General features: G+C 34.7%; 4 protein-coding genes and 1 pseudogene across 4 annotated transcripts in view; all 5 read left to right on the plus strand.

Annotated features, from left to right (window-relative positions):
- The window catches only part of LOC113774472, a 957-nt gene extending 389 nt beyond the window's left edge, over nucleotides 1–568 (plus strand). Inside the window, exon 1 of the mRNA XM_027319000.1 lies at nucleotides 1–568. This exon is cut by the window's left edge and continues 389 nt beyond it. Within this exon, the coding sequence (XP_027174801.1) occupies nucleotides 1–568 (568 nt within the window).
- Nucleotides 569–29,070: 28,502 nt separating this feature from the next.
- Nucleotides 29,071–32,788, plus strand: LOC113775393 (annotated as a pseudogene).
- Nucleotides 32,789–42,806: 10,018 nt separating this feature from the next.
- Nucleotides 42,807–43,439, plus strand: LOC113773045. Its single transcript, XM_027317565.1, has one exon. It carries the CDS (start codon nucleotides 42,810–42,812, stop codon nucleotides 43,392–43,394), a length of 585 nt encoding a protein of 194 aa, XP_027173366.1. The 5' UTR covers nucleotides 42,807–42,809; the 3' UTR covers nucleotides 43,395–43,439.
- Nucleotides 43,372–46,983, plus strand: LOC113773044 (rust resistance kinase Lr10-like). Its single transcript, XM_027317564.1, has 3 exons — nucleotides 43,372–43,531; nucleotides 45,524–45,595; nucleotides 45,684–46,983. The coding sequence occupies exon 3, from the start codon at nucleotides 45,815–45,817 to the stop codon at nucleotides 46,835–46,837; it is 1,023 nt and encodes a 340-aa protein (XP_027173365.1). The 5' UTR covers nucleotides 43,372–43,531; nucleotides 45,524–45,595; nucleotides 45,684–45,814; the 3' UTR covers nucleotides 46,838–46,983.
- A 24,077-nt stretch (nucleotides 46,984–71,060) lies between these two features.
- The window catches only part of LOC113773113 (rust resistance kinase Lr10-like), a 3,629-nt gene continuing 2,600 nt past the window's right edge, over nucleotides 71,061–72,089 (plus strand). The window contains exon 1 of the mRNA XM_027317656.1: nucleotides 71,061–72,078. Within this exon, the coding sequence (XP_027173457.1) occupies nucleotides 71,274–72,078 (805 nt within the window). The 5' untranslated portion in view covers nucleotides 71,061–71,273. The remainder of the gene's footprint in view (nucleotides 72,079–72,089) is intronic.

Raw genomic sequence — 72,089 nt, forward strand, 5'->3', positions numbered from 1 at the left:
GTCTCAAGTAAATGGAAGATTGCCATCCCAACCTGAACTGAATCTGAAGAACGTAAGTGCAATGACTTTAAGGAGCGGGAAGGAAATTCAGGGGCCCGAACTCGCGACTCCAAAGGATAAGGACGAAGAGAAGATTGAGAAAGGACTTCAGGCAGAGAATACAAGCATCAAAAATCCAGTGGTACTCCCTGACCCGATCATAGACGTTAAAACTAATCCCCCTCCATTTCCTTGCAGGTTGGAGAAACCGAAGAAGCAGGACAAAGAGAAGGAGATCCTAGAGGTGTTCCGCAAGGTAGAGATCAATATCCCCTTATTAGATGCCATCAAACAAGTGCCAAAGTATGCAAAATTTTTGAGGGACCTATGTGTCAACCGAAAGCGGCTGAGGGGAGACGAAAGGATCATTGTTGGGGAGAATGTGTCAGCAGTTCTCCAAAGGAAGTTTCCACCAAAGTGCGGGGATCCAGGTAGGTTTACTGTCCTATGTAAGATAGGTAATACTCTGATTAGGAATACCCTGCTGGACTTAGGAGCATCGATCAACGTAATGCCTAAATCTATGTAGGCTTCTCTGAATCTCGATCCATTAAAAGAAACCGAGATAATAATTCAATTAGCTGACCGAACAAATGCATACCCTGATGGGTTGGTAGAGGATGTGCTGGTTAAAGTTAATGAATTGATATTCTCGGCTGACTTTTATGTACTTGACATGGATGATGATCATTCCCGTGACCCCTCACCTTTGCTACTAGGTAGACCCTTTTTGAGCACAGCACAGACAAAAATTGACGTTAATAAGGGTACATTGTCCATGAAATTTGATGAAGAACTAGTCTACTTTAATATTTTTGATACAATGGAATATCCTGCTAACTCTCACCCTGTGTTTGCTATTCATGCTATTAATCCCTCTGTGCAAGAATTTTCTGAGTTTGCTTGTAGGGATAAATTCAAATTTACCAAGAACAAGTATAAGGGGATGAAAGCACTGTATGAGATGAAAAGGAGTAGAAAATTAAGAAAGAAGACTGCACTCAAAGGCTATTTGGATCCTGGAGGAGGGCCACCGATTTCTAGGAAAATTGAGTTACACCCAGATTGAAGAGTGGTGTTCAATGTCTAGCCAAAGATATTAAAGAAAGGCGCTCATTGGGAGGCAACTCAATTCCTTTTAATTGTTTGTTCAACTTTGTTTGATAATTTAAATATGTTTTTCTTGAATTTGAATGATTTTGGGTTTCAATTTTCATTTTTGATGAATTATAGGTGTCCTTCTGTCATGACGCGCCCGCGTCATCACGTATAGAGAGCTCATGATCAGAATCATCAGAAGGGGTTCCTGCCCTCATGACGCGCCCGCGTCATAACGTATAGAGAGCTCATGATCAGAATCGTCAGAACGGGTTCCTACCCTCATGACGCGCCCGCTTCATATCATATAGAGAGCTCCAGGTTCCGTGCCTTCATGACGTGCCCGCGTCACGTTCGCGGGAAAGGTAAGTATTAAAAAAAAAAACTCAAGAACGATTATTGATTTTCTGTTAATCTCTACTTTTGAATTCTAGAAATAAATTTTGTCAATAACAATAAAAAAAAAAGATGATATATGTAAAAAAAAAATTCACAAAAAAACAAAATTTTCAAGTAAGTAACGAAAAAAAAAAAAAAAAAAAAAAGAGTCTTTCCGTAAAAACAAAAAAAAAATGAAAAAGCAAAAAAAAAAATAGAAAAAGAAAAAAAACACAAATACTTTTTTCTTTTTCTTTTCCTTTCTTTCCTTTTCTTTTTCTTTCTTTCCTTTCTTTCTTTCTCTTTTCTTTCTTTCTTCTCCCCTGTTTCTTCTTCTCTTTCGGCTGAGCTTATCTCATGCCTGCCGCCATCTCCTTCACCGCAACCCACCGTCCTCGCGCCGCCACCACAGTCGCTCGCCAGCCCACTCCTCTCGCAGCCGCGGAGGACCAGCGATGACCAGCCCGCACCTCTCTCTGCCCGCTGCCCGCTCCTGTAACAGGCGACGCGCGCCGCCGAGCCCCCCCACACGGAATTGTTGCTCATAGACGCACACATGTTTTCCACCCCATGTCTCGCCTCGCCCACCACTTTGATCCGATCTCAGGGAAGTTTTGTTGCCCTCTCTCTTACTTTTGGTGTTTATTTGTTACATTGGGAGCAATGTATCGTTTATGTGTGGGGGGGGTGAGTTGTGGTTCTAGTTTTTCGTAGTTTCTAGTTTTTAGGTGTTTTTCCTTTATTTTTAGTTTGTTTTTTGTTATTTTCATTCAGTCATTTTCTTTCTTTCTAGTGATAAGCTCTCGTGTGAATGTCAAAAATTTGATGTTGGATTATTGTCTCTAATGCTACTATTGCCAAGTTTAATAATAAAAGTGTGTCAAGTAAATGTGGTTGAATTTCAAAACATCTCTTTGGTAAATATCGGTGATTGCTTGACTCTTTTGATTTCTTTGTTAACTCTTCTAGACAGAGGGAATGATTGGTGGCATTTTCATGTGAATTTGTCCAATATTGACTCTAATACTCCATGTTGGGCAATAATGAGGCTAGCTGCTCCTATTCTTATTTTTAACGGTATTATTTTGCATTATTGTGTTATTTGGCTGTGACTAAACTTGACTGTACTCCGCTATTAGTTACTACTGAGTAACCGGGAATCTGCACCTAAAAGTGTCGATTCTCGCGTCAAAAAGTAGTAATTGCTATAAGTACGTGGTCACGTGGCGATCGAAACTGAGTAACCGGGCTCTTTCATCTAACAAATGTTGGAGTTCGCGTCAAAAGGTTCCAGTGGCTAGCGACTAAGTCTTTTGTTACTATTGAGAAAAGAAAAAAAAAGAGAAGAAAAAAATCAAAAAAAAAAGAGAAAAGTAGAAAAATGTGATAAAAAAAAGTGAGAGTTGTGTTAGTGTATAATAAAAGTCAGCTTGCCGATTTATGGATTTAATATTGAGATTTTGGTTAATAGTTGGGTCATTCGCTGATAAATGTTAAGCGGCCACTCCTTTTTCTTAGATTAGTTAACCTGAAATTCGAAGAGTTTATGGTTTAGAAGCTAACCGGAGTGATGTTTCTTGGACTTGACCATTGATGCTTGATTATTATTTTTCTTGGTATCTTGGCAATTTGGTGGATAGAGCAGTAGCCATTATCAAATATTGGTGTTTGTTTGTTGTTCTCATGCTTGAGGGCAAGCATGGTTTAGGTGTGGGGGGAATTGATAGGTTGCAATTTTATCATTTATTTTATTATTAATTTTCCCTATTACCTGACTCGATGTGGATTAATTGCTGGATTCTACTCACTTTTAGTATTTGGCATATATTTCAGGGAGTAGAACGAAAATACCATAATAAGTGTCAATTTGACAGTTATCAGGAAAGCATTCAAGTAGCAGGCATCCAGGGCTATTTTTGGAATATCAAGACATGACCCTCTCTAGTAATTTGCGGAAGACAGCATAAAAGAAAAAAAAAGGAACGCAGGGCTGGGCGTTCTTTCCCTGGGGGGTGAGAGCCGCCGCATAGCATTGGTGGCAATAAGAAGAGGAAATAGCTGAGGCCATTAGGGGGAAAAACTATTAGATAGCAAAGAATGGGCACTACTTTGATTTAGCTTTGACTTTTCTTTGGTTAGCTTTTGGGTAGCTTGAATTCTCGTATGTCAGAGACCATGAGAAACCCATGAGTCATTCGCTGTAGCTTTGTTCTTTCTTTTTCCTTATTGAAGCGAATTGAGTTCTCCCGGTCAATGACAAAGGCCGCAATTGTTCCTTCCGCTTCGTGTGAGTGTTCCTCGTTAGGGATGAACTAAATCCTTTTTTCTAGTCAAGAAATAACGGATGCTTTGGGTCGCCTAAAAATTGTGAGATCGATTTAATTTTATCTTTTTCTTTTATTTATTGGTAGTTGTATATTCCCTGGTTGCAGTGCTTATGGTTGTTTAATTAATTGATTGTCTTGGATCCGGATAATTAGTTAATTTAATAATCTATTGTCAATTGAGGTATTGAATCCGTAATTGTTTGATTACCTCAAAATAGTGACAACTGGCATGATTAGATTTGTGCCAGGAGAATACGCGGGCTAATCTAAAATAACCCTGGTAATGCATTATTTGGTTAGAATAGGGCTCCTCTAAATGTAAGGCAATTGGGGAATTAAATCTTACGGGCGTACCTAGGATTATTTTCCAATTAGGGCAGTGATTAACGGACGTACCGTAATCACCGACACAGTAAGGAGGGGTTGACTGTCATCGCTTGTTTGACGGTTATAACCTATTTATTAGTAAATAATTGGAATTGGCTTTGCATCGATGATCAATTAGGTGCACCATTGCTGAAGTTATTTCTTGGCTAGATCCTTAATTATCACTCATTTGATTTTAGTAATTTGTTATTTAATTTTTAGTAGTTTCTTAGATTTTATTTGAATTTTTTTTATTGTCACCTTCTGCACAAAAACACTCCCCTTGTCACTGTGAATTTGAAAAAAAACAATTACTCCCAGTCCTTATGGATTCGACCCTGCTCACCGCTACCTACTGAAATTACTTTTAGTTTGAGCAGGTTTTATTTTTGCACAAGTTTCGACAACCTGTCAAATTTTGGCGTACCTGAATCCATATTGATAAACTTGATACTTGAATCCCTAGAGATTTGGGGTGGCCTTCCAGGTCAACAGGTATTCACCGATCCTTTGAGAGAGGCCTTTAGTTTCTCTCTGGTATCTTTCCTGACGATGAGATATCAGGGAAGAGCTATTTTGTGGTATTAGGAAATACGACAACTAAAACGATACCTGTGACCTGGAGACCATAACCCTATTTATAGGTAACATTCCTGTTACCTTTTGGAGCCCTATTTCAGCCCATCATTGAAATAGGAGCCCATAAGTTTCTACACATTAAAGGGCCCACATCCTATTAGATACATTAAACCCAAACTATATTTGATCATTTTAATTGGGTTTAACCTTAATTGACAATTTGCAATACATAATTATTCACATATAAGTCCAATGTTGGATTAAGGATCCAACAAGTTTCACATCGGTTTCGGCATATTGATCGCAGTCTTGACGAAACGCGAATTTTTGAAATATTTAATATTGTAAAAAATATGATAAACAAAAATAATTTAAAAATTAGTAAAAATAATAAAAATTCGAGTTGAATCGGGATGACTCGGAGTGATTCGATGTGACACGGTGACGTCTCGGTTAGTCGAGTATCTCGGAATCGTATTATCCCGGTATCGTATCATCCCGGTATCGTATCGGAAGGGCCCGAGACGGTGATGACTTTTGCCAAGTCATGTTAAGGAGTGATGTTCATGACGCCTTCTGCTTTTAATGTTCATGACGCGGTGTGTAAGCCTTAAGGAGTGATGTACATATTCTTTGTTAAATGGGAATGCAATTTAGGGTGACTCTGAAGAACAAAATTTTTTCAAGTATAAGATGTGGAGAATTGAAGTGCATCATTTGTTATGCTAAAAATACAATATGAGAATTTCCAGTGGTACTATTACAATACACTATTAGAAAGTTTTCCACTTAGATGGTGTGTAACAAGAATAAAGTTGGAAAAATTACATATAACCACCTATAGTTGGACCCCGAAATTGATAGATGAAAGAACGACTTGACTAATTAATGCCTGCATCAAAACGCGACAATGACTTTGACATCTTTTATGAAACGGAACAAGAAAACCCGGGTTTAGGAATCCATCACACGTATTAGTTGATAATTGTTCAGGTTTCTTAATTGAGAAACTAAGTATTATATAATGATTGGAATTCTTTTTGATTTTTCAATGTAGGACAAGTTCTTTTGAAATACACAATTAGACATTTAGGTGTGAATTGTAGAAGATGGCATCTAGGTCTAGAGATTTTTTCTCTTTTAAATTTTTTGGATTTACTCGACTTGATTTTCATGTTACCATCAATTGGGACTTACAAGAAAAAAAAAAAAGAGACTATTCTGCAAAACATTAACTGGTCTGATGCTGTTGGAAATTTAAAACGCTCAAATGTGGAATATGCTCAAATTATTCAATACTCCATTCAATTCTAGGGCCCCAAAAATTATAAAGAGGAAAAGAACGAGTGAACCATTTTCTAAACCTGATCTTGATATTTCAAGTGAACTAATTAGCTTCGCATCAGATATCTTTTTATTCTTTTATCGAATACACTAGCTATCATAATATTGTTTGTGTTTTTCATTAAAATAAAGATCATTTCTTATAAATATTTTTGTTCATCATGCATCGCCATAATGATGTGGCTCTGAATTTACAATATAACTTATGTATTAGTAGACTCATTACCTGACTAATTTTCTTCTTTTTTTCTTTTTCTCTTTTCGGGGTTAAAGTCTTCATTTATAAATCTATGTTGGACTGCTTAAAAGAAATCATCAAAAGTCTAGACTAGATTCCCTTAGGAAAGAAAAAAGGGAAAAAATCTAGTTTGGAACTTTGATATGGATAGTGAATGGCCACATCTAGGTTGGCGGATCAATTTATTTTCTTGAATTTGATTTGCTACTTATTTTCTTGTATTTTCATGAACAGATAATGAAAGAAAATGTATTAATGTCTCTTCATTTTCATGTTACCATCATATCAATACAGGCTAATAAGAAAAATATCTTTTTCATACAAACAACAACAAGAGAAAGGAGTTCAAATTAGACTTGTAATAGGCAGGAAAATAAAAATGAACAAAGACTTAGAGCCAAGTCAAGAATGAACTCCCTCAGAACAAACAAACAAAACAGAGAAAAAATGGAGCTCAAATTAGACTTGCACTGTGAGAGAAGTTCAGAATTTAGCTTCTAACGCATTTGGTTAGCAGTTTCCTCCATTGAAGCCTAGTGCTGAAAAAGGTATGGTTCATGGAATTCTACTGGTTTATTAAACCAAACGTCCCAATTCCCAAAACTAATGGAAGAAAGTACAACATTACTAGAACTAGATATTGAGATATCAAAGCTGGCTAATTAGATTTTAGGCTTGTTTTCATTTGCTGTGAAATTTTGCAAAATTTGGTTAGAGCGATTGGTAAGGATAATGAAAATTAGGTAAATATAGTCTTTGATAGATTCATATTTTAATTTTTTTGACTATTGATAAAATCTGAAGTTAGATGCAGAAGAAGAATATCAAAAAAGTCAATAATCCTAATTTTAGAATATATAATCAAAGAAAAATAATCGATCAACTATCAATAGCTATTGATCCCATAATCGTGCACCACATATTAATCGTGCTAGTGTCTAAATTTAGTCTACTTGAGTGCTTTTCCCACCGAATGTGATTTAGTTGTAATTGACGATCAATTGTCAATAGTTGTATTGATCCTGCAATTGTGAATTACATATTATCTTGTAAAGAAAAATGATTTTATTAAATATTTATTCTTTAAACTGGATTGAGCTCCAAACATTGGGACTTACATATTCAAAGCCGCCATCTCAAACTACTGATAAGAATTCATCCAAACTTCAAGATTTTCACTCGTTTTCCCTTCTCACTTTTGATTAAGATGCCAAGTATAAAATAAGCTTAGACAAAAATCATAGTATTTCATCAACTGACCATTTCCTCGCAAAATTTCTAAAATCACCACATAGTCCCACTAAATTAGCCAACAAAATAACAAATAAGTAAAAGACCTATTAAAGAAGTCAACACTTACACCTAACTAGTTGAGAGGAGGGATCGATTGGTTGGTACTAGGGAGGACTAACACTTACACCTAACTTATACTTAAAAAAAAGGAAAAAAAAACCCCAAGCAGCTCATTTGTTCTAGCTCTTTGATTTGCGAAGCTTTCACCTTGATCAGGAGAAGGACTAAATAGATATTTTGGAGAGAAATAGTAGGAAGGGTTAGAAAGAGTAAAGTGAGGTCCAACTCAAAATTCTTCCAATATAAAAACTTGCTCAAATTATTAATTAGCCCCCCAACTTCTAAACTTAATCACATAAACCTCCCCTGAAATAAAGTTAACGTGGTCATGAGTATTACACTTGTGCTGCAAATATTTGGAGAGAAGTGTGCAGAGTTCGAATTTGGCATACAGAGGAGCTTATGTTTTGACTATTAAACTGTCTTGGCTCAGATTTTATTGTGTTAGGAAAAATTTTCTTGATTAAATAGTCAGGTCATCTCTTGAATCTTCTATCTATCATACATGGGAAGAGAGAAACAAGAGAATTTTCACTGAGGGAAAAGCTACTCCTATATCAGCTTCCAGCCCATCAGCACTGATGTTAGAGCAGTGGTAGCTTCTTGGAATTTTGATCTTATATTCTTACCGTGAGTATTCTGTTTGTTTAGCTGGTGACCGTGGGTGTTGTTTGTAATTAGTGTCCTTTGGACGGTGTTGCTGGTTTGGCCTTTTGCAACTTCTCATAATAAGCTCTGTTTTTGCTATACTAATAAAATGAATACCTTACCTAACAAAACAAATGGAGGCAATAAGGGGACAATTTTTTTTTTTTACCAAACTCCCTTCGGTCGGGCGCACTCCCCCTCAGGGGGCCGGGGGGGACGCACCAAAAGTATAACCTAAAATATCCTCTTATTAAGGAGCTAAAAGGAGCTCTTATTGGCTTTAAAGTCCTTTAGAGGAGTCTTTAGGTGTGGGGGCGGGGTTAGTTTAAGCCTACGAAGGTGGAATCCTCAAAAGTCTCTTTTGCAGAGAGGAAGAAAAGAGCCCAACTATGGTTTACCAGTATGGAGCCGAGTTCTTCAACGCATGCCTGACTATATATCAACTATCAATCAATAGTTTGATATCAATACTTTGGGCAACAAGAGAAGCGTATCCTGGGCTTTTAGTTCTGGACTCTTCTCTTATTAATCACAGCCGTCTCGTGAGTGTTCCTTGAGTTTATTAAGTCGTAAGCACGGGTAGGGAAGCCCACTAACCTTTCGAACGCGCTTACGAGTGCAGCTCACTCTCAAAGAACACCCTTTCTGTGATCATAATACAACAATAACAACAAAAGGAGTTGACCCAAAAAAAAATAACAAAGTATAACAACTTGATTTTGTCAATAATAATAGCAACGACTTCAGTGCTAAATTGTAGATTAGAGTGCCTTACAAGTAAGAAAAGCCCAAAGTTGGACTTGCGATCTGAATTGTTTCAATTGACAATGGTGTGTATTTCAACAAAAAAAAAAAGGAGTGTGTTGACTTTGTTCTTTACACCGGAAGGAGTTCAGCATTAGTTTTTAACATTGACTCAGTCAATCATTAACAGTATGTTGCAAGTTCAGATTTTGGTCGCTTTGACTTGGTAATCCACCTTAGATTTCATCCTTTCTTTAATTTTTTTTTTGGGTTCTGGATGCAGTAATAATTCTTCTATTGTTACCCTGTTGCTTTAGAAAATGGTGCTACTTAACTTTCTCATTCTTATTTTTTAGATTTTTTAAAAACTTTCCCATGCTTATAGCTATGGAAGTTATTTCTCTCTTTTTTTTTCAAATATTATTTTGTTTGCTCATAAATACGTTTTCCAACTAATTTTTTTTTTATATTTTCATCCAAGTTTTTATCTTACATGCATTAACATCATAAAAAATATTATAGTAATTATTTCAAATAATATTTTAAATAATACACTATCCATACACACTTTATGCATCTTCTACTTTGTTTTAATTTTTAATTTTTTTTTATTTTATTCTTATTTTTGTCAATAAAATGAAATTTAAAATGTACAAATCAAGTAGCAACACATAATTCTAATACCACTAGCATGTATTTCCAAAATGAACACTGAAGTTTTGCATCTTTGTTAGAAAATTATAAAAATAACCTATAATGATAATTATTCGGTAAGATGGTTTTACACTATTTAGAAATGGTTATAATGCCACAAACTCTTAACTAGTTATACCCTTGCTAAGAAAAACCTGATACACATATGAGGATGTTAGGGTGTGTTTGGATGTTTATATAAAATTTTATTGTAACTTACTGTTCTACACTAGAAAATTTTAATTTTTGTGTATTTGAGAGTTGAAAAAACAAACTTTCTTTTTTCTTTTTGTTTTCTTCTTCCTTTTCCTTTTCTTTTTCCCTCCCTCTCCCTTCCTTCCTCCCTCCCCACTGCCACACCCAACTCTCCCCGGCGGCGCCGATTCCCCCCCTCTCTCTCTTCTCCTCCCACTTTCTTCCTCCTCCATCCCTCCATTCCTCCCTCCCTCCCTCACTCTTCCTCCTCTCCCCTCCCCCATTCCCCCGCAAACCCCCTCCTCCCTCCTGGAACCAGCAGGGGAGGGGATTTTTAATTTTCATAAACTGCAAATTTTAATTGTCATCAAAAGTATTAATGATAATAACTACCAAGTAAGTGCTAAAGTCTAGATTGCAATGCCTTCCACATAATAGAAGTTTAGATTGGACTCTCTTAACAAAGAATGAAAAAAGAAAATGAAAGAATGAAAAGTCTAAATTGGGTGGCTAGTCAAAAGTCAATTGAGGTTAATGGTAAAGTTTTTCTTAATAAACAACTCCAGAGTTTAGATTGGATTCCCATAAACCGTTACCGGGAAAGGAGGTTAAAATTTACTAGTTAGAGGAGAGCAGATCCTCTGTCCACTATTTTGTGTCCAATTTCCTGTCCAATGTGAAACTACGTAGTTTCACTTATTATATCTGCTGATGTGGCAACTAAAAATAGGAGGCTGTTTGGCTGCCTTATACTTCTTTTTCTTTCTTCTTTGTTGGGTTTCCTTTGTTTACACAACTTTGTTACAATTCTCATCTTTTTTAAAACAAAGTATTAAGGATTTCAAATACAAAAGAATATTTAAAAAAGATGGGAATTGTAACAAAGTTGTGTAAACAAAAGAAATCCACAAAAGAAAAATAAAATGAAGTATAAGACAGCCAAACAACCACCTATTTTAGTTGCCACATCAGCAGATATAATAAGTAAAACTACGTAGTTTCACATTGGACAGGAAATTGGACACAAAATATTGGACAGAGGATCTGCTCTCCTAGTTAGAGTGCATTCATTTGCTCTAAAACCTTACCAAGCAGCACCTTCTCCTCTGAATATCCGGCTATTTTTAGTCAATCATTAATAGCATGTTGCAAGTTCAGAGTTTGGTAGTTTTGCTGTCCCTAATCTTGATTTACTTTTAGGTATCCAGATCCAGATTTGCTACCATTGTCGATAGCCATTGTTACGCAAATGATTATCATTCCTTCAATTCCAAACACACCGGCTGTGACCATAGCCCATCTTCTTGCAGAGGCACTGATGTCAGTTTAAAGTGCCCGTTTCGGTTCAAAGGTGATCATGCAGATTTGTGCCCTTATGCCTTGGTGTTCAGTACTTCCCTTTACAACGGTTATTGATGGGGAGGAACAACACTTTTATGCAGATCTAGACAGCATTGACTACAGGAAACGAACACTTCGTATATTTGATCCTGGAGTGCAAAAGGACTACTGTTCTACTCTTCATCTACCTCTACTTTATTCATCAACTAGTTTTGTACCCATTCGTTGAATGGGAATTATTTAAAAATAATAAATTATTTAGTGTAGTTTATAAAAATATTTGACAAACTTATTGTATAATCTATTATAACCTTTCTTAAATATATTACTATGTGCACATTGTTATTCAAAAATAGTCTTATAATGTAAATTTAAACATCTAATTCAGTGATTAATAATTCAAAAATACAAAAAAAAAATCGACGATATGATAACATTCAAAAACTTGAAAATAGGCAAGATCAAATCTTGGCTGATCTTCTGTAAACAAAAGAATGGCCAACCCGTTACCAAAACATCAATTTTGGTACTTAATATAAATGGCTTAAAGGTTATTGTGAAAAGAAAAGAAGCCGAATGAAGTATTAATAAAAGATCAAAATTCAGAATCAATCAAGTCATAGGAATACAGCAACCTTCTACATCTGTTCACGGCTAATAGAAGCAAAACGAAAACATAAGATGTATTTTGCTCTTAAATAAAAAACATAAAAAATCTAAATAGTCTGATGTATATTGCATGACGTGAACTGCTGTATGACAATGAACTTGATGCCTTGCCATTTATGTAATCAGTTACACCTTCTTGTTCTTTAGAAGCTTTCTAATAAAGTCTAAAAAAAACATTGAAAATTGCACAAAATTTTTTTAACCCCAGAAACCTAGAAGATAAAAAAAAAATTAGTACATTGTTGAAGACAATTAATAAATTATCAAAGGCAAATAAAAAATCGTGTGAAAACACATAGTTTAAAAGGCCACTTTTAAATCACTAACCAAAAAGCAATATGTGTTCTACTTGAATTGAAAAGTGAATCCATAAATTGAAATAACAAATTAATTACAAAAACCTTGCCAGAAATAAAAACCAAACTGTAACTTTTGAAGACTTACGTAGAAAATTCAAATTTAATGACCTAGCTATGAAGAAGGTGTAGGAATTACAGACCACATACAGCGAATATAAACAAAGTCCAAATGCGGTCCTTGCATGCATTGAAGGGAATAAAAACGAAGTTCCAAATCTGGTCCTTACATTGAAGTAAAAAAAAAACTTTCCAAAAAAATTGGTGGAAAAGTGTAAACATTTTCACTGCTTGATAAAGTGATGAGTAATAGATCGAGAACCATATATATGAGTAAAAATGTAGGGTATCTGCGATAGCGATAATCTAATATTTGAATTGATATTTTGAACTTTTGAGTTAAAGATGAGAGAGAGTTAAAAACATAATTCAAAATTATTTATACTAATCCCCAGGAAATTTAGGCTTGACAATTAGGGTTAAGGAAAAAAAAGGTGAAAGAATGGAAGAGATAATTATGGAAGGATTATCTAGAATTATAAAGGCAAGAGAAAAAAGAGGGATGTAATAGCATAGGTTATTAGGGGGTTAACTCATAAAGCGCGTTGCATCTACTTGCCCTGTCATTCAGCCACGAAGGAAAGAGACAAAATAAAAGGATAAGAATGAGTTGCACCTACTTGCCCTGTCGTTCAGCCATGTAGGAAAGAGACAAAATAAAAGGATAAAGATGAGAATACGACTTTATTATATATATATGATTTCTTCTTTTTGTTTCTTGTATTTGCAGAACATTGGGAGCTATTAATACGCAAGACTTTCAATTGAAATTAACCTTTAGCATCTTATTCTAACTCAGAGATCACTGCCAATCCTGAAGCCAAATGTCTTCTGTGCAAGCTTGGATTGCTTGGATTCATGGGATCTGTTGAGGTAAAAGGACTTCGGGGAAGACTCGGACTTTCTCCATTTCCTTCAAGCATCTGAAGAACGAAGGTTATTGAAGGACGATCCACAGGATTCCACTGAATGTGTTAAGTGGCTAATTGTGCATATAATTGGTGAATATTTTCCCCTTTATTTTGCTAAAATATGGCATTAATCAATATATTTCACTCATATTTGAATTTTAGTGTTGCTTTTAGGAATTGTTGGTGAGAATGAAGTAACAGGTGCATTAAAAGTCGAATTTCCAGAAGACGTCTTGTTAAGCGTGCCCACGCTTTGTCAAACACGAAGTGGTGCTTCTAAAGGTCCATGTCCAGAAGAGCTTTCATTATAAAGCGTGCCCACGCCTTATTTGACAAGGCAATCAAGAGTGCGCAGGACATGAGATCAATTTGTCAATTGATCAAGAAGCCGGTTGCATCCCATGGGCTGACACATTAGCCACAGATGGGAGATCTTGAGGGGCCATGATTCGATGTAATTATTTTGGGAATTCAATTAATAGGTCTTGGTTGGTTAGTTTAGTTTAAGTAGGAGTCTTAGAAGGAAAAGGGGGATCCCATCCTTATTAATAGGGGAGAAAACAGACGTGGGCTCGAATTCTTCCTCGATCTCTGATTCTTTTTCCTCTTTTCCTCTACAATAAACCCTAGTATTCTTTGTGGCCGCGAATCTACCGGGAGGAGCGGCTAGTTTCTTTTCTAGTTGAAGGATAATTGAAGCTTTGGTTCGACAACACTGTGAGATCTAATTTGATTTGTTTGTTTCATTTATTTATGAGTATTTATATACTCTCTGTTCAATTATGATTATGATTATTTTCTACAGTTAAATACTTGATCAATATTTAATTGTCGAAATAGTCTATTGCCATCTAAAATATCAAATCCGTAATTATTTGATGGTTTTAGTATCTGTGGCGCGTGATATAATTTGATTGTAAAAGAAACTTTCGAATCTATGTCACGGGAATATATAATCTAACTTAAATGAACCGAGCGTGTGCGTTTGTTGGTTAGAATTGGTAGCTTCTCTAATTATTAATGCTGTCAATAGGTTAAATCCTAAGAGCTTGTTTAGGGTTGCTTAATTGGCAAGAGAAATAGCCACAGAGCGTGTTGTGGTTATCGAAACAGTAAGGCGAGGCAGGTTGTCAGAGCGTGTTGACAACCATAACCAGTTTATTTATGAATAAGTGATTTCACCTTTGTATCGATGATCAGTTAAATGAACCAAAGTGGAAATTAGACCTTCGACTAGAGTATTGTTTTTCATTGCTTTAGTTTTATTTAATTTTGCGATACTGTCTTCATTTTTATTTAAGTGAGTTATTTAGTTAATTTCTCCTAATCCCCCATTTTTCACAAAGAAATAGATCACCCAGTTCCTATGGATATGACCCTACTCACCGCTACACTCAAATCCATATTATTAGAGTAGGAACTTTTATTTTTGCTGGTTTGACAAACCAAAAGTTCCTACTTTAAAATATGAATTTGAGTGCAGCGGTGAGTAAGGTCGTATCCACAGGAACTGGGTGATCTATTTCTTTGTGAAAAATGGGGGATTAGGAGAAATTAACTAAATAACTCACTTAAATAAAAATGAAGACAGTATCGCAAAATTAAATAAAACTAAAGCAATGAAAAACAATACTCTAGTCGAAGGTCTAATTTCCACTTTGGTTCATTTAACTGATCATCGATACAAAGGTGAAATCACTTATTCATAAATAAACTGGTTATGGTTGTCAACACGCTCTGACAACCTGCCTCGCCTTACTGTTTCGATAACCACAACACGCTCTGTGGCTATTTCTCTTGCCAATTAAGCAACCCTAAACAAGCTCTTAGGATTTAACCTATTGACAGCATTAATAATTAGAGAAACTACCAATTCTAACCAACAAACGCACACGCTCGGTTCATTTAAGTTAGATTATATATTCCCGTGACATAGATTCGAAAGTTTCTTTTACAATCAAATTATATCACGCGCCACAGATACTAAAACCATCAAATAATTACGGATTTGATATTTTAGATGGCAATAGACTATTTCGACAATTAAATATTGATCACGTATTTAACTGTAGAAAATAATCATAATCATAATTGAACAGAGAGTATATAAATACTCATAAATAAATGAAACAAACAAATCAAATTAGAGCTCACAGTGTTGTCGAACCAAAGCTTCAATTATCCTTCAACTAGAAAAGAAACTAGCCGCTCCTCCCGGTAGATTCGCGGCCACAAAGAATACTAGGGTTTATTGTAGAGGAAAAGAGGAAAAAGAATCAGAGATCGAGGAAGAATTCGAGCCCACGTCTGTTTTCTACCCTATTAATAAGGATGGGATCCCCCTTTTCCTTCTAAGACTCCTACTTAAACTAAACTAACCAACCAAGACCTATTAATTGAATTCCCAAAATAATTACATCGAATCATGGCCCCTCAAGATCTCCCATCCGTGGCTAATGTGTCAGCCCATGGGATGCAACCGGCTTCTTGATCAATTGACAAATTGATCTCATGTCCTGCGCACTCTTGATTGCCTTGTCAAATAAGGTGTGGGCACGCTTTATAACGAAAGCTCTTCTGGACATGGACCTTTAGAAGCACCACTTCGTGTTTGACAAAGCGTGGGCACGCTTAACAAGACGTCTTCTGGAAATTCGACTTTTAATGCACCTGTTACTTCATTCTCACCAACAATTCCTAAAAGCAACACCAAAATTCAAATATGAGTGAAATATATCGATTAACGCCATATTTTAGCAAAATAAAGGGGAAAATATTCACCAATTATATGCACAATTTGCCACTTAACAGAATGCACCAAAGTCCCACAATTGCCAATTTTTTGGCAATGACATCCTCTCCATCTTCCTCAACTTGGATTCTCAAGTCTTCCCCTTGAACCTACCGTCCGTAAACCCATTCAGGATAGTACACTTGGCTAACATTTTGCACGTTGGCATCAATGTTCTTCCGTCATCCAACCATTTCAAGCAACAGCATCCCAAACCTTAAGTACAAAATCAATATAATTGTGCTTGTTTATTAATTCTCCCATCCCTTCTCATACCTTTTTTACTCTCAACTGCTTGATACAAGATTTAAACGTTAAATCTAATAGTTAGGAGGACTCTAAAAACCCTTCCTGATCATTAGACAAACCCCAGAAGCTAATCGTACTTTGATGAGTTATAGAGAATTACTGAATTAGGTCTATATCATTATTGTCCTATGTTACACTTGAATCTAGAAAATGTTGTAACTTTTGGGGCCCTAGTATTGAGATGCACCAATTGCTACTGTCCTATGTCACAGTTGAATCTGGAATATTAATTATTAATATCAGGTTTAGAAAAGTGGCTGTAACTTTTGGGGCCATCGTATTCAAGTGGTCCGTTTGGAGTATTGACTCAATTGACATTGAATTTCTATAAAAAAAAATGGGGTAAAATTAAAAATTTTCTACTATCCAATACCTATGATCGACAATTTTCTCGATCAATAGGGGAGCATTGACAAGTTAGTGGGGGAAAAGCAAACAATTTTTAAAATTCTATATCTAGACTTGGAATTTTGCCAAGCCCCACTAACCCCGTAAATTCCTAAAGAATGTCATTTTCAAACGAAATTTCCAAAAGGTGATAGTTATGATACCTCTCCCAAAGGAGTGATTTTTGACTGAATTTAATGTCTCCTCAATTTGATTCACGTAATGTGTCTTTAATTTTTCAAGATATTTATTCCTCAGAAGTTGTATTAACTGAATACATTTTTTAAGGAGCCTATTCACCGCATATGTTCTTTTAATAAGACTCACAATTTAGGAACTCTTTCTAAAAGCCAACATCATTCGAGAATTCACTCCCCACTGATCAGAAGAGTCGAAGAGTGTGAATGTTTAAAAGAAATTTTCAAATGGTAAAAGTGTTCAAACCTCTTCCGGAAGAGTAAAAAAAAATTCATTGAATGCAATATTTCTTTAAATGTTGTATTAACAAAATGCGTTCTTTGGTTTTCTAGGCAATTAGTCATCAAAAGTTGCATTCACTAAATATGTTTTTTTAATTCATTGAATACATTTTTTGACAAAAATCTTACTATTTGAGAGCTCTTTCCGAAGATCATCACCACTCAAAATTTACTCCTAACCAAGACGTAGATCACCAGTGGTCCTGTGGCTCTCAATACGCCACAACCAATGTTTAAAATCAAGTTCGAACTATCCGGTCGAATCCATTGAACCATCAATTGGATTGTTTTTCAAGTTGGGTTAAGTTAAAACTTAGAAGCTTAAAAAATCATTCTAAAAAACAGTGTTAAACTGTCCAGTTGGACCAATGAACCGTCGAACCAGAATGGTTCTTCCCAAACCGCTCCGGTCTTGTATTTCTCTTAAAAGTTGCGGCCGACAATTTTTGACAATGAAGCTAGCCGCCGGTACTACTAATTTTTGCCTTTTTTTGCCATCCAACCCTCATTCTTTCTTTTAAGTTTCAACGTTACCTCATTATCGTTCAATAATATTTTTGTGTCATTGTACTTTTCAAAAATTACAGTTTAGCTTCAAATTGTTTAGATATTTCAAAATTTCTTACTAAAATTTTTATTTTTTATCCACTAAATCATTATTAAAATTAAAATATCTATATTATAGCTTAGTTTTTATATAGCTCCAATTTTTATTCATAATATTAATTCCAGTACATATTTTTTTCTTAAACTATTATGTTATCTAAACAATGAGCAATATATCTAAATATTTCCTACAAATTCATGAGATCGGTCTTTTTGCGGTGGTGTTGCTATTACTGGTCAAATTGTTAGTTTAACATAGCCTTGTAGCCCTTTTTATTTGTCCTTGGAATTTTCCTTTGGAACGTGTCTTTCCTTTTCATCAACTTGATGAATTTGGGATAGCCCAAGTTCACTTATGCTGTACAATCTTTACATTAATTTTATGGATTTGACAAGCAATCTCTCATAATTTCAATGATGCAATGAGAAAATATTGTAGTTACTCTAATTGTTTTACTAATAGATGTAAAATAATCATTAAATGAAAAGCTTTAATTAAAATTTTTTATTATAATTGACAAGATTAGGTTTTTTTTTTTTTTTGTTAATTGTAAGTGGGAGGTCTCAAACTCAAAACTTCTCACTTACACTCCCTTCTCCGACTATATTAAGTTGAATTTTATATGACTTGCAAATTAGATTATAAAATTGTGCATTTCAGCAAAAATAATCTACATTTATATTGATATTTTTATGTTCTTTCAGTGTTACCTTACATCCTACATATATACACATTACTATAGGATTTAGATAAAGAAATGTATACATCAACAAAATATTGAACATATCAAAGTGGGCCGAGACTAGATATGGCTAAGCCTTTCATAGCCTAAATTTGGCTCACTTTGACAACTTTTAGATTGCTTAACTCGCCCAGCTATGGTATGGCTGGACTTGGATAGTTGGATTGCCTAAGATCAACAACTCACTCTAAAATTCAGCATCAGTATTAGACCCAAAAATTGAACCCTACTTGATCTCTTATTAAGCTGAGCCCTAATTTGGGTGGGACAAATCAATTCGACTTTATTGACAGTCCTAATGCTATGGCAAATCAACTCTTGTTACTGTGCAGTGTTTTAAAAGACAAAGGTATTGGACGAGGTGTTTTCTAATATGTTGGGCGAAGCAAAAGTCCCATGAACCATAACGATTATCTGGTTCTAAGTGTTAAATCATTATTAGATTTGTAGTAGTGTTGAATTATTATTAATTTTGAAGAAGGAATTTGTCCAAAACTAAAACAGGAATCTCTGCACCCTCTTCTTAGCTCACCAGTTCACTCGTCAAATTAGTATGGCCAATATCAATAAACATACAGAAGCCATGAATAAATGCTTCTTTCTTTTCTAAGTGTCTTTCTTCATCGTTTAAATGCATTTACCAATCAATACTACCATCAATGGAGCCCAACAAGAAAAGTATACTTGTTGGTATTCTACAAGTTGATTGAAAGAGGATTTCAAGTCAACACTCCCAAAAAAAAAAAAAATTCTAGGTCAATTTAATGATCAATCCTGGACCCAGAGATCAATAATCATAAAAGGATCACTTTATGAAGGAACCTATCTCCTTCACTTGAGCATATGACTGAAGAAGAAAATGGAATTGCGATGAAATTAGCTTTGATAGTACTGTGGTGCATCCAAATGAGCCCAGATGATCGTCCTTCAAAGATAGAAATTTTACTGGTAAACAGTTGTCAGAGTGTTAGATACAAGTATATTGTTGTGAATTACCCCAACTACGTTTTCCATCTGTGGAATTTTCCCATATAATAAATGCATCTTCATCTTAAATATCAATGGCTATGGAGCCCAGTATGAAATTGCTTGGAAATGAAATACTACGAAGTCCAACTGAAATTGTCTTATAAGAATTTCCTTCTGTCAATAAATCAAGAAAGATTCAATGTCTACATTCAACTTAATTGATTGGCCGTCTCCGTGTGGAAAAAGAAAGAGAAAAAAAAGAGAAGAACAGAATTGTAGAATCTAGGAATAAAAACAGGATAAGATATTGACAGTCTCGGTGCGGAAAAAGAAAAAAAAGAAAAAAGAGAAGAATAGAATTATAAAAACTAGGAATAAAAACAGCATAAGATATTGAGATCTCTTGGCCTAGTACCATGTTTTTGTGGAGCGGAATTGCTAAATAAGCCCTAATTGCATGTTTCTGGCCCACGGGAGAAAATTGATAACTTTTACTTTTATTTTTATGAAATAATTAAATATTATTTTTGTTTTTTACATTTATCTCATCTCCTAAATGATGACAAATTTTTCACAATTTTCAAGGTAATAAAGCTAACACGACACTTTTGAGTTACTAAAACTTGTACAATTTTCGATAAATCTATCACGACTTTTAAGGTAATAAAATTTGCACGTGTTACGAGAAGATCTTATCATTATCTTGAAAAACTTAGTTAATATACTTTAAATTCCCCTATAAATAAGTATTAATCCCCCCTTTCTATCAAAGTGACAGAGAATTCAAGTTCATTTTGAGTAAATGGAAGAATAGTTCTTATTTCTTGTTTACTATTACAATTTCTCTATATTGTTCTATTAGTTTACAATTTCTTTATATTGTTCTATTAGTTTATAGTTCGATATTCAATTAGTACAAAGCTGTTAATGCGCAAATTAGGCAGTTTATTTGTTAATATTTCCCCCTTTATTTTGACCAAATGTTGTGATAATGTACCAAATTCTACTTATATTTGAATTTTTGTGTGATTTCTAGGAACTTCAAGTCAATTGAGGTAGAAAAGGAGAAATTGAAGCCTAATTGAGGAAATTCCATTAAGAAAATCTTGATACAAGTTTCTTAGTTGATACTTGAAAACCGCTACATCAGGGATGATGGGGTGTGGAAACCATCCAGGAGTATTCATCTACAATGCCCTGTTCGGTTGATGATTGTTACTGCATCAAGTTAGCAAGCGTTTTGGGCTTTTGCTTTTGGTTAGTTTACAGTAAAGAACAGTACAACTGATGCAGTAGAAAGCCCGCATCCCATTGAACTTCAATTGCACACAAGGCCCATTTTTGGAAAAAAGAAGAAAGAAATGCTAAAGAAGCCCTGGGGGGACGCTAGGTAAAACGAGACCTCTGGTTCAACTGAAGGGGATTAGAAAAAAGAAAAAGGAGAAAACGGCAGGGTAGAAGACTCTGAAAATCAACGCAGGCCATTCTGTTCCGTCCCGTTCTTCCTCCCTTTTCCCAATTTATTTTTCTTTTTCAATTAAGAACTCGAGTAGTACTTTTGGCTGCAATTCAACTATGAGGAGTGGCTAATTTCTTCATCTAGTCAGAGGTTAAATCGAAGCTTTGGTTCGACAAAACTGTAAGATCGAATTGATTTCCCTACGTTCTTTAATTTGCAAGTATTTATATATTTCCTGTTCACTTATGCATATGATTATTTCTTGCAATTAAATACTTGATCACTGTTTAATTGTGTGAGTAATTAACAGTCATCTAAGAGTGCTCAATCCGTAATTGTTGGGTAATTTTAGTGCATGTGGCAAGTGACATGATTCAATTGTAGTAGAAACTTTTGAATTGTTGTTGCGGAAATATATGATATAGCCTAAATAAACCGAGCCTGTGTGTTTGTTGGTTATAATTGGTGGCCAGTCTAATGATTAATGCTGTCAATAGGTTAAATCCTAAGAGCGTGTTTAGGTCTGCTTAATTGGCTAGGGCAATAACCACAGAGCTTGTTGTGGTTATCGAATCAGGAAGGTTAGGCAGGTTGTCAGAGCTTGTTGACAACCATAACCAGTTTATTTGTAAATGAAAGATTTTATCTCTGCATCTGTGATCAATGATTCGAACCATTAGTGGAGATTATACATTTGACTAGAGATTTTCCTTCCGTTAATTTACTTTATATTTATTGTTATTTATTTTATCTGCGATTGTCTTATTTTTAATTTGAGCAATTAAATTAGACAGTTCCATATCAATTCCCCCCATTTTTATTTAATGTTACATTCATTCAAAATAAATTCCCAAGTCCCTGTGGATTCGACCCTGCTCACTGCTATATTCGAATTTTGTCTTTCACGAAATTAATATACTTTGGTATATCGGATCAAGCAAACTCTGGCACCAGGGTGAAGCTAGTAACCCATTGCACAGCCTAAGTCCCTGCTCCAGTACCATAGTGGACTTAATTCGTGACTTAAGAGTAGGAATTTTATTTTTGCTGGTTTGACACCCACCAAAAGCACTGCCAACCAACCAATTGTAGATTAGTAATAGTTTTATAACACGTTATCAGTATGAGTCTTTACTTATGAGCTATTAAGAGGGAAGGAGGTAAAAGAAAAAAAAAAAAAGAAGAGTTTTTAGGTAGCAAACTGCTCTTGTAAAGTTTGGTCTTACCATCAATTGAGGCTAACAAGCAGAACAACAATGAATTTAGGAGAAGGGATAAATTGGATGGTACAGGAGAGGAAGTTTAAGTGTGAGTTCTCGAAATGAGAAGTTTTGAGTTTGAAATTTCTCACTTACATTAAATTTTTTAAAAAAAATTAATGAATTTAGTACAAAGACCTGAAGATAAAAAGTCTACATAGGACTACCTCAAAAGATAAAAAGGAAAAAAAGGATAAAGAGTTTCCCTGAAGGAAGGAAAGCAGTCTAGATTCAGAGTTCGTTAATTGCTATAGAGAAATTCTTCTTTACTATGCCAATATTATTTTTCTTTACTTCAGATAAGGCGGACCCATTCTTCAATAAGACATTTGGCGTGCGAATTGTGAAGACCATCTAAGTCTTGAGATTTTTCCTATTATCAAAAAAAAAAAGAGTATTGAAATTTTTTCTCTTTTAAAATGTTTTGGATTTTCATGTTGCCATCAATTGGGGCTCACAAGGAAAAAGACTATTCTGCAACATTAACAACAGGAGGAGTAAATTGGAAAATAATAAGAACAATGAAGGACTCAGTATTCAAATCGGGATTTGCTTCCCTCAGAATTTTTTAAATAATAAAATAGAATAATTTTATTAATCATGAGATCAAATCTGCAACAAGTGCAGAATTAATCAGCAAACAAATGGTTCCCTCAGAATTCAAGTCAATAATCAGGTATCAATGTCCATCATTTTATGAGTCGATCCCAATAAACAATATATATCTCGATCCTACGGGTCTATAGTGGAAATGTGAAAGCCTCCCAGGTCAATAGAATTTCGAGCCTCAAAAAGTTAAAAGAGGGAAAAAAATTAAAAAGAAAGAAAAACGTGAAAAATGGAAATTGGAAGATGCAAAAGTCATAAATCGCAATTAGTTACAAATTGGTAATTGCTAACTACTCTAAGTTATTTGTAACTTGTGACTTTGTTATGGAAAAAGAAGAAAAGGTCTAAAGAATTAGAGGAAAGAGTTAGTTATAGTTATGCTGTAACAAAATGATACAATACATGTCTCCTTGATTATTGTAAAGAGTGGTTAGAGTATTAGGTACAATTACATTTTAGTGAATTACCCCAGCTACATTTTCCATCACTCAGTAGAATTTTCATGTATAATAAAATAAATGCATCGTCGTCCTAAGTATCAATGGATATGGAGCCCAGTATGAAATTGCTTGGAAATGCAAATACAACAAAATCTGACTGAATTTGTTTGATAAGAATTTCCTTCTGGTCATTAATAAATCAAAAGAGATTCCATGTCTACATTAAACTTGGTTGGCCATCTCTGTGTGGAAAAAGAAAGAAAAAAAAGAGAAGAATAAATGCACCCTTAGAATACTACTGTTTTGTGGAGCAGAATTGCTAAGTAGGTCCTAGCTGCATGTTTCTGCCCCTTATAGTTGGACCCCAAAACTGATAGAAGTAAGAACGACTTGACTAATTAATGCCTGTATCAAAACGCTAATTTGACATATTTACTATGTGATATCTGTAGATGACAATGAAAGCTTGCTCAGCATCCATACTTCTATCCGATATGGAAAATGCTCTTAAAGTTTCGTGTACCATCAACTGGGGCTAACAAGCAAAACAACGACGACTTTAGTACAAAGACCAACGACTTTAGAAGTCTACGTAGGTCCACCTCAAAAGTAAAAGGAAAAAAAAAAAAAAGAGAGAGTCTTCCTCTCTTCAGGACCACATGCTGCTGATCATGAACTAAACCGTCCAAGTACAAAGTCACAAGACTTCACTCAAAAACAGACCTGCGGATTTTAGTATCTGCACACTTAATCAATTACTCAGTGGTAATTAATATGTTACAAGTGCAGATTTTGGTAGTTTTACTTTCCCTTGCCTGCATTTCCTGTATCAGGATTTCCTGAAACATTTTTAAAGATAGTTTAGCTCCCTCCGAATTCTCAATAGCTTAGTTTAGGACCAATTGTCAAATGCTGTACTCAAAAAGTCTCCCTGCCTTAATTTACTTTTGGGCATATTCCACTTTTCTCCCTTGTAGTTTAGGCTTTTTTTTTTTTTACATAACTCCCCTATGGTTTCAAAAACTGTACATAATCTCCTTATGGTTTGAATTAAAGTGTCAAAGTAACGGGAATGATCATTCGTAACAGAGTCACCTAAAAGTTTCGTGTACCATCAACTGGGGCTAACAAGCAAAACAACGATGACTTTAGTACAAAGACCAACGACTTTAGAAGTCTACCTCAAAAGAAAAAGGGGAAAAAAGAAAAGACAGTTTCCCTGAAGGAAGGAAAGCAGTCTAGATCGGAAGAAAGTTAAGTGGAAAAAAGGAAAGAAAGAAAAATGTGAAAAATGGGAATTGGAAGATGCAAAAGTCATAAGAGTGTAATTTTTCCTGAATTTGTAATTGAGATAGGGGTTAGTATTCGTGAATTATAAAAGCAAATAAATTTATTATTAGATGTCCAATTCACCCTTATAACTGTGTGCATTTTATTAAACAGTAATTTGCATCTTAATGAATAAGTGTACGCTTAATGAATATATATATATGTACATCTCTTTTCTATATATATATATATAGTGTATATTTAAATCGATATTTATGTACGTGTGTATACTGAAATTGTGAACATATAACACATGTACACATTCTTGATTTTCCTGCAGCACTAATTTTTTGCATAATCTAAGAATAGTAATCAATAACCCATTTACAAATTTCCTGAAGCTTATTCCCTCCTCATGAATTTAAAATTTTCATGTTCCCCTTCCAAAATTTCCCCAAGAAAAACTTCTCCAAAAGCTGATCTTGATATTTGAGCTAATTAGCACTTTTCACAAATATTTCATACTTTCTTTTATCATATACATCATTCGTCATTACAAATCATACATTAATGTTCACATTGTTTTCCTCTCCTCATGCATCACCCTAATGATTTGTAGTGAAGGCGCGAGAAAACTTTTCAATCGGACACAAATATATTAAGGTTCTTCTAGTGCATTCAAAACAAGAATAAGGATTGGTTCAGTCTTCCTTATAGTTACATTGTTGTGGTTACTCTGATCTTGGCTTAAAATTGATTCAAAAACTTGAGATTGTTAAGCAGCAGATTACAGAAATTTTGTGCCTGCTTTTCTTCAAGCTTTTCTTTCGGATAACTGTGTCGTTATGCCTGCTCTAATATTGACTAAAAAGTAGATTCGGGGAAGTTATGTGCTATTACTCCTACCTCAAAAATTTTGATGTTCTTAATTCAAAACAATTATCTTAGTCTTTATTGGAGATTCATCTTACTCAGCGAGATTGATTTGATTTGATTTTTTTTTCAGGTTCAAGCCCAACATGGGACAATAATAATATTTACATAATTTTGAATTGCAAGAAATCAATAAACAATACAAAGGAAACGACTAACTCTTTATAACTCATTAAAGTACGATTTTTCTATGTATGGAAAACGCTAACCAGTAAACCAAACTTCTTAAGGTATTGATTTTGTACTTATATCTTCATTAAATTAATGAATTATGTTATGACTTCATCTTTTTATTAAAAATTGTTATCAAGTTATCACTACAAGTCTAAAACATAATTACCCTGGTAATGTAATTTTCAAAATGTTAAACAAAAGCCCAGGGTGTGTCCATCCAAGTGAAATAATTTTATGAATTTTAAAGTTTCTTAATCTTTTAATCTTAGAAATTTAGGTGGGAACGAGGCAAAAGGAAAAAGAGTTTTTATGTAGTTGACAGTTCCTAGGAAAACATTATATATTTAGACACATACTCACAGACTAATAATAATAATAATAATAACAAAAGTAGTAGACGGATAAATAATACAGAATTAAAAAAGAATTCATTGCTCAAGAAAAACTAAAAAACCATTTCATCCCTATAAAAAATAAGAAAAAATTCGTCAAAAACGACTTTGGTAGGTACTGAAGTCTAAAAACGAAAAAGAAAAAACAAAAGCTTAGATTGGACTCCCTCAAGGAATGAGGGAAAAAATTTCTAGAATGGATGGTTAATGTGAATCGTGAAAGACCACATCTAGGTCTAGAGTTTTTTTTTTTTTTTTTCATTTATTAGACTTGATTTTCGTGTTACTATCAATTGCAGCTGACAAAGAAGAATGAACCTTCTATCTAGTTTAGACATGATAATTGAGGATATTCATTTGGCTTTATTAGATCAGCATATTTTCAATGCACTTGGGGTTTCAAAGAGACAATTGCGCATTGTTTAATTCATTTGTACAAAAACTGTCAAATTTTTTCTAAAATTCTGTGAAATTTTCCTTTAAGTTTTGTCAAGCAAATCGTGCTAAATGATATCCAACCTTCTCATTATTAGGGTTCTTGTTTTATCCACGGAAAAAATCTCTACAAAACAATATCAACATAAAGATGAAGAGTAGACCGCAAAATGATAAAGAACATTTGATTCTCTCAATATTCAAGTCGAGATTTAAATTTAAGTCATTCAGCTATTAATTTCCCCGATACTCAAAAAATGATGTATGTGGAATTTTTTTACTAGTCTATTATTGAAAAATGAAACTATCTCCACAGACCGCTCCAATTTAGAGGCCCCAAAATTAAAGAAGAAAATGACGCCTTCTGTAAATCTGATCTTGATATTCCAAACGAACTAATTAGCATCGTTAACCCATAATCGGGTTGGCAGTTTCCTCCATTGGACCCAAATGCTCCAAAAATTATGCTTCATGGGATGCCGTGGATTATTAAACAAAACTTCTCAACCTTATTAAACTTATAGAGTAGAGTGATCTTGAGATATTAATATTAGTTAACTAGAGATTTTGAGTTTAAATCCTTCTACCTCTCTCCGCTCCTTAAATCACACTCTTTCTCTACTAGAAAAAAAATAACTTAGAACTTATTCTCATTTGTTATAAAATTTTGCAAAATCTGAATATAGAAAGTGCTTATATGGAATAATCATAATTAGTTAAAACTACTCTTTGGTAGATTATATATTTTACATTTTTTGACTACTAAAAAAAATTTAAAATCTAGATGCACAAGGAAATCAAAATATCAAAAATATTGAATATTATACAAAAATTAGGAATTACAATCCATTGAAATAATTGATTAAAGAACAAACTTTTTTTTAAACTATGAGTGAGAGGTCTCGAATTCTAGATCTCTTACTTACACTCTCTTCTCTCGTATTACCCAGCCCATCCCTCCCCCCTCAAGAACAAACCCTTGATTGTCTTCAAATGCCTTCACTTTAGTGTTTATCTCGCCAAGTGTATAGTAGCTGCAATGCTTATTTATTGCATTGGAATTATTTATTATCTTATAAAGAAGAAAATTGATTTTACCTTTTTTTTTTTGTTTAAAGTCACGCCGAACCCAAAATGAGTAGGAGTTAAGCCATAGCAATATAACTCTGTAGTAATAATGGCTGTATCCAAAGGAGAAAATTAATAAAGTAATTTTGGCTTACATTCCTATTGGATTGGAGACCCTAGATCCAATGATGGAGCCAATATATCCCATGTATGAATGCTCAATATATTGCAAGACGTGGTAGATCTCGAAGTCATCATGATGAGATTAGTCTGGAGCATTATTATCGAGTGGATATATTTCTTGCAACAATTGATTATCAATTGTAAGAGTTACATAGCAGGTTTAATGATCATACCGTGGAATTGCTTATTTTGAGCACTGCTTTAGATCCTGGAAATGGATTTATGCTATTCAAGATTGATGATATTTGTAAACTTGCAGAGAAGTTCTATCCGAATGATTTTATGGAGCAAGAACAAGTACGTCTAAGAATAGAACTTCAACATTTTGAACTCGACATTTCAAATCATCCTGAATTGCAGGAATTATCTGGTATTAATGAGTTATGTCAAGGCTTGGTGAAGACAAGAAAATCAGTGATATATCATGTTATTGATAGATTGATTAGACTTGATCTTACTCTTCCTGTATCAACTGCAACTTCAGAGTGGGCATTTTCAATTATGAAAAAATCAAGACAAAGCTCCAAAATAAGATGGAAGATAATTTCTTGAATGATTGTCTAACTGTGTATATAGAAAAGGAAGTTACTAAAAAATTTAGGAGTGATTCAATCATAGATGAATTTAGTTCTATGAAAGAGCGTAGAGCTCAATTTACTTCTAAGAAAAGATGTTAAAATTTCAAAGTATGCTAACATAACTTTTATCTTTTTTTAATTGAAAATAGTTACATTTATATTACAAGGTTATATATATATATATATATATATATATATATATATATATTGCATAGGTGACATATTGGAGAGCATCTTCTCATAATGTGCAAATTGGATGATTTGTGATGTTATAAGATATTTAATCAAAGGTTATCTTTTTTGTTAATTTTTGTTATGACTGTACCGTATATTTATGAATAAACATACCTTTATAATTAAATTTAATATTTGATATTTTTAGATGTCATATATTTAAATATAAGAAAATTATTTTGAACATAATATATTAAGATAATTTTATTAGGAAAAAATTTTGGCCCAAAAAAAAAAAAAATCCTGGCTCCGTCACTTCCTAGATCCTACTCTCTTTAGTCTTTACCAACCTAAAGAGAGAGCCCTTCTCCGTTTGCTACATATATCCGAGCCCCTTCTCCGTTTGCTACATATATCCGGCTTCTTCTTCTTCTTCTTCTTCTTATTTTTTTTAAAAAAAATTCAGTCAGCCAATGTTTAACAAGTATGCTCCAACTTCAGATTTTGGTAGTTTTGTTGTCCCTATTCTTGATTTACTTCTTGGTGTCTGGGTTCTCATTTTATTCTTTTATAAATGACCATTGTCAAGTACATGTTGATTATTTATTCAATTCCAAAAACACCAGCTGTGACCATAGCCCATCCACTTGCCGGGGCACCGACATCAATTTAAAGTGCCCGTTTCAATTTAGAGGTGATGATCCTGATTTGTGCCCTGAACGTCGTGTTGTTGAATTCTCTTGTGAAAATAATCGCACTGTTCTATCCTTTAGCAGTGTTCTATCCTTGAGTGTTGGTTCCTATCGGGAGATACAGTATAACTTTTCTGTGGATCTAAACAGTATTGATTATGAGCAACAGACACTTCGTATATTTGATCCTGGGGTGCAAAAGAAAAACTGTTCTACTCTGCCACCCTACCCATTCAGTCCATACTACTATCAACCTGGTGCGGATTATGACATGGAGATTGGTCCCGATACTGGTTCGTTGGTCTTTGTCAGCTGTAAAAATCCGGTGAAATCGAAATATCCTCTTTATGTAGACACTGCTTCCTGTAATATCAGTGCAAATCATTTTTCAAAAATGAAAGCTCCGTCCAATAATTACAGCTATGTTGTGGTGGGCAAAAATATGGTGGCATCTGACATTGAAGAGTCGTGCACTGTCTATAAGACAGCTCCTGTAGACCTGCGGTGTCTACCTAATGTAACAGCAGGAGATGTTTCGTTTCAAGACATCCACAATCTTCTGTCCAATGGCTATGAGATCAGTTGGTACGAAGGCTCGGAGTCCAGCTGGAGCACGAAGAAATCGTTTTTTTGTAAGTACACTGACTTGAAGATTTATTAACATCGTAATTGATGATTGATTATGGTGATCCTTTAAAAGTATTCAGTACTACTGCTTGAAACTATGTTTTTGGGAAATTAATGCCAAATTAATGCATATTAATTGGAAGATTTTAAGTTAAGATGTGAAGTGGTACATTTGGGGCTAAATATGGTAGTACTGCTATTCATCTTTCTTTTTTTAAAAAAAAAAATTATAGAACAACCAAATATTGTTGATGAGTACAACCGTTTATTTTAAATTGCATACACCATATAGGTCTTAATATAATGTTCAAAATATAATTGATTAGTCAATCTCAAATTCTCCTTTGAATAGTGCAATTCTTACTCCAATCTTTGGAGGCTAAATATAGTAGTAGGTACTTTTTTTTTTATTTAACAATCAAAATATTGTTAACAGCCAGTTATTTCAAATTCATACATCATATAAGTGGGTCTAGACTTTCAAAATGTGGATTTAGATTATCTCAAATTCTCCTTTTAATTGCGAAATTCTTGCCCCAGTTTTTGCTAGTAACTCATTTTTCTCGAGAAAAAAAAAAAAGAAACGAGAGTAGAATATGAAATTTGACTGAGTCAATTCTGGGAAAAGTCCCTTTCGTTTTCCAGCTTCAATGTATCATTCATGTAACGAATTGCATTACCAAATATCACTACTTTGTGTAAGGCCTTGCTATCCAGTAAATGCTTGCGAATGACATTAACTAAAGACACTTTTTTCTTTTTTTTTTTGTTTGGTATGATTGCGTTCAGTTATTGTACCTCTTATAAATCTTATGACATTTGGTGTTTACAATCAATAGCAACTAATAAAATGAAAAATTACAATAACGGTACGTAACGTAACCGTACCCGCTCCGATTCCCCTAAATCATTTGTTTAATTTGGAAACTAATTACGTGAATTTTTTTTATTTTTCTTTTTTGGGGAATGAGGGTACCAGAAACCTTGCTACTGCTATTTTGTCTTTACTAGTTGTCTTTATCGCTGTGTATATTCTCACATAGTTTTTCATTTGATTTTTTAAGTATGAAATCAAGTCAAATTAGAATACTTGGAAATGTTATTTGTTTTATGATCCTAACAAACACATGAATTATTGAATTCTCATTTGAATTTATTGTCGTAGTGATTTGAAACCGGTGAATTAATAGTAATTAATAAAAGTTCATTTTCAAGTATCCAATTGGAATCTTTTATCGTTTGGAAAAAAAAAAAAGTATCCAATTGGACATTGACTTTGACTTTTCTCCTTGGGCGATGTAGGTCCCCTAGTAGAAGCAATCCTCGACCGCGTTGACACATTCGGAAGTGAGTAAACTTGTTTCTTTCGTGTGCAAAAAAAACCATTCTTATTTCCATTATAACCTTTTTTCTTTCATAAGCAGCTTGCGTGGGTTTTGCTGTCAAATTTTTTGGTAAGGCATCTGATTTGTAGTCGATAACTCTATCCATTGGGCATATATATATATATATATAAACTAGAAGTCAATCATAGCAAGTCTTCTTGTTCTCTTCTTCGATTTCAGTTCTACTCATTGCGGCAAAAAGTGTCCTTGGCATTGCCATCTTGTCTGCGTTCCTGCTTTATAGGTGGCATCGGAGGCATTTATCAAGGTATGATACAATAGAAGATTTCCTACAAACAAACAGCAGACTCATGCCCATTAGGTACTCATATAGAGAAATCAGGACAATGACGAAAAATTTTAAAGAAAAACTAGGCGAAGGAGGCTACGGTATGGTTTACAAAGGCAAATTGCGCAGTGGAGATCGATGCTGTTGCTGTCAAAATGTTGAACAAGTCAAAAGCTAATAGTCAAGAGTTCATCAATGAAGTTGCAACTATTGGAAGAATACACCATGTGAACGTGGTTCGGTTAGTGGGATTTTGTGTCACTGCCTCAAAACATGCTCTGGTGTATGATTACATGCCAAATGGCTCTCTGGATAAGTTAATTTTCTCAGATTGTCAAAATAGTTTTCCATTGAGTTGGAAACAAGTTTGTGATATTGCAAAGGGGGTTGCTCGTGGCATTGATTACTTGCATCAAGGGTGTGATATGCAAATTCTGCATTTTGATATTAAACAGCATAACGTCTTACTCGATGACAACTTTGTTCCAAAAGTTTCAGACTTTGGACTTCCAAAACTTTACCCAATGCAAAAGAGTATTGCAACTCTTACTGCTGTGAGAGGAACATTAGGTTACATGGCCCCGGAGTTGTTCTACAAAAGGATTGGAAGAGTCTCACACAAGGCAGACGTTTACAGCTATGGAATGTTACTAATGGAGATGGCTGGGAGGAGGAGAAACGTGGATGCGCATGCCGAGCATTCTAGTCAAATATACTTCCCTTCATGGATATATGACAAATTCGATCAGGCGGAGGAAATGGAAATCGGAGATCATGCAACTGAAGAAGAAAAGACAATTACAAGAAAATTGATTTTGATTGCCTTGTGGTGCTTACAGATGACACCTGAGGATCGTCCTTCAATGAGAGAAGTCTTAGAAATGCTTGAAGGTGATGCTAGTGACCTAAAGTTGCCTCCTAAACCGTCGTTTTACCCTCCAGATTCACACATATCCATGCAAAGAAGCAGCGATAGTAGTTCTTCTCATGAGTCAATGGCGCCCCTATGTAGCTCTGTTGCTTTAGAAATAGAGCAGATGGATGACTAAGTAGAACTCGTGCTTTCAGTGAAATCTTTGTCAAGTGGATTTGTCTTTCAAACTCTCAATATGCCACCTAGTACCAGATAACATGGCAAACTGAAATATCAGTTTGGTATCACTAAACTGAAGGGTAGCACCTTGATATATGCTTCATATATAATAGTAATACCTGCATCAATCTACAATTGAGTTTAACTTAATAATTTCTACAATTGAGCTCCAACACATTTTTTTTTCTCAAACTAATTATGTTATCTAAAACAGCGAGCAGCATATCTAAATATTTCCTCCAAATTCGTAAGATCGATCTTTCCAATACTGTTGCTGTTAGTAGTCAAATTGTTAGTTTGATATAGTAGTCAATTACTAGCATAACCTGCTGAAAGATATGCAATAGTAGGAGCTGCCATATTAGTCTTGAGAAGTCGTTGTTTGAGGTAGGTAAATCAACAATTTTTGTATTTCTAGGATCAAAAGGACATCCTTAGAAATTTGAATAAGATTTTCAATGCTTTAGTGACAAAACTCCAATGGTTGTTTAAGCACTTCAAATCTAGTACAAAAAATAGGCAAACCAGCGTTCAAATTTTTAGCCAACCTATCAGTTTAACGTGCAGGGAAAGAACACAAAATGGAGAATGGCACTTTACTATCAGAAAAGATTAAGTGGAGCTTTTTGGGTAGAAGTAGCTGAGATTATGTAGTGGGGTAGGCACAAAGAGAAATGGAATAGGTATGTAAATGTTTATAAAAATAGAAGAAAATAAGAATTACTATGTTCTAGTGTTTGTCTGAATTGAGCTGACACTTTATTGTGTACAGTGATTTTGTTGTACTTCATGTGAAAAACCATACCGGCTGTGCTTCTTGTAGTTGATACTTAAGTGCATACAGAGCAAGATTGAACACAGCACATTCTTTTGGAGGACTGCCAATGTAGTATATTATCCCATGAGCTTTAGCTACCTTTAAGAGTGTGTTCTGGCATTAGAAATTTCACGTTTGTTCTTTCATATGGCTGGCAGTAGTGATTGCTTATGTAGTGAAGTGAACCATATGCTGCCTGATTGTAAGCTGTGTAAAATTTTACTGGAATTGATTCTGGAGAGTGCGATATGCAGTTTTAGCCTTTTTTTTTATTTTTTGGTCTTTGGTCTGACTTTTGGACTTGGTTATCCTCTGCAATATTTTTTTTTTTAAATCTAATACTGAAACATTTGGGATTCTCGTTTCTTTAAATGTGTTTATTTCTTTTATATGAAGGCTAAAGTATTTGGTTTTTAGTTCTGATTCATCTATGTGTGCTATCCTGTATACTTCCACATGAGTTTAACAATGGTTGCTTTGGTGACAGCATATGCAAGACGAGGATGCAGGGAGGCCATACAGGAAGTTCTTATGAGTATTTTCAAGCTTCTGTAATAATGGTGGCTGAAGTAAATCTAGGTTTCTAAATCATCATGCACTTGCATGTGAAATTGACAGGCCACCATTGGAAATCAACGACTCTTTGTCAGATTTTATTACCTGTTGATATCATAAATTGGCTATCTTAATGCAGATTGATAGCTTTGTATGTCATGTGAGCCTTTTTTTTTAACTGCAGAATACAAATCAAGCACGGACGAATTAACTAGCAAGTAGATCTAAACAGGATTTGCAAAATTGCTATAATACTCTCTCTCTCTCTCTCTCTCTCTATAACACGGAAGCGAAATGAGTCCTTAAGAATGCATCGAGCTACTAGCAGTCATCTTTTTCTCCATGTAAAAAGGATCCCTACAAGTACTGGAAGGGGTATAACTACTTTCCTTTGGACAAGCTTCCATAGGTTTGCATTTGGGGAACCAAAACCTAATACCCAATCACCAGTCGACTTGTAAATTTAAGTCAGCGGGGTATTTGTTGTTTAAACTCGGACCGGCGGGTGACATGGCTAAGTGTTCGGCTTCAGTCCAATTGGTTCAACCGGCCAGGTATGGGAAATTAAAAATACAAGTATTCTAGAAATAGATTTAAAAAATAAAAGTTTAGAGACTTCCGAATAAAGGTGGGAAATACTCAATCTATTTGATTTTTTTTTTAAAAAAATGCTTCCATCAGAGTTTCTAGAAATTAAGAAAATATAATCCAATTTCCCAATATAAATGCACTACAGTGTAATACTACAAATTAAAAAAAAAACCATCAAACTTATAAATATTGCATATCAATCATCATCTTTGTCTCCAACCATAAGAGTTTTATACTAATAGGATTTGAAATCAGCATCCGTCCCACTTTCAACGTCACCTTAAGGAGTGAAAAGAAAGAAATTGATGTAATGTAGAGGAGATTATTCAAAAGAAATTAAAAAAAAATGTAGTAAAAAATGCTCTTGAAGGAGCTGCAGCATAACCCATTGCCCAAACATTTCCCCGCTCCATCCCCTGTCACTCGCTCCTCCTGCCCCGTCCCACCCACATCCGCAGGGAAAAGAAGTGTATAATTAGGAAAAAAAAAAGTGTATAATTAATAAAAAGTGTAATTAGTAATTAGTATAACCTCATGAAGAACCATTTGGTAGGAACTCATAAAGAAGAGCTCGTTTGAATCCATCAGTAGTCTGCTAAAAATATACTGATTCTCATTTGGTTTTCTTTGTCTATTTCCTTTCCGGAATGAATGTGGAAAACTGCACTAATTGCTACTGCAAGAAAAAGAAATCCTCTAATTGGACCTGTTGTCAAGTGCTCAGTCTTGAGTTTGCTTTTCATCTCTAAAATAAATAACACGAAGACCAAAAGAAATTTGCCTGCAATATCTAATTTCTTCAATACGCCTACGATATATAGTAGCAAGTAAGCTTCTTTATTTTATGGGTTAACACTGAATTTACGTTTGCTCAGCATGTCCCAGTAATGCAGGTATTGTGTGATATGCATAGAGGTGTCAAAATGGGTGATTTGGACGGGTTTGGGTTGGATAAAATGGATAATGGGTATAAGTGAATCAATCCATTTATACCCATCAAAAAATAGATGGGTATAAATAGGTAAGTCAAAAATGAATTGGGTAACCCAATTACCCATTTATAACCCATTTATTTTAACTTTTTGTAAATTCATTTAAATTTATTTTTGCTAACTAAGTTATCATTAGTTTTAAATATTTACTTATAATACTCAATAAGCCTAATTATCAATTTTTTTCCCATCTGTACTCTATGTCGCAAAATTACATACTATTTAATAATTAAACAATAAGAATATAAAAATTTGAACTAAGTAGTATAAAAGTTAATATAAAAACTTAATTCAAAAATTTTGAACCTCTAGTATTTTTTCGTGTGTAAACTTAAAATTTCATTTTGAAAAAGTAAGAAAAGAGGCTGAAACTTGTCATAAATTAGTAATATTGAAAAATGAGCAAGTTAACAAACTAAGAGAAAATAAAATGATAAGATAAAACCAACAAATAATAATAATAATAATAATGAAACAAAAGTAGTTAACATCTTGATAAAATGAAAATTTTGAAAAAAAAAAAAGGGTGGGGGAAGAAAGAAGGTCTGAGAGAAGACAATTCTAAATGGGTTAATTGGGTTTGATGGGTTACCCAATAATATCCATTTATTAAATGGGTATTATTGGGTAACCCATTTATACTCATATGCAAAAATTTAAGATACCCATACCCATCTATTCATGGGCGGATATGGATAAATTTAGGTAAATGAATTTTTTTTTTCGGAGACGATAAACCTAATCTATTCTACACTAAGGGGGAAGGGGCGGAGCTAAGGAGGTCCAGGGGTAATCCGGAGGGGATTGAACTACCACTGAACCAGACGGGTGCACAGCACACCCGCCTGGATTTTTTTAGAAACAAACTACTTAATTGTGGCATTTTTGGTGGGAGACTAGCTCTGAACCCTTGCCTCCCACCCCACCCACTTAGGTGGTGGCCACCAGCCCACATGTGATTGGACCGAGTTTGGATCACTTGAAGATATCATTATGCAAATTAACCGTGACAATAGTTTAAAAAGCAACTGAAAGTTAGTGGAAGTATTGATTTGCATCGCTGAATTAGTCCTAAATACAGCGGATATGATGCAGTAAGGAAATAAAAGAAAAACACCAAGCCAATACTTAGTTGCTCAGTGGATATAAGCAGAAAAACAAATAGCCACTGTGATCAATCCCCCTGTTTCCACGGCTGAACTCTTCAGTGTAAAGTGTAAACATCAAAGGTCTGCATAAGTAAATATTTACAGTCAAGTCTACTTCAAGCTAAGCCACGAAATAGGTGAGATGTGCTGAATCTGTCACGAAATTGCTTTTGATAAAGCCACGTTTAGTTGGTTAAAGGGAAGTTGGGAATCAGCTAAGCCAATTGTAATAGTCATGTGAAACGACCGTTGACTGACTGTATGCTCGTAAATTCATAATTCCACAAATTTTGTCATGCAAAACCAATCAGGATTTGAGACTCTGGAGTTCAGCATCTAGTTTTTAATACATTTGCTAACCAGTTTCTAGCATTAGACCTAGTCCATCTCAAAAAAGTATGGTTCGTAGAATTCTACGGATTTATTAGTCAAAAATTCCACAGACGACTACAATTCGTGAACCCCAAAATTGATAGAACAAAATGAAACCATTTGACTATTTGACAACTGATCATGATGTGCCAAAACCAGTTAATTTAATATTTAGGAAAAATTACCAAATTGGTCCCTCACATTTTCAACAAAAATTTTTTTGGTCCGTTACATTTAAAATCAACCACATTAGATCCTAACATATAAAAATGTCTACCCAATTGGTTCTAGAACTCATTTCCTCTCACTTCTCCAGTCAAAAACTGTACACCCCTGTTACGTGCCCATATTTTCAAGGGCAAAGATAGAAATACACTTCATTCGACCAAACCCAAACCACCCTTTCTCTCTCATGGGTGACGCAAGGGATTTGTACTTCAACATATAGAGGAATTCTTGCTTCTTGGTTCAGTTAAAAACATCAACCTAGGGCCTCAAAATTTATGATAAGACTTTCCATATTCAATGGTGATATAGGACAATAATGATATGGACCTAATTCTATAAAACTCATTAAAGTATGATTTTCTTTTTAATTTATAGAACATACTAACCAGTAAATTAAACTTCTTAAAGTTTTGATTTTATACTTATATCATCATTCAATTAATGAATTGTGTTTGTTACTTGATCTTTCTATTAAAAATTGTTATCAAGTAACTCATAAGCACATATTATATTGGAAATCTACCACTAATCTAGCCGAAAGCAAAAATTTTCTACTACCCAATACTTGGAATCTACAATTTTCTCGATCAAGAGGCCACATTGATAAGTTAATAGGGGGAAAAAAAAGCCCAATGACGGATGCAGGATTTTGACTTTTTGGGGGAGGGGAGGGGCGAACAAACAATCAAGAAATAATAATAAAAAAAAAAATCTTAACAAATAAAGCACGTAAACTTAAAATGAAAGTTTAATAGATGATAACTAAAAACTAGATGTTTTTTAACAACAAAAGACATCATATATAGTAAAACATGAAATTAGACTCTCCAAACTAATATGCTTTATTTGCTATCAAGCATATGAAACTAGATGACTCAATTGACGGAGTTTCCTTAGCATGAGATACCTCTTTCCTATCTAGGGACCATTTCACTTGAAAAAAGAATGAATTATGCTTGTTGGTATTCTAGAAGTTGATTATCAATCATAAATGTTATAATAATACAAAGAGGAGGACAAGAAATTGCACCGTTGGTTTCAAGATAGGCACAACTTTGATGAACCGTGTTAAAACAAATTCACTCCTCCGTGGCCAAATCTCTTTAGTTCATGATCAGCAGCTAATTAAAGTATGTAATTGACTATAAAATGCCAATTGGTGAAGTCCACCCCCGGAGTCTTCGTCTCTTCAGGACCACATGCTGCTGTTCATGAACTAAACCATCCAAGTACAAAGTCACAGGACTGCAGTCAAAACCAGACATGCGGATTTTAGTATCTTCACACTTGATGAATTACTCAGTGGTCATTAATATGCAGATTTTGGTGGTGTTAGTCTTCCTTGCCTGCATTTCCTGTCTCAGGATTTCCTGAACCATTTTTGAAGGTAGTTTAGCTCCCTCCGAATTCTCAATGGCTTAGATTGGGACCATTTGTAAAATGTTGTATTCAAAAAGTCTCCCTTGCCTTAATTAACTTTTTGTTGTCCGGGTTCAGCTCGGATAATTTTGCCGGTAACATTTGCTACATACCGGGTGATCATCACTGGACTTCAAAAAGATGAACCTGTGATCATATTCTTTTCCTTTTTTTTTTCTTTTTGACTTGGCAGTCTAATTTTGGAATGGTGTTCATGCAAACCCATGTATCTTTTTTTTTGGGGGTTATATTAGTACTTGACTTTGCAGTGTATTACTTTTATTATTGTTGTTGTTACCGTTATTATTAATATTTACGGTGAATCATTAGAAGTTCTAGTCCAACATCTTCACTTCTTGTAGCAATTCACCAAGAGCTATTTATCCAATTCACCATGCATCATATGATTGTTGAAGTACCAAGCTGGGAGTTGCTTGCGATATGCTGATGAGAAAACTAAGAATGGAAATTGTGATATATCGTGGGCAGAAGCTTCCAATATTCTGTAAAACTATTTCTAATATTTTCTAAATATGAGCAATAATTTCTGTTGGAAGTTTCATTTTACTGTGCAAATGTTATTTTAATTTTCTTACACAGCAATAACAACACAAAGACTATACGAAGCCCAACAAGAAAAGTATGCAGGCAACAAATGGATTTCCAAGTCAACAATCAAAAAAAAAAAAAAATTTCCAAGTCAACTAATCATCAATCATGGACCCAGGCATCAATAATCATAAAAGGATCACTTTATGAAGGAATCTCTCTCCTTCACTTAAAATCTTCCTGTGAAATTATCTTTTTTTTTTTTTTTTTGACAAACACAAAGAGGAAAGTTATCAATCATAAATGTGAAATTATCAATCATAAATGTTATCAACAACACAAAGAGGAAAGTTCAACCAAGAGGAGGACAAGGAAAGTTCAACCAAGAAAACGGAATTGCGAGGAAATTAGTTTTGAAAGCAATGTGGTGCGTCCAAATGACCCCAAATGACCGTCCTTCGATGAAAGAAATTTTCGAAATGCTCTGAAGAGTCAACAGACCAAACGCGCAACTATGTAGCCAAGAAATACAGTAGACTAGTGTGGAACTAAAATCAATAACCCAATTAGTTAATTTTATCGTGTCAAGCTCTTCATAATTATGCAGTTGATATATATATATATTTTTATAAATTAGAAGCCACAACGAGTTACAAAGTGGTAATTGCTAACCACTCTAAGTTATCTGTAACTTAGTAACTCTATTAGCACTTGTTTAATATATCTAAAGACTTCTTCTAAAGTCATGTGATCAATCCTTTTGTTGGTTTTACTGGTAAAGAATGGTAAGAGTATTAGCTACAAGTACATTTTAGTGAATTACCCCAGCTAAATTTTCCATCACTTAGTAGAATTTTCCTGTACAATAAAATAAATGCATCTTCATCCTAAATATCAATGGATATGGAGCCCAGTATGAAATTTCTTGGAAATGCAAATACTACAAAATCTGACAGAAATTGTCTGATAAGAATTTCCTTCCATCAATAAATAAAAAAGATTCCATGTCAACATTCAACTTGGTTTGCCATCTCCGTGTGGAAAAAGAACGAAGAAAAGAGAAGCATAGAATTGTAGGAAGTAGAAATAAAAACAAGATAAGATATTGAGTTGTCTTCTGCTAGTACCACATATGTTTTTGTGGAGCAGAATTGCCAACCATACGTTTGAACTGGCTTTTGGTGTGGACTGACCATTAAGAAGTGATGTTCACGGCGCGGTGTGTAAGCTTTCTGCTTTTAACGTTTTCTGACCAAAATTGATAACTTTCTTTTTTGATCTCGATTTAGCAGACATATTCTTTGTTAAATGGGGATGCGATTTAGGGTGACCCTGAATATCGTATTTTTTGCAGGTATAAGATGTGGAGAATTGAAGTGCATCATTTGTTATGCTAAAAATACAACATGAGAATTTACAGTCGTACTATTACAAATACACCATTAGAAAGTTTTCCACTTAGGTAGTGTGTAACAAGAATAAAGTTGGAAAAATTATACATAACCCCCTATAGTTGGACCCCAAAATTGATAGATGAAAGAACGACCTGACTAATTAATGCCTGCATCAAAACGCGACAATGGCTTTGAAATCTTTTATGATACGGAACGAGAAAACTTGGGTTTAGGAACTCATTATACGTATTGGTTGATAATTGTTTGGGGGTTTTTAATTCAGAAGCTAAGCATTAGAGGTGGCAATATGGATAAATGGTTCATAATTGGTTTTGACTAAATGGATGGTGGATGAAATTTATCCAATCCATATAGATCCATTTAATAAATGGATCTAAATGGATGGATCTAAATGGATTAAATAAAAACCAATTATCCATTTATAATCCATTTAAATATTTTGGTTACTTTGTTTTTGTATTACCATTTCTTGTAATATGAATAGCTTTGAGAAAAAGCCGGAGTATTTATAAACACAATAATCTTGGACTAGTCTAAATCGCGAATTTCTGGACGTCCTAATCACTTTTTTTCTCACCTTCATTAATTTGATGTGGATCTATTCTGCAAGTTTCCGTTAATAATTCTACAGCATCTGAGATGTCAATTAACAACCACATGCCCCAAGTCTTCAGCGTGCAAAGGGCGTTGGAAATTAGTTATGTTTAAGTTGTTAAGATTTTCCCACTCAATCCTTCATTCAACAGCTGTCACATGTGGTCCTTCATTCCCAGTTGGTTCTAGTTAGAGGGATCTATCCGTTTCTTTTATTTGGTTTTTAGGGAAATGGATATATGTGGTTTTTGTGGATAATCCATATAAATCCATTTAATTTAATGGTTTTACTTGGATCAACCATTTAAAACCAATATCATAAATGGATAATCCAAATCCATTTAATTATGGATTATATGGATGGATAAATGGATCTCAATCCAAATTGCCACCTCTACTAAGCATTATAAAATGATTGGAAGTCTTTTTTTTGTTTTTTAAAGTGGAACAAGTTCTTTTAAATGCACAATTATTCACAACAATAATTACCCTTGTTATCTAATTTGCAAAATCCTAAACAAGAGTCTTTTTGGTTTTGCACTTCGTATAAGGCGAAACTATTTACCAATTAGACATTTAGCGTGTGAATTGTGAAAGACGGCATCTAGGTCTAGCGATTTTTTCTCTTTTAAATTTTTTGGATTTACTCGACTTGATTGTCATGTTACCATCAATTGGGGCTCACAAGAAAAAAACGACTATTCTGCAAAACATTATAAAGAGGAAAGTTAAAACGTTCAAATGTGGAATATACTCAAATTATTCAATTCCAGGGCCCCAAAAATTATAAAGAGGAAAAGAACAAGTGAACCACTTTTCTAAACCCGATCTTGATATTTTCAAGTGAACTAATTAGCTTCTCATCAGATATCTTTTTATTCTTTTATCGAATACACTTGTTATCATAATATTGTTTGTGTTTTTCATTAAAATAAAGATCATTTCTTATAACTATTTTTAGTTCATCATGCATCACCATAATGATGTGGCTCTGAATTTACAATATAACTTATATATTAGAAGACTCATTACTTGACTAATTTTCCTTTTTTTTTTTTCTTTTTTCGGGGTTAAAGTGTTCATTTATAAATCTATGTTGGATTGCTTAAAAGAAATATTCGAAAGTCTAGACTAGACTCCCTTAAGGAGGAAAAAACGAAAAAAAAATCTAGTTTGGTACTTTGATATGGTTAGTGAATGGTCGCATCTAGGATGGCAGATCAATTTATTTTCTTGAATTTGATTTGCTACATATTTTCCTGTATTTTATGTCACAGCATGTAATAAGGCCTAGTTCTGAAAGAGATATTCAATAAATTAATTTTGGCCTATTCAATAAATTAATAAGGTCCTATTCTCTTTGCCAAGTAAAGTGCCCCTTCTCCTTTTCCTACATATATCCGGCTTCTTCTTTTTTTTTAATTCACTCAGTCAATGTGTAACAAGTATGCTCCATCTTCAGATTTTGGCAGTTGTGTTTTCTCTAATCCCAATTTTCTTCTTCGTTCTCGCGATCACACCTAGTAGTTTTTTCGATGGCCATTGTATGAGATATGGTGATCCTACCTTCAATTCCAAAAACACCAGCAGTGACCGTCGCCCATCCACTTGCGGGGGCACCGACATCAATTTAAAGTGCCCGTTTCAATTTAGTGGTGATGATTTGTGCCCTGAACATGATGTTATTGAATTCTCTTGTGAAAACAATCGCAGTGTTCTATCCTTGAGTGTTGGTTCCTATCCGGGGAGACAACAGTATAACTTTTCTGTGGAGCTAAACAGTATTGATTATGAGAAAAGGACACTTCGTATATTCGATCCTGGGGTGCAAAAGAACAACTGTTCTACTCTGCCAGTCAACCCATTAAGTCCAGACGACGACTACTATCAACCTGATGCAGGTTATGAGATGGAGATTGATCCTGATACTGGTTCGTTGGTCTTTGTGAGCTGTAAACATCCTGTGAAATCGAAATATCATCCTCTTTACGTAGACACTGCTTCCTGTAATATCACTGCAAACCATCTATAAGACAGCTGCTGCAGACCTGCGGTGTCTCCCTAATGTAATAGCAGGAGATATTTCGTTTCAAGACATCCACAATCTTCTGTCTAATGGCCATGAGCTCAAATGGAACGGAGGCCTGGACTTCAGAAGATCCCTTTTTTGTAAGTACACTGATTTGAAGATTTATTAACATAGATCTTTTAAAAAGTATTCAATACTACTGCTTGAAACTATGTTTTTGGGGAATTAATGACAAATTACCGTATATTGGAAGATTTTAAGTTAATATGTACTGCTATTCATCTTTCTTTCTTTCTTTTTTAATTATAGAACAACCAAATGTTGTTGATGAGCACAACCGTTTATTTTAAATTTCATGCATCATATAAGTCTTAATGTTCAAAATATAATTGATTAATGCATTTGAGTTGTGGATCTCAAATTCTCCTTTTAATGGTGCAACTCTTACTCCACTCTTTGGTAGCGACTCATCTTTCCCAAAAATGAACGGAGAGTATATGTGAAATTGGGTTGAGTCAACTCTGGGTAGGGGTCCCTTTCATTTTCCAGATTCAAGTCGATTTCTTTTCTTAATTTTTATTTGATCCAAGCCAAAATTCAATACATCATTCATGTAATGAATTGCATTATCAAATATCACTACTTTGTGCAGGACCTTTCTATCTAATAAATGCACATACTTGATTATTTTACGTATTACATTAACTAAAGAGCATTAAGGCTATTCATTAAGATCTTCTCTGTGAGTCAAAAACGTGGGGCAGGTACATTTTTTGTTTGGTATATGATTGTGTCTAGTTATTGTATTTCTTGTAGTAATTTGAGTATACTTGGATAAACCGTTATAACGTTTGGTATCCACAATCAGTAGCAATAAATAGAATGAAAAATTCATGTGCAAAATAATATAATGTAAATATATGCAAGAAATATAATATTGGTACACTATTGCCTCTGCCCCAATTCCCTCAAGGTCATTTGTTTCATTTAGAAACTGATGAAGTGACTTTTTTTTTTCTTTTTTCCTTTTGTTTTTGGTTTAGGTCTGGAGGTGTTTAGACTAGGTTCCTCTTCATTGTACTAGGGAGAATTTCTATCTATTACACATCAATAAAATGAGTTTAAAAATTATTCTAAAAAATCAACACTGTTCATAATGGATTTTATCACTTTTGTTAGTTATACATAAAATTTCATATGCAGTTGACTAAGCTTTGCCAACTAATTAATCATTACCAACTTCTTTTTTCATATGCAGGTACATTTTTTGTTTGGTATATGATTGTGTCTAGTTATTGTATTTCTTGTACTGCTAAATGTAGAACCGTACTGCTAAAATATTATTGATGAGTACAACCGTTTATTTTATACACGGTATAGGTCTCAAATTCTCCTTTTACATAATGCAATTCTTACTCCAAAAATGAAAGAAGAGTACATGTGAAATTTAGTTGAGTCAACTCTGGGTAAAGTTCCTTTCATTTTGCAGCTTCAAGTAGATTTCTTAATTTGTATTTGATAAATCATTCATGTAACGAATTGCATCACCAAATATCAGTACTTTGAGTAAGATACCTTGTTATCTAATAAATGCTTATCCTTGATTTCTTTGCATATGACATTAACTGAAAAGAATTATGGTTATTATATGCTTTCTCATAGTGATTAGTATGCAATCAATAGCAACATTTGATGTCCCAATCAATAGCAACTAATAAAATTCAGTATTCCCTGTAAATGTACAGCAAAATATGCAAGAAATACAATAATAGTACACAACCGCATCTACCTCAAAGTTGTCTAATCTTTTTTTGTTTTGGGGAATCAGAATACCAGAAACTGCTATTTTGTCTTTATTTGTTGCTGCAAATCTTTTTTAGCAAACAAAAATATATAGGAACATAGTCAAATTAGAATAGTGGGATTTGTGCTCTGACCCCAACAAATATATGAATTATTGAATTTTCACTTTGAACCATGCAAAACAAACATACTTTGAATTTATTGAAACTATTTTTTTTATTGTCGTGGTAATTTGAAACTTATACGCACATGAGTGTGAAATAACTGCAATTAATAAAAGTTGATTTTCAAGCATCCAATTGGACATTAACGTTGACTTTTGTGCTTAGGCGATGTGGCTCTCCTATTGACAGAAATCTCCGAATTCGTCGAATTCGTCCTATATGGTGGCATAGTTTCGGGTAAGGCATCTGATTTATAGTTGAAAACTCTGTCTATTGGAACATACACTAGAAGTCAGTCAATCATTGTTTTGTTCTTCTATTTCAGTTGTGCTCATTGCAGCAAAACATGTCATTGGCATTGCCATCTTGTCTGCTTTCCTCCTTTATCGGTGTCGTCGGAGGCATTTATCGAGGTATGATACAATAGAAGATTTCCTACAAGCAAACAACAGCCTCATGCCCATCAGGTACTCATACAAAGAAATTAAGACAATGACAAAAAATTTTGAGGAGAAACTAGGTGAAGGAGGCTATGGTTTGGTTTACAAAGGAAAACTGCGCAGTGGAGGTGTAGTTGCTGTCAAGATGCTCAACAAATCAAAAGCTAATGGCCAAGAATTCATCAATGAAGTTGCGACTATTGGAAGAATACACCATGTGAACGTGGTTCGGTTAGTGGGATTTTGTGTCACTGCCTCAAAACATGCTCTAGTATATGATTACATGCCAAATGGCTCTCTGGATAAGTTAATTTTCTCAAACTGTCAAAATGGTTCTCCATTGAGTTGGAAACAAGTTTGTGAGATTGCAAAGGGTGTTGCTCATGGCATTGATTACTTGCATCAGGGGTGTGATATGCAAATTCTGCATTTTGATATTAAACCGCATAACATCTTACTGGATGAGAACTTTGTTCCAAAAGTTTCGGACTTTGGACTTGCAAAACTTTACCCGATGCAAAAGAGTATTGCAACTCTTACTGCTGCGAGAGGAACATTAGGTTACATGGCCCCGGAGTTGTTCTATAAAAAGATTGGAAGAGTCTCACACAAGACAGACGTTTACAGCTATGGAATGTTACTAATGGAGATGGCTGGGAGGAGGAGAAATGTGGATGCTCATGCCGAGCATTCAAGTCAAATATACTTCCCTTCATGGATATATGACAAATTCGATCAGGTGGAGGAAATGGAAATCGGAGATCATGCAACTGAAGAAGAAAAGACAATTACAAGAAAATTGATTTTGATTGCATTGTGGTGCATACAGATGACACCTGAGGATCGTCCTTCAATGAGGGAAGTCCTACAAATGCTTGAAAGTGATTCTAGTGGCCTAAAGTTGCCTCCTAAGCCGTTGTTTTACCCTCCAGATTCACCCATATCCATGCAAAGAAGCAGCGATAGTAGTTCTTCTGACGAGTCAACGGCACCCCTATGTAGCTCTGTTGCTTTAGAAATAGAGCAGATGGATGACTAAGTAGTACTTTCAGTGAAAGCTTTGTCTAGTAGATTTGTCTTTCAAACTGTTAAATATGCTACCTATTACAAAATAACATGGCAAAGTAGACTCGTACTTTTAGTGAAACCTTTCAAACTCTCTAATATGCCACCTAGTACCAGATAACATGGCAAATTGAAATATCAGACCCGACCCTTACACTGAAGGGTAGCACCTTGGTATATGCTTCATATATAATACAAATACCAGCATCAATCTTTGTGTTTAACTTAATAATTTCTACAATTGAGCTCTAGTACATTTTTTTTTTCTTAAGCTATTATGTTATCTAACACAGCGAGCAGTATACCTAAATATTTCCTGCAAATTCATGAGATCGATCTTTTGCAGTGGTGTTGCTATTACTAGTCAAACTGTTAGTTTAACATAGCTTTGTAGCCTTTTGTCTTTGTCCTTGGATTTTTCCTTTTCATCAACATGCTGAATTTGGGCTAGCCCGAGTTCACTTATGCTTTACAATCTTTAAATTTGAAATTTCATTAATTTTATGGATTTAACAAGCAATCTGTCCTAATTTCAATGATGCAATGAGAAAATATAGCATTTACTCTAATTGATCTACTAGTAGATGTAAAATACATCATTAAATGAAAAGTTTTGAATAAAATTTTTTTATTACAATTGGCCTGATTAAGTTTTTTTTTGAAGTGTAAGTACGATGTATCAAATTTGAAATCTCTCACTTATATTCCCTTCTCCAACTATGCCTTTGCTTCTATAGAATTAGAATTGAATTAGAATCAAAATTCTATAGAATTGGAATTCCAAGTCATTTCAATTTTTTCGTTTGGGAAATGCATAGAATTGATATGGAATTTATTTGGAATTCCAAATTCTTTGTTTGTATGAGAGAAGAATTCATTAGGAATTAGAATTGTTTTCAAGAAAATTTGGTTACATAAAATTTTTCTTTTTTTCTTTTTTCTATAAAATAATTTCTTTTTTTCTTACATTTAGCTAATTTTTACTAAAGATTTAAAAGAAAAAAATAATTTGTGCCTTTAATAATTTATTTTTTCTCACTCTCATATCAATTTCTTTGGTGAGCATTTCCTTTAGCATGTTTTGATCCATTATCCCTTTTTGTGAAGAAATATTTCCCCATCTCAGCCGTGGTATTTTCAACTGTGTTTTGATATATTATAATAAAGCAAAATTCTTTCTTATTTCTAATACTTATGCAAAATTCAAAAAAGATTTCATCAATCATAATCGCTGTGCACAACTAAAACTCAAACTCCTCTATTAAGTACCAATGGCAGGATAAAAATATGAGAGAGGAAAAGTTTGAAGCAATTTTTCACTCATGTGGCAATAACTACAAAATCAAGAAGCAATATTTCATGAAAAAAATGTAAGAAAACAATCAGTTACAAATAAATCCTACATATGTAACAAAAACACTTGATCAAATGCTTCAACTGTATAAACCAAAAAGCTAAAAACTATCAGTTACAAATAAATCCTAACTCAAGAGGCCAACTGTATAAACCAATTTCTGTTTCTCCCGTTTCCACCCCTACTCCAACCGCCTCGTCATGTTTCTGTCTCTGTTTTATGTTCTTCGGTAAATAAATAGAAACTTAAAAGCAAAAAAATTCCAGCCAAAAACACATATCTCCAAATTCCCCTTTGTTTGTTCATATTAATTCTTCAATTAGGTAGCTGCGCATTGAGCCGTAAGGAGAGTTGATAGCCATGAATTGTATATGTTCAGGCATAACTCTTCAGATCAGAGGTCAAGATAAAGTACTTCAATGAAGCAGCAGATACAACATTTCAATGCCCAGTTTTGGGACGTTTCATTCCACTAGTATTGAAAGGTAACATGCTGCCACTTGCTCCTGGACTCTCTTCTCTAAAATTTGAGTTCAGCATGGCTAGTTCATGAAGCTGCTACCTCTTTATATGGTCCTGAGACTCATCCTGCACGAAAAGAAAATAAGGAACATCAGTTGAAACTAGGTTAACTTGATTTCTATCAAGGGTTCACACCAGAACTTGTGATGACATTTACTGAGGCTATACACAAATTTTCAGCTGGATTTGACTATATGGTTCAGCCACTGAACTTCATGGTCAAATTCATCTTCTCATTCTATGGTTAATTGGACTTCGATGTCAAAAAAGAGGGGTGAAAAAAAAAAAGTAACATCAATTATCTCAAGTAGTTAACTTATGCAATTCTGAAGAAAATTATGTAGCATACCACAAGCTTTTGATTTAAATAATTGAACTCAAACCCACTCCATTCACAGCACCACAAATTAGTGAGAGGAAGCAGAAACAAAAGCAAACCTTCAATCATTAAGAAATGCACAACTTGACCAGAAAGGTTAAAATATCAATTATCAAGATAACTAACAGCAATCTGCAGAGATGAGCAAAACATAAGCCCATGGTCAAAAAATTTCAGAAAGTTTTCACCTCAAGCGAATTTCCTCCTTTACAGATTCTTTGGCATCATCTGTAGTAGTAACTACTAGAGGAAGCTTGGATCTCACAGTATTCAGAACAAGGAGACACTCAGTAGCCACCTGCAAACTTAAGCAATTGTACTAAGATCACCAAAAAGAATAATCATCCAAGAGCAAATCCAAGTTAAGGAAGTAATAAAACAGCGGTCATCAGTTAATAGAATTCGTCTTCCACAATCAACTACACATCATAATTGCACAACCAATTTTGCAGAAACTAAGTAAATTGCGGAGCACTGAGATAAAGAATTCATCCATAAACATATGATTCTAACATCAGAAACTATTCATCACCTTGAATTGCAGAAAAGGTTTATCATGAGTTCATTGATCAAATTAAAGAGAAATCAAGAAACAGAGATACAAGGAAAGAAATCAAGTAAATTAACCCCATTAACCAAGTAACAAGGAATCAGTCAAATTAAAATAATACAAAAATGAACTAATGGAGAAAAAGAAGAAATTCTTACCAGAGCTGAAAGGATATGATCAATCCTCTCTTTAATCACGAAATCAGGAATCCAGTATCTACACAAAGTAAAACACGAAATATAGACACAATGATAGTAAAAATAACAAGAAGGGAAAAAGAAAAAAGAAGAGGAAGAAAAGGAAACTGAAACCAATTTTATCCACGCATGACAATAAACTCTTCGTCTTTGAACAAATTTGGTGGCCAATTTGCCAGTATCATAGTCAAGTTTGACCAAAATTCCGTCACAAAATTCAAGCTCAAACCGAGAAAAGTGGATGAATTCGCTTTCACCTCTCCGGAATATACGAATCTCCGAAGAAGAGAGAACTCGAAGGGGTGGCAGGAGTGGTGAAGGGTAGAGGGATGGTCGGAGGAGCGAAGGGCAATGGGGGTGATAGTGGTGTGAGTGGCAAAATGTTAAAGTTGAGATGGAAGCGGCGGTGGAGAGCAAGAGCCATTGTGCCAAGCAAAAGCGGTGAATTAGACAGAAATAGGGACGCGAATGAACTTGACCCGATTTTTATTTTTTACCCACGTTGGATCCGCGTGTAGACCCCTTTTTTTAGGGTAACTAGATGTGGAATTGGAATCAGAATTCTTTTGGTCTGATAAAGAATTCAACCCATGAAATTGGAATCTCTTGAAATTTGAATTCAATGCTAATTCTATGGAAAAGGCAGCATCCAAACACAAGAATTAGAATTGGGGTTCCAATTCTAATTCTAAACTCCAATTCTATGGGGTACCAAACGCACCCTAAGTTGAATTTTATATGACTATCTTACATTGATATATGTCCTTAAGTGCTACCTTACAGCCTATAGATGGACAAATTACTAGTGTAATGGTTGGGGATTGGGGGATTGGTTGACTCAGCTAAGGAACTGAAGTATAGAAGGAGATGGAAAGAAGGGTTGAGAGAAAAAGGGGAGAAGCAGACTGAATAGAAGAAGCGGGAAAGTTGTATTCTCAATGATCAAATATTGCTTAACGCTTTACATTAGCATTGGCCTATTAATAGAAAGCTTCCTCACTAACTAATCAATAACCAACTTCTGCAAGTGGTAGCTGTTATAACAATTTCCGCAAGGTAGTATTTGGCTAACAGAATTTGGTTAACTATTTGGTCTTATTTCCTGCGGAATCATTACATTTGCCTCCCCTAAAAACAATCCTAGTCTCTAGGATTGAAATCAGGAAATTGACTCCTGATGACTGACAGGTCTTCCCATGTTGCATCCTCCTTCTGTAAGTCCTTCCATTGCACCAGAATCTGTTCCACTTTGTGTCCACCCCTATCAGTCCATCTGCGATCCAGTATAGAGGAAGGGATGATAGCAAAAGAGCCCTCCTCATTTGGCTGAGGTAGTATTGTGCTCGCTGGAGCACCCTTTGTGGATGGTTTTAAAAGCGAAACATGAAATACAGGGTGAATTGTAGCTCCGGGAGGCAGCTTGAGTTTATAGGCTACTGCTCCAACCTTTTTTTCAATTTGATAGGGTCCATAATACTTAGCTGCCAGCTTCAAATTCTTTCGAACAGCCACAGTGGTTTGTCTATAAGGCTGTAGCTTCAGGTAAACCCAATCCCCTTCAGCAAATGCCCTGTCGGTCCTGTGCCTGTCTGCAAATTGTTTCATACGGTTCTGAGCATGCAGCAGATTTTCCTTCAATAGGGAATTCCAATTCACTCTCTCAGATAACCAGTCTTCCACAGCAGCTACTTGGGTGTTGTCTGGTTGTAGGCAGAGCTGTGTTGGTTTATAACCATAGAGTGCTTGGAAGGGTGTCATCTGTAAACTAGAATGGAAATTGGTGTTGTACCACCACTCAGCTGCAGGCAAACATCTCTTCCAGTGGCCAGACTGTTGTAAACACATAGCCCTCAAGTAAGTTTCCAGACATCGATTTACTCGCTCAGTCTGTCCATCAGATTGGGGATGATATGAAGATGAGAAACTAAGGGTAGTTCCCACCTGATGAAAAAGCTCCTGCCAGAACAAACTGGTGAAAACCTTGTCCCTATCAGAAACAATATCCACTGGCAATCCATGCAGTTTATAGATCTGTTCGAAGAACACTAGTGCGACACTCTTTGCTGTGAAATGAGACCCCATGGATATGAAATGTGCATATTTGGTAAACCTATCCACCACCACCATGATGACCTCATGTCCCAAGGATTTTGGCAAGCCTTCGATGAAATCCATTGAGATATGTTGCCAAGCTTGTTCTGGTATTGTGAGAGGCTGTAGTAAGCCTGGGTAACTAACTTGCTCATTTTTGCTTCTCTTGCAAATGTCACAAGCCTGAACATATGCTTCTACTTCCTTTTTCATCCCTGGCCAAAAGAAATAACTCTTCAACCTTTGGTATGTTCCCTGAATGCCCGAGTGACCTCCAATTGCAGAATCATGCATACAACTAACAAGTTGCTTCCTAAGATCAGTGGTAACTCCAATGTATACCCGCCCCTTGTACCTGATAATCCCCTGAAGGTAGGAGTAATCAGGTGTACTAGAGCCTTCGATTGCGAGAGCTGTTAATATTTCTTTGATCTTGTCATCTCCCGAGTAACTCTTTGATACCTTGGACAGCCATAGAGGTTTGATTGCAGATATAGAGTGAATTTCCTTGTCACCTTCCTGCTTGCTTCTTCCTGTAGTACCTCCTTGCCTTCTAGAAAGAGCATCTGCGACTATATTATCCTTACCTTTCTTGTATTGGATTTCATAGTCCAATCCCATCAATTTAGCAAGCCATTTCTGCTGTAGGGAAGTAGTGATCTTTTGTTCCAGCAAATATTTCAGACTTTCATGGTCGGTTCTGATGATGAAATGAGATCCCAATAAGTAATGCCTCCATTTTCCCACAGCAGTGATTAGAGATAGCAATTCTTTTTCATAAATGGATAGTGACTGATTTTTTGTTCCTAAAACTTGACTCATAAATGCTAGTGGTCTCCCTTGCTGCATCAGGACTGCCCCCATGGCTGTTTGACTTGCATCCGTTTCTAGTACAAAGGGCAAGGAGAAGTTGGGTAAAGCCAGTACAGGAGCCTGTGTCATAGCCACCTTGAGCTGCTCAAAAGCTGATGTAGCTGCCTCATTCCAGACGAAACTATCCTTTTTAAGCAACTCAGTTAGGGGCTTTGCTATTTTTCCATAGCCCTTAACAAACCTCCTGTAGTAACCAGTCAATCCAAGGAATCCTCTAAGAGCCTTAATGTTACCAGGAACTGGCCAGGACAACATTGCCTCTACTTTTGTAGGATCAGCAGAAACACCCTCAGCCGTAACTACATGTCCCAAATACTCAATTTTATCTTGACCAAAAGAACATTTAGACATCTTAGCATATAAGAAATGGGTTCTCAAGGTTTTAAGGACAAGGGATAGGTGTTTAAGATGGCTATTCAGGTCTGGACTATAAACAAGGATATCATCAAAAAATACAAGCACAAATTTTCTGATGAAAGGTTCGAATATGGAATTCATTAAAGCCTGAAATGTTGCAGGAGCATTGGTGAGGCCAAAAGGCATCACTAGGTATTCATAAAGGCCAGAGTGAGTTCTAAAAGCTGTTTTAGGAACATCAGAGGGAGTCATACGAATTTGATGGTAACCTGACCGTAAATCTAGTTTAGAAAATATCCTTGCATTGTGTAGTTCATCAAGCAGGTCATCGATGATAGGAATGGGAAATTTATCTTTGATGGTAAGGTTGTTGAGCTGCCTATAGTCAATGCACAACCTCCAGCTTCCATCCTTTTTTTTGACTAGGAGAGCTGGAGATGCAAAGGGGCTGTGGCTGGGTTGTATGATACCAGATTGCAGCAGGTCTTTGACCTGCCTTTCTATTTCTGATTTCTGCATGTGAGGATATCTGTAGGGATTAATTTTGAAGGGTTTGGCATCAGGCATGAGGGGTATTTGGTGGTCTAGTTCTCTGACAGGGGGTAAAGACGTAGGTTCCGTAAAAATGTCCTGGTATTGGTCAAGCAATTGAGTAATAGATTTGGGTACAGGAGTTACCTGACTGTGCTGTACTCTGATCATGCAAGAGTGCTGCAAAGAAGTCCTGATTTTGTTCCTGATATACTTTTGTGCTGCTGTCCCCTGCCTCATCCTCACCTTGGCCGTGTGTGCATCCCCTTGCAGCAACACAGTTTCACCTTCCTTATCAAAGGATAATGTCAGCTCCTTAAAGTCAAAAGTCATTGGACTGTAATGTTTCATCCAATCTACCCCGAGGATTAAATCATACGGCTCTAAGTCTAACACATATACATTCTGAGTGAAGTTGTGACCCTGCATATCCCATTTCATATTTGGAATCCACTGATTGCACGTTAACTCCTTTCCATCAGCTATCCTTACCTTGAAAGGCTTATGATTCTGCACACAATCCGGATGTAGTTGAGCAATGGCTGGTTTAATAAAACAGTTGGTACTTCCCCCATCTAACAGAACGGATAAATCATGCCCCTTAAAGTGTCCTAGCATCTTAATGGTATTGGAAGACATGTGTCCTGAGACAGAGTGTAGTGAGAAAGCTACATCTCTGCCCGACTTGTTCCCTTGATACTCAATAATTTCTCCTTCTTCTTCGTTGACTTCAGTGTCCAGCAATCCTTCTTCATCTGCGAGCACTAAATGTATACCTCTATTCTTACAGATATGTCCAGGGGAAAATCTTTCCCCACATCTGAAGCAGAGGTTGTGATCCTTCCTATACTGAAATTCTGTAGGAGAGATTCTCTTATAGCCTTGAGGAGAATCCTTCTTAATATTGTTTTCAAACACCTGAGCTGCAGGTTTCTTGTGGCTCAGATCATTAAGGTGAGTTTGTCTGCTACTAGAGGAAATTGGTGGAGATACCTTCACTGGTGTTTTATTCTGCTTTAAGATGATACTCAAATACTGCTCTTGCCACCTAGCCTTTTCGAATGCTGCCTGCAAAGTCTGAGGCATGTGCATCTTCACAGCAGCCTTGATCTCCTCCTTTAGCCCACTCAAAAAACTAGAAACATAATAGGACTCAGAAAGGAGAGGGAGCTTCACCATGACGGCAGCTCTTAATTCTTCAAATTTTTCCTGATATGCCAGCAATGATGAATCCTGGTACAACTTGTTGAACTCCTCAACCACGTCATCTCCTCCTATATCCCCGAATCGTCTGCAAAGTTCTGAGGCAAACTCTTCCCACTGCACTACTCCTCGATCCTTCTTAAAGCTTTGATACCATAGGTCAGCCTTGCCTTCCAGATGCAGTTCAGCTACATCCAATTGCTGACCCTCTGGAATCTGGTATAGTTGAAAAAACTTCGCACATTTCCGGGTCCATTCGCGAGGATTGGAGCCTCCAAAGCTGGGGAATTCCAATTTGGGAACTCCGATTGCGAAACGACTCTTCTCTCCCAACAAGGGATTGCTTCCTTCTGGACCTTTCCTAAGTGTTTGATGAAGTTGGCGCTCAGATGAATTAGGAGATTGGCCTAGAATTCCTTTTTCTCCCTGCAGGTTCCGCATGAAGCTATTGAACTGAGCACTCATCGTGACCATGAAATTCTTCATTTCTTCCTTTAGTTCAACATTGTTTGCTTCCACCAGAGCCTTCATATCCACGTAGTTAGATTCCATCTTTTCTTCCAAGGCTTGGCGTTCGATTGTACTGGATTCGAGGATAGCTTGGATTTTCGCATCTTGCTTCTTTAGCGATTCCTCAAATCCCTTCATTCTGGTGCCTTCCGCCATTGTTGCTTAAATTGGAGCTTGCAATTCCGAGGAACGCAAGCTCTGATACCAAGTGTAATGGTTGGGGATTGGGGGATTGGTTGACTCAGCTAAGGAACTGAAGTATAGAAGGAGATGGAGAGAAGGGTTGAGAGAAAAAGGGGAGAAGCAGACTGAATAGAAGAAGCGGGAAAGTTGTATTCTCAATGATCAAATATTGCTTAACGCTTTACATTAGCATTGGCCTATTAATAGAAAGCTTCCTCACTAACTAATCAATAACCAACTTCTGCAAGTGGTAGCTGTTATAACAATTTCCGCAAGGTAGTATTTGGCTAACAGAATTTGGTTAACTATTTGGTCTTATTTCCTGCGGAATCATTACATTACTATAGGATTTAGGAGCTAAAGAAATGCATACATCAACAAAATGTTGAACATATCAAAAGTGGGCCGAGACTAGATATGGCTGAGCCTTTCATAGCCTAAACTTGGTGATAAGTGACTAATTTACGTAATAATTGTATGATATTTTATATTATTTTTAGTCACTTTGGGTATATTATTGGAAGAAAATGATTTATTTTGGCTATAATTGGTATAAAATGCTTTTGTTCAATTAAATGAGGTTTTTATCACTTTTTACTTGGATTTTGTGTATTTTGACAGTTTTGACACATTTTCGTATTTCGGCTATAACTTGAGCTACAATGATCGGATTGAGATGATTCTTGAACCCATTTGAAGATAAGAGATATATCTACAACTTTGGTGAAGACATCTAAATCCAGTTTAAAGGTTTTCTAGGTCAAAATGCCGAATTACAATAGCAAATTTCTACTGGTCGAAACTGGAACAGGGCAATGAGCAGGTAAGGGTATTCCGGTCATTTCTCAGCCTACACAGATCCAAATGAGGTGATTCTTGATGCATTGGAAAGCTAACTCAAAGGGTTACAAGTTTCATGTTTTGGTAAAGAGCTAAATCAGCTTTTATCATCAAGAAAAGTTCAGTGGAAGTTGATGCAAAATCGGAGCAGAGCTGGAAATTGAACCAGAAGTGACCAAATGGTCACTGTAGCAATCCGGCCGGAATTTGGCCGGATTTGTGGCCGGATTCCTGGCCGGATTGTGGTCAGAAAAGGCTGCTCTGTATGCATAAAACTCAATTTCACCTCCACCAACTCACATTGGATGCTAGACATGTGAGAAACATTCCCAGCTGTAAAAGGGAGATGTAATCCTCATTTCTTGACCACCTTTCATCATAAAAGAGCAAAATTCATTGCAAGAAGGGGAGATTGGAGTCCATAGCAGAAAAATAGAAGAGAGCTACGGGAGAAAGCTTGAAGCTGCAGAAATGTAGCTCTTTCATCTCCCTAGTGTTAGTTTAGCTTAGTATAGAGTAGTGTAGTTTTTCCATTCTTGTTTATTATCTAGATTAAGATGAAGATGGAGGATGAAGAAGGCAAGGAAGAAAGCTCATGTGACAAGGGTTGTATTCCTTCCAAACTCTTTATCTTTTGTATTTGATTCCAAGTTTAGTTAATATACAAGTTCTGGATTTTGTGTTCATTATGTGTTTCTAAAGTTTAAGCCTTGGGTTTGGTTGACCTTTCTATAATTGTTAGTGTTTATTATTTGGTTATTTGACTGCTATGATTTGAGCAAGTTATTTAGCACTTTGGCTCTTTAAATCATGATTAATCTGGTACCATTGATTGTGATTATTTAAGGTGTTGTTTCTGCAATGAAAATTGAGATTTAACACTAGTTCAAGAAGTGCTAAACATAGGGAGTACACTCACGAAAGTAGAGGTGCACTTATGTGGTTTTTAGTGATTCATTTCATGTAATTTCACTGAAGAAATGAACTTGTAGCTAATTTCATAACCATGAGAATAGGTATGGATTAGTTATAAGTATAATTGATTCACTACGAAAGTAGGATTCAAATGCATAAGGAAATTACACCATAACTAGCCTAGATGTAGTAATTAATGATCCAAATATAGCACTTGCATGAGTAGTTAGGGATACCACAACCTAAGGAGCTTTCATTTGTTATTTTGTATAATTTCAGTAGGGTAAATTTGTTATAATTCATTGATAGTCTAAATAATAGAGAAGCTTTAGTAATACCGGTAATTGTTCACTCTTCCTTGTGGGATCGACCCGATATATACCCTAAACTACTAGTTGATCTGTATACTTGCAGTGAACGGGTGTAATTCGGTATTTTTTAGCTTGCACGTATGTAAAATACCCGTCAAGTTTTTGGCGCCGTTGCCGGGGAAGATTTGGCAATATCGGTGTGAAAAGCAACTTTATTAATTTAGACAATTTCACTTGTTTTTGTTGGTTAAGTGTCTTGTTTGTTTTGAGTCTTGTTGAGTCTTTTATGTTTAATGTCTTGTTTTTGTATGTTTAAAGTCATCTATTCTTCTTGACTAAACTTGTTTTTGAGCTACTTTGAGAGCATGTTTAGGGGATCAAGGAGAGTAGAAAACAGGGGAGGACAATGCTTGAGAAATGGAGGTTTGGCAATGGATGGTTACCAAGTGCAAAGCTCCTTCAACAGAGGTAACCAAGAATTTACTGAATGTATGTCTTTTGAAGATGGTTTAAGGTGCTTAAAGGCAAAATTTGATGTAATTAAGTTACAAGTTCAAATGGACACCATGATGCATGAAATTGAGCAGAGGAGGAATGTTAATGTTTTTAATTCTTATCAAGTGATTTGTGACTTGTGTGGAGGTTATCATGCTACTAATACATGTATGCAAGCACAAAATGTGGATTATTATGATGAATTAGAGCATTACAATCCTTGTTTTGATCAATATAGTGCTAATTGGAGCAATTCTCCTGCTTATGGTTGGAATAATCAATGTACTTATAGTGATAATTCATATTTTTATGATCACCAACCTGAAAGTGTCCAATATGAATCAAAACCATCTTGGGAGTTGGCAATAGAGAAGTTAGCTAATGCACCTCTGCCTTGGGAATTAGAGAATGAACCATTAGCTAATGATTCTAATGCATTTTGGGAGCTAGCTGCAAAAAATTATTCTAATCAATTTGATTCAGCAATAGAAAAGCTAGCAAATGCAACTTCCGACCGTTTTGATAGGATTGAGGAAAGAATAGATGAATTAGCTTCTCACTTTGGTCGAATACATGAGCAATTGAGTGCATTGTGTGAAGTTATTTCTTCTAATAATTTGCAAAATGATCCTAGCATGAATGGTGGGAATGTTGTATGTGAAAATGGGTTGCATTTTGATGAAAATGATGAATCTCAATTGTGTTTCAATGAGCAAATGTCCATTTCACATGATAATATCTTTGGAACTAACTTTGAACCTCAAGAGGTGAGTTTTAATGACTCATTTTTCACCCCTCTTGAGGAGTGCATTGAAAGTATAGGTTCTAAAGGTATTCCTGCCCAAGATACTCTCATGACATTTCCTTTGGAAAGTTCTCAAGTGGTGTATATTCAAGGTAATATCTATGAAACACTTGGGATAGGTAAGTCACTTTCAATTCTCACATCATTAGATTATGTGGCTTTGGCTATAAAGTCACCATTTAATGATCCACCACGGCCTAAAATGGTGGATTATTCGTTAACTAAGCCTCCTTGAAAAATGAGTTGATATAGTCCAGCTATTGACTTTAAAGAAGCGCTTATTGGGAGGCAACCCAATGTTTGTTTAAGTTGCTGTTACTTTGGAGTGATTTTATGTTTAAAGTATAAGTTTGAGTAATTTTGTCATTTTTCATTTGTAGGTTTTGGAAAAGTGACCAAATGAGGCAAAAAAGGCAAAATTTGATCAAAGATCTCAATACCTCAAATTCAGTAATTGTGGTTTTTGATGCATTAAAGAGGTTTAGAATGCATGTTTAGATCATTTTACATGTGCGTGAATGGTTTATTTTGACATAGAAATAATCTATGATGCATTTTGGGAAATTGGGGTATCATTTGTAATTATTCAAAAGTTGAATTTCTGCTAAATTTTGCAGCAGAAAACGCGTTTTTCAATGAAACGCGCCACTGAATCGCGTTTTCATAGAATCGCGTTTTCAAATCTGCGCCTATAATTAAGAAAACGCGCCTTCAAAACGCGACAGGAAGTCGCGTTTTCTACCAATTCGCGTTTTCCAGCCTGTTCAGAAACCAAAAACGCGCCTTCAAAAACGCGACTTAAAGTCGCGTTTTCTCACGTAGTCGCGTTTTCAATGCTGCAAATTTGGTGAAGAAACGCGACTTCACAAAACGCACCTTGAGGCGCGTTTTCTTGAGCCGCGTTTTCTGAGCACAATGATCTGACCTCGGATCCTTTTAAAAACGAAGGCTTGGATCACTTTTCAACTCTACTTTTCTTCATGTTGGCTTGTTTTTAGTAAGTTTTAGTTCTTCGATTAATGTTTTTGTGTGTTTTGTAGGTGGCAATGGCAAGAGTTCATGCAAATGATCTCAATTGCAAGGGTGTTTATATTAAGGCAAAAAGGGAGTTTTCATGTTCAATTGCTGCACTTCATGCATTTAAAGTGTTTCATGTTTAAGTTATATTCATGCATGATCATGTTAAATTTGAATTTTATTCAAAGAACATGAAGTAGGTTGAATGTGGAAGGTTGGCCAAGCAAATTTGGAGGAAAAACTGCAGAAAACAGCTTTTTCTGCAGCAAATCCGGCCATAAATCCGGCCAAATGTTGGCCGGATTGAAGGCCGGATAGTCAGGGGAGAAAAGAAAATTTTTTCGGAGCTACTGCCTAATATCCGGCCGAAAATCCGGCCTGAAATCCGGCCAAAAACTGGCCGGATTGTAAAAAAAAAAAAAAAAAAAAAAAAAATCACTGTAGCAAATCCGGCCAACAATCCGGCCGTAAATCCGGCCAGAAAGTGGCCGGATATGCAACAGTAAAAAAAAAAAAAAAATTTCTGCCCAGAATCCTCCAACAATCCCTCCACGAATCCCTCCAATTTCTGGCCGGATTGTGAACAGTAACCAGCATAAGATGAATCCGTTTCACGGATTCCTCACAATTTTTCTCCCTTCTTCTTCAACCTACACACACACTCACACCTCAAACACACACCACTCACTAAAACATCACTTTTCACCATTTAATCTTCAAATAACCTTCACCAAATCACTTTCTCCCATCTTTTAGAGTGAATTTCATAGTACATATTCTTTCAAAAACAACTCTAAAGTGGATTCAACCTTACCAATAGTTAGGGTTGTACTTTCTTGAATCACTCAATTGAGGTCATATTGGAGTAAGTTTCTTGGGGGTTTTCACATCATATTCATCTCTAAACATCACCAAACCACCTTGAGGTAACAATTCTTCACCTAACTTTGTTATTTGAATTTTGCCATGAATGAATATTTTCTATTTTTAGGCAATTTTTAATATGTGAAGTTAGGTGCATTTATTTCAGCTTATTGATGCTATTGGTGATTGTTAGTGATAAATATATTTTGTGATTTGCATTTATTGTATTTATTTGGTGAATTCTTGCTAGTTTTATGCTTAATTTGGCTTGGTAACGAAGTTGCATATTAAGTAGCCAAATGTAGCATTTTAATTAGCTTAGTGGGAGTTTTTGATATTCATGTGAGTAATTTAGATTATCTAATGAATGAAAAGGTGCTTGATTGAATGATTTTGTGAATTCTTAGGTAATTCTAAAAGAAGAGGTGAATTGAAGATGACCTTAATTGATGAAATTCATAAATGCACTTACAATTTTTGTGGTTCAATAGTTTTTAGTATTTCATGAATTCTCACGAAGGTCATGTATATTTTGGTTTGGTGTGTTTGCCTCCATTTTGAGATTACTTTTGTACTTGAAGGGATTTGATCATTGATGACAAAATGTATAAATGGAACTTATTTTGTTCATGATTGTGGATTTTTTGTGTGAAATTAGCTTCCCTTTGCTTTGGATACTAATGCATATATTTCATTAGCAAAGATTAGCTCATTTCATGTTTTTATCCCATGAACATTGTATGGTTCCACATGCTCGATCATTTTTCCTTTTTCCTTGACTTGCATGTTTTCTTCTTGTTGATTGCAACCGTTTATTTTTAAGAAATTTATTTGTTTTGATTTTGTCTTTTTCAGGGTGCAATAAGTGAACTCTCCATTCTTTCTCAAATACGGTTGGAAATTCATCACATTGCCATGGATTTGGATCGCGCAAGTCATGAGGGGAGTATTTTCTTTTACTCTTTATTTATTTTCCTTTTCTCACATTGAGGACAATGTGAAGTTTAAGTGTGGGGGAGGAAATATTTGAACTTGCAAATACTTTCTATGTGATGATATTTTGTGGATTTAAATGCTTAGAAATGTTAGAATTGTGTTTGAATTATTTGCCATGTGGATAATTTGATTGAAATTGGGTTTGTTGGCAGGGAGTTTTCTTCCATTTATATGGGGAAACTCCGTCAAAATTTTTCTAACATCTTGTCCAATATTTCACTATGGCCCAAAAGTTCTTCAATTTTTTCATTTTTATTTCAAAAAGGGCCAAAGTATTCCAACCTTAAGTGTTTAATTCTTCCAATTGTTGAAACTTTATATGTATTTTGGAAAGTTTAGTCCTCATTTAACTTGAAAATGGTTATTATGCAATTAGGATTTTTGCATTTTAGAAAGTATATTTGGTAAAGTGAGGAAAATTATGCCTATAATTTTATATGTTTAATGAAATTTCTTCTCTTTACTTAATTTTATAAGTAAGTGATTGATATAGTTGATAAAAGGTTATACTCCTCCTTTGATTGTTCTTATATATTTTCTAAGAGGGAATATCTATTTATTGTCCTTTATTTTTGAAGAAAAAAAGTAGAAAAGAAAAAAAGAAAAGTAAAAAAAAAAAAGAGAAAAGAAAAGAAAGTAAATAAAAATTGTTCTACTCCAATGATTCTCGTACCAAGTAACCGGGGGTTGGTATCTACAAATGTCGACATTCGCGTAAAAAGGTACTTGAATTAAGAGTATGCATAGCAACTTGAATAAGTGAAATGTTGAGTAACCGGGGATCTTCACCTAAAAGTGTCGATTTTCGCGTAAAAAGACATTCTCACTATTTAAGTAAAACCAGTATGAATAAATCCCTCTTAGTTGTAAAATTTTGAGAAAAAGATGATTATAGGAGGAGGAAGGCTATAAATCGACTATGTGATTTGCTTATTTGTGAAATTAGGTTAGGGTAAGAGATTACGTTTAACTTGTTGAATTAAGGTATACTTATCTTTCCTTTACTTGATATTATGAGTATTTAATGTAATTTGAATAATTGTATAATGATTATTTTTTCAGGTCATGAGGAATTAAATTTGACAAAAGTGCATATATTGTTTCACCTCTTAAATCATTGTAGTTGATTATGTGTGGATTGCTTGAGGACAAGCAATGATTTAAGTGTGGGGGAGTTTGATAAGTGACTAATTTACGTAATAATTGTATGATATTTTATATTATTTTTAGTCACTTTGGGTATATTATTGGAAGAAAATGATTTATTTTGGCTATAATTGGTATAAAATGCTTTTGTTCAATTAAATGAGGTTTTTATCACTTTTTACTTGGATTTTGTGTATTTTGACAGTTTTGACACATTTTCGTATTTCGGCTATAACTTGAGCTACAATGATCGGATTGAGATGATTCTTGAACCCATTTGAAGATAAGAGATATATCTACAACTTTGGTGAAGACATCTAAATCCAGTTTAAAGGTTTTCTAGGTCAAAATGCCGAATTACAATAGCAAATTTCTACTGGTCGAAACTGGAACAGGGCAATGAGCAGGTAAGGGTATTCCGGTCATTTCTCAGCCTACACAGATCCAAATGAGGTGATTCTTGATGCATAGGAAAGCTAACTCAAAGGGCTACAAGTTTCATGTTTTGGTAAAGAGCTAAATCAGCTTTTATCATCAAGAAAAGTTCAGTGGAAGTTGATGCAAAATCGGAGCAGAGCTGGAAATTGAACCAGAAGTGACCAAATGGTCACTGTAGCAATCCGGCCGGAATTTGGCCGGATTTGTGGCCGGATTCCTGGCCGGATTGTGGTCAGAAAAGGCTGCTCTGTATGCATAAAACTCAATTTCACCTCCACCAACTCACATTGGATGCTAGACATGTGAGAAACATTCCCAGCTGTAAAAGGGAGATGTAATCCTCATTTCTTGACCACCTTTCATCATAAAAGAGCCAAATTCATTGCAAGAAGGGAGAGATTGGAGTCCATAGCAGAAAAATAGAAGAGAGCTACGGGAGAAAGCTTGAAGCTGCAGAAATGTAGCTCTTTCATCTCCCTAGTGTTAGTTTAGCTTAGTATAGAGTAGTGTAGCTTTTCCATTCTTGTTTATTATCTAGATTAGGATGAAGATGGAGGATGAAGAAGGCAAGGAAGAAAGCTCATGTGACAAGGGTTGTATTCCTTCCAAACTCTTTATCTTTTGTATTTGATTCCAAGTTTAGTTAATATACAAGTTCTGGATTTTGTGTTCATTATGTGTTTCTAAAGTTTGTACCTTGGGTTTGGTTGAACTTTCTATAATTGTTAGTGTTTATTATTTGGTTATTTGACTGCTATGATTTGAGCAAGTTATTTAGCACTTTAGCTCTTTAAATCATGATTAATCTGGTACCATTGATTGTGATTATTTAAGGTGTTGTTTCTGCAATAAAAATTGAGATTTAACACTAGTTCAAGAAGTGCTAAACATAGGGAGTACACTCACGAAAGTAGAGGTGCACTTATGTGGTTTTTAGTGATTCATTTCATGTAATTTCATTGAAGAAATGAACTTGTAGCTAATTTCATAACCATGAAAATAGGTATGGATTAGTTATGAGTATAATTGATTCACTACGAAAGTAGGATTCAAATGCATAAGGAAATTACACCATAACTAGCCTAGATGTAGTAATTAATGATCCAAATATAGCACTTGCATGAGTAGTTAGGGATACCACAACCTAAGGAGCTTTCATTTGTTATTTTGTATAATTTCAGTAGGGTAAATTTGTTATAATTCATTGATAGTCTAAATAATAGAGAAGCTTTAGTAATACCGGTAATTGTTCACTCTTCCTTGTGGGATCGACCCGATATATACCCTAAACTACTAGTTGATCTGTATACTTGCAGTGAACGGGTGTAATTCGGTATTTTTTAGCTTGCACGTATGTAAAATACCCGTCACTTGGCTCACTTTGAAAACTTTTAGATTTCTTAACCCGCCTAGCTTGATATGGCTGGGCTGGGATTGCCAAAGATCAACTCACTTAAAAATTGAGCTTCAGTGATAGGCCCAAAATTTGAACCTTGCTTGATCTCATATTAAGCTTAACGCTAGTTTGGGTGGGACAAATATAGCGAAGCCAATTTGATTCGGCTATTGACAGTTCTAGTGCTATGGCAAGTGAAAAGTAATATCATCGCAATATCAGCTCAAAGCTCTCGGTCATTTATTGTTGATTGCAAATCTCTCTCCATGATGACTTTTTTTTTTGCAAATTTAATAGGCAAAGAACCTTAACTGCGGCAGCCGGCAGGCAGTAATAGACTCTATTACTTATGAAAAATCTTATTACAGTCTAGACTAACTACTTGAATAACTACTTAATAAATCTAGTAGTTGAGAGTTATTGTTACTTTACTTTCTTAACGTTTGGTGCTACTTTGACTTTTTCTCTTAACATTACTTTTTAGTCACTTTACTCCCAACACTAATGATCAAACTTAACGGAGTCGGTTAATTCAAATGAAAAACCTTGTTTATCCCTTAAAATTGTTATTATTTTACCCTTATAAAACTATAGCATCATTATTAATCTACCCCCTAAAGTTAATTTTCAAGCAATTTATACCACTATTAAACCATTTTAGGAAGTTAAAAAACTTTAGAAGAATGAAGCCTCCTATTTGTCTAATAAAAATAATAAAAAATTTAGAGTGGTTCTTTTCTTTTTTAGTATCAAGAAAAAAAATTCAAAACATTAATTTTTTTCTTCTTGGCAATTTTATTAATATTGAAAAAAATTAGAAAGATAGGGCGCAGAGAGAGAGAGAGAGAGAGAGAGAGAGAGAACTCAATTCTTTTTTTTTTAAATACAAATAAGAAAGAATTCAATGTTTTTATTATTTTAAAATTACTTTACTTTTAGGTTTACCACTCATTCCTAATCCCGATGACGTTGAAGTAATACGATAATATTATATTCTTCATTATTTTCTTTCTTTACAAAATCTAATATTTTGTCTCTTTCGCTCCTATTTCCTTTTCTTTTTTAGTATGAATAAGTGTGAAAAAAGAAATTTAAGAAATTTTTTTGTGTTTTTGAAACTCTTAGAGTGAAAAAAAAGGAAGAATAACTATTCCAACTTTTTTTTATTTCTAATTATATACAAAAGAGGGGTAAATACATTTAAAATTTTTTAAACATATTGGTTAGATTAACGGTGGGGTAAAATGTCTAGAAAATAGTATTCGAGAGTAAAGCGATTGTATCACTATAATTAAAGGGATAAAGTGATAATAACAATATAGTAAAGCGATTCTATCACTATAATTCTGGTTTGATGGAAAGAGCAGTTTTCTCTGTATAGGTAAATAGTTTGGAGTCAAGTCTACGCCTGACTGTGTTTTGCATAAATCTGTCAGGAAATTGCTTTGAGAATGACTTGTAATGGTGGGGTAAGTAGAAAAAAAGAGAGAGCTAGTCTTGTGTTTTGGCGAGTTTTTTTTTTTTCTGCCCTTCCTTCATTTCCTCTACAATAATATAATACATCACAAAGTAACTAGTGCAACAGTAGTTTCTAGTTATTATCGAGTTAGCATTTGGAAGTAAACATTCACAACAGTTTCTGTTGATTAGACCTTTTTTATTTTAAATTTATAACTACGACTGGTTAGGGGAGGATTTGACTTGGTAATTGGAATTGATTTATAAAAGTTGATGACAGTCAATTTTTATTAACCAGCTTCTTCAAAGCAAAAATCCAAGGGCTAATTAAGAAGATTTGGCCCCAGAGCTGGGACTTGTCTTTTAGGGACCATGGGACTATAGTAACAGATCATGCTTGATTTCTCAAAACCATTTACAAACAGTGGACATGGACACAATACAGAATTACATTGTACCATCTTGGAAGACACCACGAAAGTTGGTAGAACTCACAGGTAAATTATACCCAATTTGTACAGGTAAGAGTTTGGAGTTTGTGTTTATGATTCACGAATGGCAAATTAAGTTGATCTGAGGACCCTACGAAGCCACTATAAATATGGATCTGTTGGTATGGTTCATTGTAAATTGTAATCTAGGTATACTTGCCCTGAACTTAGCACATTGGCCATTCGTAAGACAGGCAATTCAACTTATGCAAAAATGTTTTATTTGCCCTTGTCGGAATCAATTAGTTTCAGAAGTCTGTTGTTTATGTTTAATGAACTCATTAATGAGTTCAGTCGCAAGTTTTCCTGCTTGCTTAATGTTTCGATACCGAGGTTAAAGTATCAAAAAATTTTCCAAGTCAACTAATCATCATCAATCATGGACCCAGACAATAATAATCATAAAAGGATCACTTTATGAAGGAAATCTTCCTGTGATAATTATGAATCATAAATGTTATCAACAGCACAGAGAGGACAAGGAAATTGGAGATTGTATGACTGAAGAAGAAAATGGAATTGCGAGGAAATTAGTTTTGAAAGCAATGTGGTGCGTCCAAATGACCGTCCTTCAATGACAGAAATTTTCGAAATGCTCTGAAGAGTCAACAGAACAACTGTGCAACTCTGTGGAACTAAAATACATTTTAAATCAATGACACAATTAGTTAATTTTATCATGTCAAGCTCTTCATAATTATGCAGTTGATTTTTTTTTTTTTTTTTGAAAATTAGAAGCCACAACGAGTTACAAGTTGTAATTGCTAACTAATTTAAGTTATCTGTAACTTTTAACTTTGTACACCAATACGCACTATATTAGCACTAGTTTAATATATCCAAAGTCTTCTTCTAAAGTCATCTGATCATTTCGCTTGTTGGTTTTACTGGTAAAGAATGGTTAGAGTATTAGCTACAAATACATTTTAGTGAATTATCCCAGCTACGTTTTCCATCACTCAGTAGAATTTTCCTGTATAATAAAATAAATGCATCTTCGTCCTAAATATCAATGGTTATGGAGCCGAGTATGAAATTGCTTGGAAATGCAAATACAACAAAATCTGACTGAATTTGTCTGATAAGAATTTCCTTCTGGTCATCAATTAATCACAAGAGATTCCATGTCTACATTCAACTTGGTTGGCCATCTCTGTGTGGAAAAAGAAAGAAAAAAAAGAGAAGAATAAATGCACCCTTAGAATACTACTGTTTTGTGGAGCAGAATTGCTAAGTAGGTCCTAGCTGCATGTTTCTGCCCCTTATAGTTGGACCCCAAAACTGATAGAAGTAAGAACGACTTGACTAATTAATGCCTGTATCAAAACGCTAATTTGACATATTTACTATGTGATATCTGTAGATGACAATGAAAGCTTGCTCAACATCCATACTTCTATCAACACCTATCCGATATGGAAAATGCTCTATCAACACATTCATGATTTTCCTGCAGCACTAATTTTTTGCATAATCTAAGAATAGTAATCAATAACCCATTTACAAATTTCCTGAAGCTTATTCCCTCCTCATGAATTTAAAATTTTCACGTTCCCCTTCCAAAATTTCCCCAAGAAAAACTTCTCCAAAAGCTGATCTTGATATTTGAGCTAATTAGCACTTTTCACAAATATTTCATACTTTCTTTTATCATATACATCAATCGTCATTACTTTTTTTTCAAAAAAAAAAAAATTATACAATAATGTTCACATTGTTTTCCTCTCCTCATGCATCACCCAAATGATTAGTAGTGAAGGCGCCAGAAAACTTTTCAATCGGACACAAATATATTAAGGTTCTTCTAGTTCATTCAAAATAAGAATAAGGATTGGTTCAGTCTTCCTTATAGTTACATTGTTGTGTTTACTCTGATCTTGGCTTAAAATTGATTCAAAAACTTGAGATTGTTAAGCAGCAGATTACAGAAAGTATGTGCTACTACTGTGTCGTTATGCCTCCTCTAATATTGACTAAAAGTAGATTCGGGGAAGTTATGTGCTATTACTCCTACCTCAAAAATTTTGATGTTCTTAATTCAAGACAATTATCTTAGTCTTTATTGGAGATTCATCTTACTCAGCGAGATTGATTTTGTTTTATTTTTTTTTCAGGTTCAACCCCAACATGGGACAATAATAATATTTACATAATTTTGAATTGCAAGAAATCAATAAACAATACAAAGGAAACCACTAACTCTTTACAACTCATTAAAGTACGATTTTTCTATGTATGGAAAACACTAACCAGTAAGGTAAACTAAACTTCTTAAGGTATTGATTTTGTAGTTATATCGTCATTAAATTAATGAATTATGTTTATGACTTCATCTTTTTATTAAAAATTGTTATCAAGTTATCACTACAAGTCTAAAACATAATTACCCTGGTAATGTAATTTTCAAAATGTTAAACAAAAGCCCAGGGTGTATCCATCCAAGTGAAATAATTTTATGAATTTTAAAGTGTCTTAATCTTTTAATCTTAGAAATTTAGGAGGGAACGAGGCAAAAGGAAAAAGAGCTTTTATGTAGCAGACAGTTCCTAGGAAAACATATATATTTAGAACAAGGACTTCATTTCTAAAGTGAAAAGGAGTAGACACATACTCACAGACTAATAATAATAATAATAATAACAAAAGTAGTAGACGGATAAATAATACAGAATTAAAAAAGAATTAATTGCTCAAGAAAAACTAAAAAACCATTTCATCCCTATAAAAAATAAGAAAAAATTCGTCAAAAACGACTTTGGTAGGTACTGAAGTCTAAAAACGAAAAAGAAAAAACAAAAGCTTAGATTGGACTCCCTCAAGGAATGAGGGAAAAAAAATTCTAGAATGGATGGTTAATGTGAATAGTGAAAGACCACATCTAGGTCTAGAGTTTTTTTTTTTTTTTCATTTATTAGACTTGATTTTCGTGTTACTATCAATTGCAGCTGACAAAGAAGAATGAACCTTCTATCTAGTTTAGACATGATAATTAAGGATATTCATTTGGCTTTATTAGATCAGCATATTTTCAATGCACTTGGGGTTTCAAAGAGACAATTGCGCATTGTTTAATTCATTTGTACAAAAACTGTCAAATTTTTTCTAAAATTCTGTGAAATTTTCCTTTAAGTTTTGTCAAGCAAATCATGCTAAATGATATCCAACCTTCTCATTATTAAGGTTCTTGTTTTATCCACGAAAAAAATCTCTACAGAACAATATCAACATAAAGATAAAGAGTAGACCGCAAAATGATAAAGAACAAGGACTTAGTATTCGAGTCAACATTTGATTCTCTCAATATTCAAGTTGAGATTTAAATTTAAGTCATTCAGCTATTAATTTCCCCGATACTCAAAAAATGATGTATGTGGAATTTTTTTACTAGTCTATTATTGAAAAATGAAACTATCTCCACAGACCGCTCCAATTTAGAGGCCCCAAAATTAAAGAAGAAAATGACGCCTTCTGTAAATCTGATCTTGATATTCCAAACAAACTAATTAGCATGGGTTGGCAGTTTCCTCCATTGGACCCAAATGCTCCAAAATTATGCTTTATGGGATTATTAAACAAAACTTCTCAACCTTATTAAACTTATAGAGTAGAGTGATCTTGAGATATTAATATCAGTTAACTAGAGATTTTGAGTTTAAATCCTTCTACCTCTCTCCGCTCCTTAAATCACACTCTTTCTCTACTAGAAAAAAAATAACTTAGAACTTATTCTCATTTGTTATAAAATTTTGCAAAATCTGAATATAGAAAGTGCTTATATGGAATAATCATAATTAGTTAAAACTACTCTTTGGTAGATTATATATTTTGCATTTTTTGACTACTAAAAAAAATTTAAAATCTAGATGCACAAGGAAATCAAAATATCAAAAATATTGAATATTATACAAAAATTAGGAATTACAATCCATTGAAATAATTGATTAAAGAACAAACTTTTTTTTAAACTATGAGTGAGAGGTCTCGAATTCTAGATCTCTTGCTTACACTCTCTCCTCTCGTATTACCCAACCCATCCCTCCCCCCTCAAGAACAAACCCTTGATTGTCTTCAAATGCCTTCACTTTAGTGTTTATCTCGCCAAGTGTATATTAGCTATAATGCTTATTTATTGCATTGGAATTATATATTATCTTATAAAGAAGAAAATTGATTTTACCTTTTTTTTTTTTGTTTAAAGTCACGCCGAACCCAAAATGAGTAGGAGTTAAGCCATAGCAATATAACTCTGTAGTAATAATGGCTGTATCCAAAGGAGAAAATTAATAAAGTAATTTTGGCTTACATTCCTATTGGATTGGAGACCCTAGATCCTACTCTCTTTAGTCTTTACCAACCTAAAGAGCCCCTTCTCCGTTTCCTACATATATCCGAGCCCCTTCTCCGTTTGCTACATATATCCGGCTTCTTCTTCTTCTTCTTATTATTTTTTTTAAAAAAAAAAATTCAGTCAGCCAATGTTTAACAAGTATGCTCCAACTTCAGATTTTGGTAGTTTTGTTGTCCCTATTCTTGATTTACTTCTTGGTGTCCGGGTTCTCATTTTATTATTTTATATATGACCATTGTCAAGTAGATGTTCCTTATTTATTCAATTCGACAGACACCAGCTGTGACCATAGCCCATCCACTTGCCGGGGCACCGACATCAATTTAAAGTGCCCGTTTCAGTTTAGTGGTGATGATCCGGATTTGTGCCCTGAACGTCGTGTTGTTGAATTCTCTTGTGAAAATAATCGCACTGTTCTATCCTTGAATGTTCGTTATAACTTATCTGTGGAGCTAAACAGTATTGATTATGAGAAACAGACACTTCGTATATTTGATCCTGGGGTGCAAAAGAACAACTGTTCTACTCTGCCAGTCAACCCATTAAGTCCAGACGACGACTACTATCAACCTGGTGCGGGTTATGAGATGGAGATTGATCCTCATCATACCGGTTCGTTGGTCTTTGTGAGCTGTAAAAATCCGGTGAAATCGAAATATCCTCCTCTTTACGTAGACACTGCTTCCTGTAATATCAGTGCAAATCATTTTTCAAAAATGAAAGCTCCGTCCAATAATTACAGCTATGTTGTGGTGGGCAAAAATATGGTGGCATCTGACATTGAAGAGTCGTGCACTGTCTATAAGACAGCTCCTGTAGACCTGCGGTGTCTACCTAATGTAACAGCAGGAGATGTTTCGTTTCAAGACATCCACAATCTTCTGTCCAATGGCTATGAGATCAGTTGGGGAGAAGCCTTGGAGCTCAGGAAGAAATCGTTTTTTTGTAAGTACACT

This window comes from Coffea eugenioides, chromosome 6 (assembly GCF_003713205.1).
Source record: "Coffea eugenioides isolate CCC68of chromosome 6, Ceug_1.0, whole genome shotgun sequence".
NCBI lineage: Eukaryota > Viridiplantae > Streptophyta > Magnoliopsida > Gentianales > Rubiaceae > Coffea > Coffea eugenioides.

Excerpts from the sequence above, each read along its gene's own strand:
- LOC113773045 (XM_027317565.1), top strand. The coding sequence starts at position 42,810 with ATGCTCCATCTTCAGATTTTGGCAGTTGTGTTTTCTCTAATCCCAATT.
- LOC113773044 (XM_027317564.1), top strand. The coding sequence starts at position 45,815 with ATGCCCATCAGGTACTCATACAAAGAAATTAAGACAATGACAAAAAAT.